Below are 71110 nucleotides of genomic sequence, written 5' to 3'. Positions count from 1 at the left end.
AGCTCAACTATGTGTGCGAATGGTCCAGTTGTTGAATGTAAGACTGTGAACGCCCTTTAGGAGGTGCTAACATTTTGCACTTAGGTGTTCTTGAACTCAAGCTCCCTGCATCTTGACCGTGGCATTGGCTGTGCTGCCTGGGGCTGATGGGAGGCAGATCCAACATCTGCACAGCCACGTTTCCCATGCCTGCTTTAAAGTGCTGCAAGGCTTGTTTCTTTGGGTTTCTGTGAACAGTGCTGCCCCTTTTTATATCTTCTGGGAGATGCCTGGCTAAACTTTGGGTAAATTAGTAGCACCGTCATTTTTCAAAGTTCAGCCTCAGCTGAATCCAATAATGAAGGAAACTATCTTATACCAAATTAGACAATTGGCCCATCTAGCTCAGTACTGTCTGCAAGTCTCTCCCAGGTTTTAGGCAGAGATCTTTCCCAACCACTTTTGGAGATGCTGGGATTTGAACCTGGGTCCTTCTGCATGCAAAGCAAATTCTCTACCACAGACCTACTGCCCTTCCTCAGGACCCCTAGGACTCAGGTTCCCACTCTAGTGTATGGGGAAGACTGACTAGGTGATCTATGTCCCCACTGTACTACTGTCCAGATGTAGCAGTTAATGGGCAATTTTGAGAGCCCTGGTTTCTCTTAAGGTTCTCTTTAAACTGGACTTAGACCAAAAAGAACTTCAAACAGAGGACTGTCCCCTGGAAAATAGGACAGACCACTCTAGCAGAAATCCTAGGTCTAAGTTTCACTGAAGAGCATTGCAAATTTAGGATCCTATTATACTTAGTTGAAAGCAAACCTCACTGAACAGTGAGCTCAGTAAATAAAGGTAAATTATGACTGCCAAAGTGCTAGTTACTTAAGCATAACTTGTACTTGAGAAGCTTTAAAACACTGGGAATCTGGCTCAAAATCCAGGCGTTTAAAGTAAAGGCCATGAGAACAAGGAGACAATTCTCAGTCAGGCTTGTTCATTTATCCAATATGGTTGCCACTTTTTGGTTTTGCTCACCCCTGACCTTTAGAATACACGTGATATGTCTGGAGACTCACTTTGGTGTTAATGCAAATGTTAAGTGCCTAGTTTTTAAGATGCCTACTGCATATGAAAATATACTTCATTTACACACAAATTACTTGGATTCCTTCAATGGCGACAGCTGGAGGGAGGCATGCTTTTTGTATGGCAAGTGTGTGTGAAAATTAAGAAGCTAGCCTTATTTGCATAGGTGGAAGGCCTATTTCAGCTGCTTCATTCTCTTACGAGAGGGAACGAGGAAAAGTAATTCAAGTGCTGACAGATCCTCTTTCTCTGAGTTACTTATGTCTGATCATCTGGAATACAGTTGAAAACCATCAAGTGAAGGGACAGAGATAAATGAATACAAATGCACACTTTTTCCATACCCCTTTTAATGATCCCATCATAAAGCTACTGTTTCTGATTTGGTAGCCGGTTCATATTTATAAAAATCATTCCATCTAATACAGACTCATTACATGAGGACGGGATTTCTTGGGCAATTAAATCCCAATTCCTTACTGACAAACAGTATAAAAAAAATCCAACTGCTTCACAGGCAATGGCTCGGTCAGTGCTCATTATGGTGTATCTGAAGGCAAATTACGTTCTCGACAATCCACGATTATCCAAGTCCTTTACCTGTTAAGGCAAAATTAATATTAAAAAAAATGTTTTTTGCAGTTTAGCTTTATTAGGGAAAAGGTCTCTAAGCAGTAAAAACCGAGGACTCTTCAATGAAATCTCTGATAATTAACCTAGCAATTAACAAAGGATTTTATATCTTCAATAGAGAAAGAAATGGCTCTTTATGCTTTTGCTATTCAGTGCTGCTGAGAAATCTAGTAATTTAATGTGCTCCAATCGTTCCCCAACACCATCCTGTCTGGGTAAAAAGCAGAGCAACTATTCCACTTCACTTGTATTGTGATGTAATGGCTCATGATAGATCTATATGTTGTAGCAAGACAGTGTTAATTACTTATAGGGTTTAGGACCTTGAACAGCCAAGACACATACCATTCCAGAAGCAAAGGGGGCCCATGCGACATTTCTCCCATGACTTTCAAATACAGGAAAGAAAACTCAGTGTCTGGAAGCAGACAGACACCACACGCAGCACAACTACTTACTTTGTATATTCGGACTAGCCAGTGTTCTGTGGTATATGCCTCTTCCAATACATCAAGCTCAAAGTCCTTGTTGCCAATCTCAGCATTTCTCACTCTGTCATAACCTGGAGGACGCTCTGGAAAAGAGGTGGGAGAGAGAATTAACAAAAGTAGCTTCAGTCAGTTCCCTGGTGCCCTTCTCCCTATTAAGTCTAGTTTTACCACTGTTCGTGTTAGCAAAAATGTAGACGCTTCAACATCAACTCCTCCCGCCCCCGGCTAGCTTTCTATCAATTCACAGCCCATGACTGGTTAAATAAAAGTGGAGTGAGAGGAAGCCAATTAAACAGGATGTAATGTGTGACTGAAAGAAAAAACGCCCCCTGCCACAATCTATTATGCTATAAACACTAATTACGTGTCAGAGAGAAGACCAGGGATCATCCAAAAACGCAACTCCTAGGCAAAATTTCTGGTTCTCATTTGCAGTGCTCAGATAAAAGTGACTTACTGGCTTCTGTATAGACTTGGCCAAAGCGATAGTAGCACATCTTGTACATGAGGCAGTTAAGCAGCACAGGAGAGCCCTCCCTGTCCACTCGGAACTCTCCTGTTGGTGTGTAGTAATCATGCTCCTTTATATGCTTTCCAGTGTCTGTGCTGCCTCCTATTCGCACCATCCACAGAAATTTATTGATATCTAAGGAAGAAGCGGCAACTTTGTCAATGTAACAGAGCAGAAAACCCATTAATAAAGAACAATTAAAGGTCCATTCATGGGAAATTTACACAATACAGGTATGAGATTACCATCCGAGGAATATCCAGTGAGGCCTCCAAATATTACCAGCACATAACTGACATCCAGCTCCCTCATAATCTCGTAAGCTCGCTCTTCGGTGGATGCCATAGCCTTAAAATTAAACAAACAGCAGCTTATAAATTCACGTATCTCAGTTACCATGCCTTCTATTGTCTATGTATAAATAAAGAGTCTAAACTCCTTCATTCAATTTTGTAGTTCATAATAAATAGCAGGGGCAAGAAAACTGCAAAATGCCTTCATAGTTTCTCTGGAATGCAATGGAAAAAATCCCCCTGGTATTCACAGAGCTACTGCACCTACCTGACCAACTCGAGAAATGTGGGTGTTATTCCAAGTGTTGTTATCCACAAGAATTGTTCGGTTTGCCATGGCTGTTATCTGATATCCGTAATCCCACCAGGACATTACTTTCGCATCCTGAGCTCGAAACAGAAAAGAGCAATCAATGTAGTGAATTAAAAGGCAGTAAATGAGTTTGAGCTGATTTGTGATGCAGTGAAAGGACAAAATGACTACAAAAAATTATCTTTGTGGGTCAGTATCCTAGGATTATCAGTTGAATGGAAATGACAGTATTCTCAAAAATTCATATGTGACCATATGAAGCAGGTTTTTGCAAAACAGAAGAATGATGAATTTGCCACTGTGAACAGATTTAATACGTATGCTGACAAAGTATTTTTAATAATAGAAGTGTTTTAATTAGAAACCATTCTGCTTGGACTTGGAGACTCTTCACATGCCATTTTACATTAGTAATTTTCAAAAAAGCTTTTAAAAAAGTATTTACAAGAATTGTACAGTGCCAATTCATTATATGTATTTTAAATTATTGGGAGATGAGGAAGAATTTAGTTTAATACTAAGTATCTGAATGTCCCCCCCAATTAGTTATAAAACATTATGGAGTTTCAACAGATTATGAAGGTTCAACATTCAACAGATTCAGTAGCCAACAGCATTTTCCCTCCCCACCTTGAAGCTCATTCAAGACAATTAGAGACAGCACACAGACAGGTACCAGTGCCAAGAATGTAAGCCAACAAGACAGACTGGGCAACAGTCCTTTCATATAATGACATTACAAATACATAATCAGGCAGTAATTGAACATTCATGCCACCACAAATATTTCAGTTTGAAAGAGAAAATATATGCAGATTCCCTAAAATGTAAACCAACCACCTGCTTCCAAATAAACTTGATGGATCATCAAAATCATCTTCAAAGGCCCTACTCAGAATCCCTACCCTTGTCCTCAACTCCCATTCACTTCCCAGGGTACCTCCTTGATGATTTTTAGGGAAAGCAATGCTTTATTCCCCAGTAGGACCTGATCCATGATGCTCCTACTGAATCTGTAGATTATTTTATCAGTTCAAATACTGCTGTCTAATGATTTTCTTTTTGTGTATTGTTAGCTGCCTTAGGAATCTTTGTGAATGAAATATTTAAAGTATGTATAATAGCTGATACATGTGCTTTAGACTAAACTTCAGCCAACATAAAGATTAGGAAGCATGGCTGCTCCTTTCGGGCAGGCCCTCCAACCTCTCCACGGCACCTAAAACAAACTCAATGTGTGTGCAGAGACCAGCCCTGTAGAGATTTATACCTCTGGTGTATTGTGACGAAGCCAGTAATAAGCTTCCCTGAAGTCATCAAAGATTATTCTGCTGCCATCACCACCACGTGCCGACAGCACTATGGAGGGAGAAGAGTAGGCTTCACTGGTTACCCAAGTTGAATGGAAAGTGTAGGTGATCAAGAAGAAAGCCATGACCAGGATCATGCCACTGGCAACCTAGGAAAGCAAGAGTAGCCATCAAAATGTAAAACAGCCACTCAGTAGTTATACAGAAACTACCTTACTTACAACACAAAAACTGTTATCCGTATACAGCAGGTGATCTGTAGACTATTCAAGTGCAATTCCCACAATATTTCTTTCCTATGCACATCTTAGTGGAGTACCCGGCCTTCTCCTTTTGAGTTATATTAGTATCTTCCAAAAAAGTATGATAAAAATCTAACAAGCAAGGAACCTCACATAGCCACTTACTTCGTTTTTGATGGGGTAAGTAGCATCCTGTTGCTTTTTTGTCTTCTTGTCAGGTCGGCTGATATCTAAATTTTTCATGTAAGTTGACAACACTTGGGAGACTCCAATGCCAGACAGAATACACATAACTGGGGCCAATACCAGCATGAGACGAACCTGTTAAGACAGCAGCATACTGAGTGCTTGGCTACCATACAAATGAAATAAAAACTGTGGAAGCATAGGGACAGCAGAAACAAAGAGATTCCATGAAAAAAATGCCAGTCCCATAAGTCAACTCTCAGTACTCACCATCACAGCCGAGAAGTACATGCTGGTCACACCATACATGATGATAAAAATGCGGGCATCAGACAGATTACTGAAGCAATAATACAGGCCAACTGTAACAGAAAGATAAATGAGTCAGCTGCCAGAAGAGTTACATCTATGCATGCAGAGAATACAAAATAGAGCATTCTTATAAAAACAGTGTTTAACACTCGCATTAGGGCAGGTTTTCCCAGCCTGAAGCCCTCAAACTGTTTGGGGCTACAACTCCTAGCAGTTCCAGCCAGTGTGGCTAATGGTCAAGAATAATGGAGGTTGCCTAAAATATCTGGAGGGCACCAGATGGTGGAAGGGTGTCATAGAGACTAGCAGTTCCCCACTCAAGAGTCAGATATCTGCAAAAGGTGGTTGGTATGAAAGCATAGTAAAAAGCTATGCTAAACTCACCTGGGAACATGAAAACAAGGAGTTGCAGATCAAAATAGTAGGATGACCATGTGGTAGGCTGATGCTCAGAGACTGAAGCAATGATGGGAATATTGTTCTTCGCATAGGAAGGATCCAGCAGTGAATAGAAGCGACCAGTCCATGGGGAGATCTTTCCTGTGTGAGATTAAGAGATCCAAATGTACATGTTCAAGTTTACAGAGTAATTAATATCTCTCAACAAGTTTACACAATATCTCATTTCCAATATGCATATTCTATACCAAAATTTCCCCAAAGCTCAAATTTAAAAGTTCAGTTTCCTAAAAGGTAAAACAAAACCTGATGGACCCCTAGTGATATTTGTTTTTCATTGTTTTCAGGTAAATATCAAAACAGGTTTCTTCCCCTTTCCTTAAGCAAATTCAACATATAATAAGGATATTAATAATTCAGTTATTGCTACTCAGAATGTATCTAAATAAAAACTGTTATTCCCAGCATGGCAAAACCAAATGCTTACACAGTTCAGCAACTGTGTGTATGCACACAGCTGAGAAAAACAAGTATTAAAATATTTAATGGAAAAAATGGTTCCAGACAAAAACATGGAAATTCTCTACTGATTAGGAAAAATATTGTTCCTACTGTAAGAGTATAGGAATAGCATGCATTTTAGTAGCATCAACATGACTGCACCTGTAAGCATCAGAACAGCTCCTATTGACAGAAGGACAAACCCAACCAGGGAGATTACACTCCTGAAGAGAATCTCGAACTGCTGAGGGTTCAGTTTGCTGCGCAAATAATCTACAAAGGCATGAATCTGGCACAGGCCAAATACACCCAAGGCAGCCATATGTTCAGAAGACAGGACAGGCTGCAGGAAAGAACAAACAGGCACCGTTAAGCTGCATTATGTGACAACTTAATAATTTGTCTCTGGCCAACAGTCTCACATACGTAAGCCACTCCTTTGCCACAAAGAATTATCGCTGTACACGTGGACAATTAGTCCAACATATAATACATTTACCTACTAACCCTGTTTCTATTATTGCTACTTTATATGGGTCTGATGAGTGTCTCCCCCTCCAATTTTCTATTTCAGTTCAATAACATTTATCTTAATGTAGCTGAGGCAGAGCTAAACGATCTGGGTAAAGCCCAGAAAGACCATGCTTTTCTGTGGTGAATATAATAAAGAGAGAATATGGTTGTTTTATGGCAAGAGTGGCATTTTATCAAGAGGCAACAATGCAACAATACTCCTCTTATTAAATGAGAAATGCTATTTGAGGGCTGATCCTGGTGGATGATCTTATCTTTTCCCTATCATACAGAAAGGAAGGTTCTGCTAGACATGGATTTGCACAAAATCACAACCAACTTTCTTCAGTATGCCAGATTTCTCACCTGGAAACCAACGAAAGATATCTGCATTGATAGGATGGTTCCTAGGCAATATACTGTGCAGTAAGCCACATATATCCGATGGGAGAATCGTCCAGTTAGCATCAGCACCAGCACATGAAGGGGAATGAGGTTAATCAAAAACACATAACCACCCCATGAAGAAACCTGAAAAAAGATTAAAGGGGGCACAGCATTTTACATCTATAAATGCTATTGTTTGTTTACTCCACAAAGCAAAATATTTTTAACTTCTAAGTAGAAGTCAATACTACAGAGGCATACTCTTAAAAAAGAGCCTTGTTCAATTGCTAAATGAAAAGGCCACTCAATACCCCTGTTGAGCTAGTGTGAGAAACAGCTGGGCCTGGGCCTGATCTCACAGATGGAGGGATGTGGTGAAGATGATTGCTTAAGGTTTTCTTGTGTATTCATGACTGAAGTAAAATTTACACAAGAGAATCTGAAGGCTCACAGACAACTTGACTGTTATGGCACCAATCACCAATTCAACCACCACCACCCCTCCCACAAATACAGCAATAACAATATTTCTGTAGCGGTGCTGAGCACTCCTTATTACCAATACCTAGTCCCTTCACAAACTTGCAGTGATGCCGGGTCCAGGATTGCAAAACATATTCAGCTTGGTAGGCTGAATTCCACTCACTCTAGCCAGCTCTGATGATGAAAGATTAATCTGATGGGTGAAACAACTGCTGCTCAAGAAATGCAAAGCATTATTGAAAAATCACTTACCATGTAGAAATAGGCAAGTGCACACATGGCTGCCCAATAAATGGAGCCTGTTTTCACTGCTTTGATCCACATGTAGTAAGTCAGAAGCATACAGAATATAGCAATACCTGGAAATAAACAAGACATAGGAGTCAACCGCATGAAGAAACCCCCCATCATGCAATCTCCACATGCCAGTAAGGAGTGTGCTTTAAACACTGATCTTACCTTCATTGTCATAGGATCCAGCGACAGAACGAGATATGTAACCAGGTACCACAGCTATCATTGCTGCAGCCAAGAGACCTGCCCCTGCATCCTAGACAGAATAAAAAAAAAAATTGAACTTTGATTGCCTAGACTGTCTTTCACGATATGTAACAAAAGACTTCCCGGTTCCTTCTTACTCATCAATCCCAATAGTGACTTTAAGATCTGTACAGGCTTCAAGTTAGCAAGTATACATTACAATTCAGGTTTGCAAATGAGGTCTACTTGTAGAATGTGGATTTTCTTGTTTAAAAAATGAAGATTTTCATATGCAAACATACAATTGCATCATCTATATGAATTAAAGGGAACATGCACAATGTTAACTGCCTCATAAATTGTGTGTAAGCAACGATTAGAAACTAATAATACCAGCCTCAGATCTTTTACAGTGATGAATGAAATTAGCACTAGGAAGCATTGCAACCATGACCCATCCTTGTTTTTACCTTGAGTTCTTTGGTGAGGTGATACGTTACTATGGTGGTGAAGGAGGAGAAAAGGGGGGCCAGGAAAACACACACATTTCGTATGTCAATTGTAATGTGGAAGAAGTGCAGAACATGGTAAATCGCTGCTGATGTGATCATTAAACCTGAGACAGAGGGAAGGAAAGACGTTCTATTGGCAAGAAATCACAGATTTTCCAAATGCAAAAGAACAGAATGAGCAGGTGCAGGACTTGGAAATATGAGCCAAATCTCATCCAGCAAGGGGTGATGTCTGACCTCCAAACAGCCAAGTAAAGCCTCTTCAATACTAGCAGGGTATTTATTTGCTCTAAGTTTGACAAAACGCTACAACCCTTCTGGAAGATGCATGGCAAGTGTTTCCCATTCTCTCTAGCACTTTTCATCCACAGTTTAAAAAAAGGACAAAGTTCCGAACATCATTTTACCTGGATAGATAGTCCCACCAATGATTCGACCCAGCGGATACCATGCTCTGTCGTCAAACCAGTTGTGGAATTTATAGAAACCCTCTTCTGCCAGGAAGCGAGTTGTGCGGTAGTTAAAATACCTGTGATAACAACAGAAATCTGAGTGCCTCTTCAGCTGCATATACAACACACTATTTGCTGCTCCTCATATTACAGTCTGAGCCTTGATCTAAGGTTCTTATGGAAAAGCACTGCCACATCTAATACATAAATCAGTGTCAGCCTGATTGATGAGAAATGTTTCCAGTTTCTGTCGGGTAGGGATCTGATTTCCAAACACAAACACTCCAAACAGTTTTCACCACAAGCAACTAAAAGCATCCAAATTACTTTTATATATCATTTGGCATACTGCAACACAAAGTGCATTGCTTTATACAACCTTCTCTAAATCATACTGGAAATCTGAAGCAAAGAAGCTCCGTCTCCCATAAACATGTTCATGCAACCACTGATTTAAGTGTTTCATTGAAAAACAGAATTGTCATTGGTCTCACAGCTTCAGAAGTTACTTTAGAAAACATTCATTCTACTATACTTTCATCTTTACATTTTTAAATCAATTCCCTATTCAATCCAGATGGGTCTAACTAAAATTGATACTTCTACTGTTGAATTCACCAAGGCTAACTCTATTAAAATTTTCTGCAGAAAAACTCTTATCGTTCAGATATTTTTGAAGCCCTGTCATTAGAGAAGGACAATCTATCAATATCCTTCTGGGTAACACCACAATCAACACCTATGCATAGCAGAACAATTGCTCTCTCAAAGCAAAGTAGACTACTAAGAGGCAACAGGAATACTTACGGATCAAATTCATGAATGACACTCTCAAATCTTAATACAGAGAAGAGTCTAGTAGAGAAAGCTGCAACACAAAAGGAAGGAATATTAATGCAGTTGTACAGGTAAAATGTTTTAATGCTGGTCCTTTGTTATGTGGAAGCTTATTAGTTTGAAACTGTTATAGCCATCAAAGAAGCATCTAGCATTGTGTTAGGTATAAGCATCAAGGCATAAGATACAAAATGAACCAGCAGATGCAGATGATGCTTATAGTCATATAGTTATCCCTGACTAATTTTTTTAAACTCAAACTTACATAACACAGCTGCCATTGACAGAATCAAGAGCTTGAGGAGAGTGTCCTGTTTCTCATAAGAGAGGCGGAGGAAGCCTAACTTGGTCATTTTGGCAAAGGCAACAGCAAGCAATCCTTAAATACCTGGAAGGAAAACAGAAAGTAGAGATCACCAAGGTTGTTGGGGTTTCTTAAACTGAACTAGTGCAACCAAGTCTTCAGGCTTTCTAAATTATAACATTACAAGCAAACATATTTCCTAGGACAGGTAAATCTCCTGGGTCATTTACAAGGTATCCCTCCTATGAGAACCAATCTAAAATCTCAGTGACACAATTCCACACAAAAGCATTCCTTTTATCAGAGGAACTGATCCAATACCATCTTCTGCCCATATAAAGTCTCTAAGGTTGCATCCCATACACACTTATCTGAGAGTAAGTTCCACTGGACTCAAAAGGATTTGCTTCCGAGTATATACTCATAGAGCTGTGTTAGCCAACATCAATTGTTCCGACACATTAACATAGCAGATTTCAGGTATAAAATAAGCCTATGCCAGCTAATTGTTTATAACTTGTTTTTAAATGTTACATGTTAATTTGGATTTTGTATTTATATTTGTGGGCTGGGTATTGTTTAGAGGCTTTTGTTGGGGAATGTATTTTTATTAGTTTGTATACATTAGTATTTTTAACTGTTTTAATCATTTTTATTATGTATTTTGTGCTTGTTATATTGTAACTTTATGTTGTGAACCGCTCTGAGACCTATGGGTATAGGGCGGTATAAACTTTTAATAAATAAATAAAATGTGTAATGACAGCCTGAATGGGAATTTTCTCTTATATAGTCACAACTTTTCAAATATATTAAAAGAAAATGCATTCATTATTGTACCAAAATTGGGTCCTATCTATGCATTTGTGAGGCCAATGATTTTTAAAAGAAAATAAAGCACAGTATATAAAATATATTCGCTTATACATTTCAACGTTACTTTTATTTTCCCACCCAGTATCTCACAAACCGCAAACATCATATTAAAACACACGCACAAATACTGAGTGTGCATTTTCTATCAGAAATTCAGTAGTATAAAATTTTGGAAGGGTAATAAAGACAAAACAAATAGAAGCCATTTTAAGTAACTTGATGCAACTGTGTAAGCACATCAGACTCTGATTGGCTTGTCACTGTCTACAACACTGATAGCACTAGGTAAATATTGAGCAATAGTGATCGGTAGACAAATGGGTAAATCTACCAGCAAGACACATATGGATATGAAATTGAGAGAAATGAACTGTCCCAAAAAACCATAGTTCATTTTTGCTAAGAGATGCTAAGGCAGCCTCTCAACCTTGAGCCCGTATATGTTGTTGGACTACAACTCCTATCATTCCTTGCCAGCATGACCAGTGGTTAAGGATGATGGGAGCTGTAGTTTAAGAACTGGGGACCCAAGGCTGTGCTAGGGGTGGGGTGCAGGGATAGTCTAACAGATGTGTCTGTACAGTATTTGCCATCTGAAATCCCACATCTGTCAAGCCAAGACTCCTTTAGTATTTTAATAGCAATGTCAGGCATAACACACAGAGAGACATGTTACACCAATTAGTACAGTCAAACATTGGCTGTTGAACGTAATCTGCTCCGGAAGTCCATTCAGCTTCTGAAATATTCGAGAACCAAGGCGCAGCTTCTGATTGGCTGCAGGAGTTTCCTGCACTCAAGCAGAAGCCGCGTTGGACATCTGGCTTCCGAAAAACGTTTGAAACACTTCCGGGTTTTCGGCGTTTGAGAGCCGAAACGTTCTAAAACGGAGGCGTTTGGGAGCCAAGGTTTGACTGTATACCTACAACTAATATAGCTAGCTGCATTACACTGGATGTTCTCAACTTGCAAGACTACAGCTTACTCACCAGTATGACCATCCTCATCACAAGCAGAATCTTTAAGAAACAAATCTTTTGTGCCACGAGGACATTAAAAAAAAAAAAAGCAATATGCCTTATACTCTGATGAGAGAATTCTTCCCAGCAGATTCTAGAGAGCTGAAGATGAAATGTTATATATTTCTGGGGATATTTATTACACGACTAAAGGTTCCAACCTCTAGGAACACAAGGCACACAGTTACTACCTCAATTAATGCCCTGTCCCAAAGAGTGCAAAAATGAGTAATTATGACACACTATTTTATATCTGCCAAGGGTCCAAATAAGACTAAAAAAGAGATAGGAAGAAGAAATGTTTTCAGTATCTCTCTGATTCCCTGGTGGTCTAATAAATTTTATAGAACTAATTATTATTATTTTTTGTTAAGATGACCTTGTACAGGGAACCCTGTCTTGCTGTGCGAGTACAAGGGCTTGTTTGCATGTTCTATGGGTGTTTGCATGTGCAGGGATTAACCAGAGTTTGATTAGCCATACTGCTGATCTACACATACGCATGTGCCACCAGTACATTTCTTAATGAAAGGAAGGAATTCTATGGTTCATGAGAAACTTGCCACAATACTATGAAATGGGGTGGGGAGCATATCCTTATAGAAACAGAATAGGGGAGGTCTGCTTTGCAAACATTTGTCTGCTTGTTTAAATAAAGCTAATTTACAATGAATAACACCATCAGTCCATCTAGTCCACAGTTGTCTGCATTAAGGACCATTAGCTCTTCAAGGCCTTTTAACTGGAGACACCCTGAGCTCTTCTGCACATGAAGCATGTGTCCTGCCTCTATAGCCCCTGGTGGGGAAGGAGGTTGCCAACTAGGCAGGGAAGGCATATCTTGCTTCACAGCTTTGCTATGGCTTTTAAGATTTGCGGGGAGGAGGAACCCTTCCTTAATAAAGTTAAGCATGCATTGCCTAGATCAGGGTTTCCCAAACTTGGGTCTCCATCTGTTTGGGGACTACAACTCCCATCACCCCTAGCTAAACAGGACCCGTGTCAGGGATGGTGGGAACTGCAGTCCAAAAACAGATGGAGACCCAAGTTTGGGCCTAGATCTAGGCAAAGCTAAAGGTGGTGACGGGCGTGTGCCACTCTAGATTTCAAGATGGGCCGCTGGAGAAGCGGGAAAACCGTTTTACCACTTTCAAAGCTCCCCAAGCATTTCAAAGAAGTCTCTACGATTCTGTGAGGGGGGAAACCAGCATGACAAAGGGGACGTGTCACTGTTCTCTCCGTATGCAGTTTTGCTTCTTGCAACACAGACGCTGTCCGGCTGTATTGCTGCTGCTGCTGCTTTTAAAAAAGGAAAACCGCTTCCCTCAGAGTTCATCTTCTGCAGACCGCAAGCCCCTCGAGGGAAGGGGCCTGTGGCCCTGCCCTCCGCGTAATAGCCGGGGCACGGCAGGGGTGCTAAAGAGAGGCAACATGGGCCTTTGTGGGCGGCGTAGGAGAAATAGGCACCGTATTTCAGGGCTGAAGGTGAGGCACTTTTCAAAGAAGGCGTCGCCGCTCCTGGCAGGCAGAAGAAAGCGGAACCGCCTCAGCCGGCGGCCAGCTCGCTCCGAGGTCGCGGCTCCCGCCGGCCCCGCCAGGCCAGCTTCGCGCAGAAGCCCTCAGCCTCCCCTGCTCTCCCTCAGGCCCCGGCCAGATCCCTTCCCGCCCCCCTCAGGAAGCCCCAGCCCTGCAGCGGCGCCCGCTCGCTTCCCCTCACCTGTGTGACTCGGGCGCCTCTCCTCAGCCCGCTCCCTCAGCCATCCGCTCCACGCGCATCCACTCCCTGCGGCAGAGACGGCCCGCCTCCCGCCAGCCCAACTGCCGGTCAGCGGTTGGCGGAGACGGCTGCCGATCACGCCGAAGGGGGGCGGCCTCTCCGAAGAGCGCCGTTAGGACAAGACTAGCGTCTTTCGCCAAAGGGGAGGTTTCAGAGGCACGCTCCGCCGCCTCCGTCGCTGATTGGCGGAGGCGAGAGAGACGGCGGGGAAGGCTGTCTTTTGAGGGACCAGGGAAGTTTGGTTGAGCGCGCGAGCAGTGACGTGTCGCTCCCGGTTGGTAGAATTCAGAGACGAGCAGGAGGGGTGTGGCCACAGTTCTCCACGTGACAGGATGCAGAGGGGCGTGGCCTGGGAAGGAGATCAGGGCTCTATGCTCTGCCGGTGCAGCCAGATGCATCTGGTAAGCAATGAGATTTATAGAATTGTAGTGCAATGGGATTTATAGAATTGTAAAGCCGGGAGGGCGGTGCAGCGGGGGTAGCGTTGCATAATTTTTCAAGAGCACGTTGGAAGACGAGTAGCTTCGGAATTGCAGAACTATACACCCATATTTAGTTGTATGCATACTGTATGCTAGGGATGCGGGTAGCGCTGTGGGTTAAACCACAGAGCCTAGGACTTGATCAGAAGGTCAGCAGTTCGAATCCCCGCGACGGGATGAGCTCCCGTTGCTCAGTCCCTGCTCCTGCCAACCTAGCAGTTCAAAAGCACATTAAAGTGCAAGTAGATAAATAGGTACCACTCCGGCGGGAAGGTAAACGGCGTTTCCGTGCGCTGCTCTGGTTCGCCAGAAGTGGCTTAGTCATGCTGGCCACATGACCTGGAAGCTGTTCGCCAGCTCCCTCGGCCAATAAAGCGAGATGAGCGCCGCAACCCCAGAGTCGTTCACGACTGGACCTAATGGTCAGGGGTCCCTTTACCTTTATGCTGTATGCTTGTGACACAATGACCACTGATAAATGTTATCTCCAACTCCTTGAAAGATTCCATCAAGGTTGTCTCCAAAAAATGTTGCACATCACTTGGGAAACAGGCAAACTAATGCCAGTGTACTGGAAGAAGCAAAGATCACCAGTGTCAAAACAATGATTCTTCAACATCAACTTCGGTGGACTGGTCATGTTGTTCGGATGCCCGATTATTGTCTTCCAAAGCGACTACTGTATTCCAAACACCACTTTCTGGACACGGCCCAGGAGAAAGGAAACCACCATATAACAGTGCCCCCAGCTCCCAGCCCCTCTAGACGGTCCAGAAGGATATTATGGTCGATGGTGTCAAAGGCCGCCCAGAGATCCAGCAGAACTAGGAAACAGCTCTCACCTTTGTCCCTAGCCCGCTGGAGATCATAAACCAGCGCGACCAAGGCAGTTTCAGTCCCATGGTGAGGCCTGAATCCCGATTGGAAGGGATTCCAAATGGTCTGCATCCTCCAGGCGTGCTTAGAGTTGTTCAGCAACCACCCGCTCAATCACCTTGCCCAAGAATGGTAGATTTGAGACTGGGCGATAGTTGGCCAAATTGGTCGGATCTAAAGATGTTTTTTTAAGAAGCGGTTTAATGACTGCCTCTTTCAGCGGGTTTGGGAAGGCTCCCTCACAGAGGGAAGCATTCACCACCTCGCAGAGCCCATCGCCCAGCCCTTCCCAACTCGCTTTTATCAGCCAGGATGGGCAAGGATCAAGGAGACAGGTGGTCGGTTTCACTTGTCCAAGCAGCCTGTCCACATCCTCGGAGGTAACAGATTGGAATTGATCCCATGTAACAGGACTAGACAGAACTTTAGCACACTCCCGCCCAGGCCCTGCTCCCACGGTGGAGTCTACCTCCTTACTTAGGACTGTGTAGTCTCAGACAACCAGAGCCATTAGATCTTTAAGTACAGAAACAATTTAAGAAAACCTATTTTAAAAGAAGTATTAGTTCACTATCAGCCTTGGGAGTTCTAAGAAACCGAAAAATAAGTGCAGTTTTGAAAGGTTCAGTCCACCATCTTAGTTCAAATGGCATCCTATTACAGTTGTACCTTGGAAGTCAAACAGCCTAGTTCTCGAACGTTTTGGCTCCCAAACAGTTGAAACCCGGAAGTGACTGTTCCAGCTTCCAGTTGTTCTTTTAGAAGCCGAACATCTGACGGGGCTTCCAGCTGGCTGCAGGAGCTTCCGCTTTGCTTTTTGAATGTTTTGGAAATCGAACGGACTTTCGGAACGGATTCCATTATACTTTCAAGGTACAATTGTATATCCAAGAATAAATGTAAACCTGTTCCTTCCTTGATCTCGGGAACTATAATTCAAAATGTGGTTCCACTGGGTTGTTTCCAGTGCTAGTCCTACTCAGCATAGACTAGTTGAAGTTAATGGGCATGCCAAACTTAGATTCATTAATTTCAATGGGTCTACTATGAGTAGTGGGACGCGGGTGGCGCTGTGGGTACAACCTCAGCGCCTAGGACTTGCCAATCGTCAGGTCGGCGGTTCGAATCCCCGCGGCGGGGTGCGCTCCCGTCGTTCGGTCCCAGCGCCTGCCAACCTAGCAGTTCGAAAGCACCCCTGGGTGCAAGTAGATAAATAGGGACCGCTTACCAGCGGGAAGGTAAACAGCGTTTCCGTGTGCTGCGCTGGCTCGCCAGATGCAGCTTGTCACGCTGGCCACGTGACCCGGAAGTGTCTTCGGACAGCGCTGGCCCCCGGCCTCTTAAGCGAGATGGGCACGCAACCCCAGAGTCGGACACGACTGGCCCGTACGGGCAGGGGTACCTTTACCTTTTACTATGAATAGTACTTAACTGGATACAACCCAATATGTTCAAAGGTATCCAAATGCAACTTTCCAAAATATACAGAAATTGGCAGTGGGTGCAACTCCAAGTTCTCCCCTGTATCAGCACCACAATGAAATTAGCTTCAAAATTCAATCACAAAATCAATTCAAGGTCGTGTAAGGTTGTTGAGTTTTTTTTGCATTTTAATTTAATATTTCAGTGTGAAAATACTAGAGAAAAGGTTTATCTGTAGACTGACCTCAGTTCTGCAAAAACCAAAGGGCTTTTTTTGAATTTCATAGTTTTCGGCCCTACAGAAGTCTTGACATGCATGAGAAATACTGTCTAAAATCAGGATCATTTGCGCTTCCTTTGTGTATACACAGTTACATATGTACACACAGACAGACGGATACATACAAATATCACATATCCTGAGCTGACTAGCAGTTAGTTTCAGCTGCAACTACAACCACACAGGAGCTCTTCAGCATACATCATTCTGACTTGGCTGGGACAACAATTGCAGATCAGGCAGGCTGCATATGAGCTGGAGGCCTCTTCACCGTGACTTGGAAGTCTTTTTGCTGCAAATGCACACCCACCATACCTAGATTTAACAAGATAGGTGACACCTCTTGAAACCCTGTACAGAAGTGCTGTAGGAAAAAAGAGTTCTCTTGTTTTTTGTGGATATCCTTTGGAACTGCCATTGTGGTTTTTGCCATCAAACACCACCAGGATCTATAAAGACACTAATTTTTACACACATCTACCTCTTTCCATTAACAAAATATTACACTGCAATTTTTACAACCCCAGCCACAGATTTAACATGTTTCCATTTCAGTGCCTGAACTTACCCGTACACTTTTCATATTTTCCCTTTGAAAGTTCAGAAGGAGTTTTGGGGGGGTGGGGGAGCTCCAAGGATGTAGGTTTAAAAAAATAATAATCCATACATTCTGCTGTTAAGGTTAGGAATTTGTTTCATCCACCAAAGCAGATCCCTTCCAGCATAAAACAGTTTGAGTGGCACTCATCAAGGTCCTTTAAAGTGACACTACCAAAGTGTGTCAGTTGGCAGAAAGAACTGTACAGATGTCACCAAATACCAAAAAAGAAAAAAAAGAGGGCGGAATCCTCCTACTCTGCGTCTTGATCTTGAACCTAGAACTACATGATCCACTTTTCATTTCAGCACAACAGGGATTACAAAATCCTGACCTGAGTTATATGCTATTACAAAGAACTACGATCATTGAGAAAACCCAAACACTCCTGGTGCGGTTCACCGTAAAGACCCCATCAGCGTTATCACAAAGCTACGACAAAATATGCATTACAAAAAAATCATTCATCAGGAGGGGGAAATGGCACAGGGTCAGGTGGAGAAGTATCAAAAACAAAAGAAACGAACAAAAAAACACCAACCAGTATAGACACAGGTTCATTGCATGCTGTGAAAACAAGCAAAGAACCTTGCTTTTGAAAAACTCACAAAAGGTGTTTAAAAAACCCAGGCTCTACTGCTCCCTTCCCTCCCCCACCCCAATATTTTACTCCACACGCTCAGTGTGACACAGAGCTGGTGTTCAACTGGGGCTCACAAGAATGATGGGAGGGGGGAGGAGGATGCGCAAGCCCCTTGGCAGAACACTGACTGCCCTCCCCTGCACCAAAGGACCATGTATACAGCAGCCAGGAACAGTTACTCTTCCCGCCCCCCCCCCTCTGCTTTGGTTATGGTTCAGTGCGCCAAAGCAGCCTTTTGTCTGGCAGGTGATGAGTGTGGAGAGGGCTGAAGTCGATCGGCTGAAGCAGAGTTGCTCAGGCTAGACTGAAGGTAAACCGTCTTGTGAAAGAGTCTGTTGCTGAGGAAGACCACCAAGGAAAAGAGGCGCAGCTGGAAGTGGCTGGAACACAAGAGGGGGGGAAATGGCTGTTAGCTCCCAGCCAAAGGCTTTCTGGTCCAAAATAAGATCGGAGCACTTTGACCTTTCACTACACAAGTTCTGCCTTGCATCAGTTAATGAAAAAACAGAGCACAATTCATGTGCTTCGCTTCAGGCCACTCCCTCCCTAAGCCACACCCCTCACTCGCCCTGGCCCACACTCTAGTGGGCATGCTCTAGTTTGCATGCCTGACATGTGTCCTTGGACTGATGATTTCTCTTGCTTGCCTGGAGAGAGAGTGCATGTTTGCGTGTACATATACATGCATATAATCCTCTCTTATTTTGCATAGCTGGAATGAAGCTCCGCTGCGCAAAAGTAAGAATCACATACTTTGTTCCACCCACTTTTGTCTCTGGCATGTGGCCTCTGGAAAACTGGCCCTAAGGGAATGCAGCCCTCAGCTGAAAAAAAAAAAAAGGTTTCTCAGCCCTGTTCTAAGGGGACCTAGCACTGAAATTCTGTCTTTTGAGTGCAATTGTTTAGGCTCAGAAATCTTATACGCAGGTGCACATGCTCCTTTTGCGAGTAACTTTCTGCAGCCCTACTTCCAAGCAGTCTAAAAGTAACACTTTCAAAACTATCTACGGTAATTAATTAATTTGCATACTGTCCTTCATCTGAAGATCACAAGGCAGTTCACAACACAAAACATACAAAATATGCCTATGTGTGTGCACTCTAAGGGCCATAACACAGCCTAAGGGCATTTCATGCAGCCGTAACTGAAGTACTTTATAAGCAGACTGTAGGACATTCAGGGTTTAAATATCTTTGTAGCTGAGCACAGTTCGGAGCAACTGTATACACTACAGTATGCATCAGATAGGATAGTGTCTTCAGCAACATGTAATTTGCTTTATTGAGATTCAAGTCTCAGCATTCCACAAAAGTCGTCTCCGCAAGTGGCACCTGTAGTCATTTTGGGAATCTTAACTCTGTCCCGGTTACTCTACACAGAAGATAAATGCCTCTTTTGACTTTCTCTCCACTCAACACTCCAGTTTCTGCTGGTCAAATAGCAAGCAGACCCCACACTGCGCATCAGGAATACAGAGAATGTTAAACTTGCCGTCAGGGCTCCCAAAGTTATCTAGTTCACCAACAGAGGGTTAAACTAAATCACAAAGATGGCAAGAAGCAGTAAGCAGCGTGAAGAATTGAACAGATTTCATAGCCAACTGGTAGACTTCTTTTCCATCATTTCATACAGGAAGAGAGAATACATACTATGCTTTCCCTGGTGTCTTTGCTTCATTGGCGCTGATGATAAACAGAGGAAAAAGAATGGAGAACAGACAGCCACTGGAAAAGAAATAAGAAATTAATCAGAGCATTCTTATTATGAGATGGTTTCTGTTCACACACGTGTGCCTATTGGCACAAGATACAGCAGCAATGTTTACAGAACTACTGCTAAGGGTATCTCTGTAGATCTGTGAAAGTCGACCTACGAGCAGATAACATCGTGCAAGTTGAACACAAGTATATATCCACATTGCAGAATTGGGTAGCAGAGGCAAGAGAAATGCAAACGCAAATTCAGGGCAAATTCTTATCGCACAAGCAAGTCTAATCATTTTCCTTGCAACGTTTTGCTGCAGCCCTTTTTAATGTTAAGAAATCCAACAATAACATTGGTCAGTGATCAAGATCTTTTCCCACACTCAATATTCACCAACACTAATTTGAGATAACAATTAAGAGGCACTAATCCTACTCGAGGGACACAGGTGGTCAGGGATGATGGGAATTGCAGTCCCAAAACAGCTGGAGGGCCGAGTTTGGGGATGCCTGCCCTAGACTCAAAAAATGTCTTTACAACTTATCTCCCTGCCCCACACCAGTACCATCTATCCTGTTTTCTTATCATTCACTTAATATTAGTTGCACTCATCACAGTTTCCCCCAAACTGATGCCCCCTAGATAGTTATTGAACTACCACTCCCATCAGACCCTGCTGGCATAGTCAATAGTAATGTATGATGCAAGTTGGATTCAAAAGTATCTTGAGGGCACCAGGTCGGGGGTGGCTGTTTTAACCCCACACCTTCCCTTCCTGTTCCACTGCTTTATCTTGTGTACATTTGATTCTACATTTGCCTGCTGTAATATCCAAAGAAAATATATCCGAACAAATCACCTGATAATGTAAGAAGACTGCATTGCAGTGAGGAAGGCCAGTGGTAAGCCAAATCCAAAGTAATAAGGCCAGTTTCTTTCAATGTTGGATAATCGTTGATGCATTTCAATTCCTGACATGACAAAAGCCAATCACAAAGTGGTTAAAAGAAGGCAAAGACACATAGATACTGGATTTCACATTCCAAGATCTCTCTGCAACAACATCAAAAGGGCGGAAGTCCCTCAAATGCCATTTGCAAACTTGTGCAGTTGAACTCACAGTGTTTTGCAACAAATGGGAGTTTCACAAAGATGCCAAAAACTTGGGTCATACATTGTGGTATGGTCTTTTGCCAGCACACAGCTGGGGCACGCTTACTAAGGAATGCGTCTCACTGAATTTGCGGGAATTAGTTCTGGATAAGTGTACACACACACACACACACTGCATTCCTCCATAAAGTTCAGAGTGACATTTTAAGAAACTCACAATAACCCAGTGAAGTAGATTAGACTGAAATACTGCAACATTCTCAAGGTATTTCCCAATCTGCTCTGCAGAGCAGCAGAGAAATGAACCTGACCTTGACCTGACCCCAACATCCTAGACACACCTCCAGAGGGACAGTTCATAGATGATCAAGATCTCATCTGTGGTGGTAACATTTATATCCATTAAGCACATGGGATGGGTGGATTGCGCTAAAAGCTCCCATGACAGTGTCATAAATCTCGACGGCTGGTGCTGAGACCCTTCCATTTACCGTAGATTCCGGTGTATAAGACGACTTTTTAACCACAGAAAATCCTCTAAAAAGTCAGGGGTCATCTTATACGCCGGGTATGGGTTCGCTAGGCAGCGGCAGTGGCCGGCGGGCTCTGCGCTGGGAGGAAGCCGCCCAGCAAAGCCGGCTTAGCATCGCTGGGCAGTTTCCTCCCGGCACGGAGCCCGCCGCCCACTACCACTGAACAGGAGAGAGTACACACATTTCCCACTGAGGACGATTCAGATGATAATGATTTTACAGATTACAGTGGTACTGAGAGTGACAGTGATAGCTCGCAGAGCACAGTTGTCACAGTCATTGAGAGGAAGTCTCACACAATGGATAGGCCTTCACAAGTGAAGGATGAACCACTGTTTACTATTGGAACTGGTTCTCCAAAGAGTCCTGAGACTGGACCAGTGAGCAGAGAGGATCAGCACCTCATACGTAGGTCTGAGAGAGTTACAAAGGGTCAACCACCCAAGAAGTGCTCAAAAGAGTTTGCTAACTTAGCTGTTGCATGTGTTGCTGTTGTAAACAACCGAGGACAGGTTGGAGCTGTGTCTAAGTCAGAGACAAAGACACGACAGAGAGTTGCTAGCCAAGGTAATGCAGATGCACTCATTCCTTGGAAACCAAACAACCAGAGAGGTACACTGGGGAAACCAGTGGCGGGGAGTTCCAAGGGTGGAACTGAAACAACAGGGGAGTGTTATGTGTATAACAACTGTTTGTTTTCTTCTCTGGATCACGCTTTGCTTGCTGCAACACGCATTGATTCTTTTGGGGGAGGATGTTACGAAAAAGGAGCAATGCAGAAGCGAGCTCCAGGTGGCTGGAATGGTAAACAGGAAGAGGATGTTATTGGAATGTACCGTGGGAACCAGGGACGGTCTATTCAGTGCACTGAGTGCCGGATGTTAGCTCAGAGTGGCACATGACCCTGTACTGGAAGTACATGGGTGGAGTTACTCTCTCTCTGCAGCTGGGGATGTGAGGGTACAGACATGTTTTCTCTGTACTGCTGGAACGACAGAAATAAAGACATGTAAATATATTTCTGTCTGTCTCTTTCCCCTCCCTGGGAGAGGAGGGGGAGGAATGGTGTGTTCTTCTTCACGTTGAGAAGAATCGCCGATTGGAGACCTCCCTTGATCCTGCCGGGAGACGCTGGCAGGGGAGGTCAACAAGGATTCAAGCCGGGCACCTGGAGGGTGGCCAAATTCCTCAGAGCTTCGCTGGCTCTGCTGGCTTGAATTCGACAGTTTCCTCCCGGCACGGAGCCCGCCGCCCACTACCACTGCCCAGCGAAGCTGCCGCGTATAAGACTGGGCGTATAAGTCTTGGGGGATTATACGCCCAGTCGCCTAATACGCCAGAATCTACGGCAAGTCACCCTCAATTGCCACGGAGACCCCAGACGCAAAAGAAAGGTAAATATGTATGGACCGGCCCAAAGCTTTAAAGAAAACTCAGCTATTTGAATAAGGAAGCAAAGAGAAGCACATACCTTTGTTAAACCAACGATACTCAAAGCAGTACAGTGAGTAGAGCAGCGACATATGAAGCAGGCTAATTAACTGGCCAATGATATCAATGGGAAACAGGCTTACAATCATTCCCTGCAGAAGGCAAGAAGGAATCAACTTAAAAAGAGGCATTATTATCTGCAAAGCAGGTGCCTTCCAATCACAACAGAAGCGCCATCATTTAGCCCCCAAAAAGCAAAAAATGAAGGGACTAGAAGCTTTTGCTTCTCTCATCCATTAATTGCCACCCATTTGGGCACCACTAAAGTTTAACCATCATTCCTGCCATCATTCCTGCGAGGCAACAGCTGCTTAAGTAATGATTCTTAAGACGTTACAGCGGCGTGGCAGGAGGTACTCAGTTCACACCCTTGAGTCTTCTGGAAATATTTTACCTGCATGCAGCTTCCTGAGCAGCTTTCTACTTTAGGTACCTCATGGTCTGAATGCACAGTTTGGTCTCTTAAAAGCCTGACTGATGCCAGGTTTCCTCATAGCTCACATCCACACTATTCATTTAAAGCATATGGTTCCCTTCCCCCATGCCCACTCCGAATCCTGGGAACTGTCAGATTTGTGAGGGATGAACTACAGTTCCCATGATGCTTGGGAGAAGTCAGATCTGCGAAAAGTGGTATAAATATACTTTACATGTACAGTGTGGATGTACAAGGCCTAGGTGATATTCAGGTCCCATTCTTTACTATTCTGTTAAGTGTCTGTGCAGCCAGAGTCCAGGCCTTCCTTGCTATTTTTTTAATTTTATTTTATTAACAACAACAACGATGCAAATCTAACAAAAAGAAAAGAAACAAAGAATCAAAAATGTAGACCATAAAGCTTCACAGCCTGGAAGGACAAAAATACAAAGATACAGTGCAGCTCTAAAGGGACTATAAAGCATTAACTCATACAAATGTTCCCTTTACAAATAAAAGATTCATAAAAACAAAAGTATTCTCCACCTGTGAGTTCCACTATTACTGAGAATAAAAGTTCTATTTAGTCTTAAATTTGCCAGACATTTGCATATACTGATGGTACTATGTAACTGGATTGTTGTTAAGAGATGCCAGGCCTTCCTCGCTCTTACCTGGATGAGGAAAAGAGCTTGCAGTAAGAGATTAAACAGCATGTCAGCAATGATTTTACTGACGCTGGGGAAAGGCTGGGGCTTTCTTCCCGACACCTCGAAAGCCAGATCAGCAATGTCCTGAAACACAGGGAAATGTTTTTGCAAAACTGATTTCTTAAGACAAGGTTTAATCCTCTCACTACTTAGGACCACTCTCATCACAATACAGCTTGTACGAGGAACAAAAACAGGCATAGTAAATATAAACCATCTTGGGTAAAACATCTGTAGTTGTTTGTTTTAAAAGAAAACACAGAATATCTCATCAAAAAACCAAGGATTTCATTCAAGTTCTTCCTAAGGTAAGAGTCAGTAGCATTTGTTACTGTCCTGCATTTTAACTCAGCTGCTTTAACTTCCAAGGTGCTGTTTCCCATCCTTAAAAAATGAAATGAAATATGAAAGCTTTCAATACACCACTCAAAACAGGTGGCAGTAAGGGCAGTAATAGACTTCTCCTAATACCATCACATCGCGGGTGGCGCTGTGGGTAAAAGCCTCAGCACCTAGGGCTTGCCCGAAAGGTCGGCGGTTCGAATCCCCGCAGCGGGGTGCGCTCCTGTTGCTCGGTCCCAGCGCCTGCCAACCTAGCAGTTCAAAAGCACCCCCGGGTGTAAGTAGATAAATAGGGACCGCTTTCTAGCGGGAAGGTAAACGGCGTTTCCGTGTGTGGCTCTGGCTCACCAGAGCAGCGATGTCACGCTGGCCACGTGACCCGGAAGTGTCTTTGGACAGCGCTGGCCCCCGGCCTCTTGAGTGAGATGGGCGCACAACCCCAGAGTCTGGCAAGACTGGCCCGTACGGGCAGGGGTACCTTTACCTTTTACCTTAATACCATCACTTTACTTTGTTCCACTTTGGAAACTGATGAGATCCCACCCTCCTCCAGGCTGCTCACAACCAATCACGAGGTGCACATCATCGGTACATAATCAGACATGTATCCATTTTCACTTTACATACTGCTGAATTTGCAACATGCACCCCGAAAGGGGACCAAGCTGGGACAGCAGACTTGGGGGGGGCGCGGCCTTAAAAATACTGGATGTATGTGTGCATATCTGTGTCTGATTGCATGCAGTGTGCAATTGTGTGTGTGTGTGTGTGTGTGTGTGTGTGTGTGTGTGTGTAGTTTGTGTGTGTGGATAAAAATAAAGGTAAAGGGACTCCTGACCATTAGGTCCACTCGTGGCCGACTCTGGGGTTGCGGCGCTCATCTCGCTTTATTGGCCGAGGGAGCCGGCGTACAGCTTCCGGGTCATGTGGCCTGCATGACTAAGCCGCTTCTGACGAACCAGAGCAGCGCACGGAAACGCTGTTTACCTTCCCGCGGGAGTGGTACCTATTTATCTACTTGCACTTTGACGTGTTTTCAAACTACTAGGTTGGCAGGAGCTGGGACTGAGCAACGGGAGCTCACCCCGTCGCGGGGATTCGTACCGCCGACCTTCTGATTGGCAAGTCCTAGGCTCTGTGGTTTAACCCACAGAGCCACCCGCGTCCCTGTGTGTGTGGATATACAGATATAAATAGATATGCACCAGCCAAATGAAATACACCCTTAAGCTACAATCCTAAATTTATTTACAAGAGAATAAGCACCGCACCACTGAATACAGTGTTCTTATTTCTGAATAAATTAGTACAGTGGTACCTCTGGATTCGAACAAGATCCGTTCCAGAGCACCGTTCACATCCTGAAGCGAACGCAACCCGCGTCTGCACGTGCGCATGTCGCGATTCACCGCATCTGCGCATGCGCATGACGTCATTTTGAGCATCTGCACACGCACGAGCGGCGAAACCCGGAAATAACGTGTTCCATTACTTCTGGGTCGCCACGGAGCGTAACCTGAAAACGCTCAACCTGAAGCATCTTTAACCCGCGGTATGACTGTACAAGACTTTGGTGTTAGTGAGACAAGCACTGAAATCCTCAATTGACAAGCATTGCACAAAAGGGAGTAACATCTTCCTGGCAAGGTCACCTACCTGAAACCAGATGGCATTGACAACTTTACTCAGCACAAAGAGGGGAAGAACCCAAAGGGCACTGAAGATGGAGGTGAGGATAAATTCCAGCCAGGACCAGACATCACCGTGTAAGGAGGGGTCACCTTCCAGAGACAAAGATACAAAAATCAGCCACACAAATGTCTGGGACCAAAGTATTGTGAATTCTACAAGGCTTGTGACAGGAGCCAAAAAGCTACTTTAGGTGCACTGAAGGAGATGGCAAAAGCTAGCAGTTCCCACCCAGCCCACTTTTGAATGGCAGACCCCTGTATACTAGGTTCCAAATTATTTTTGAAGATTCCCATCAGTTTCCAGAGAGGTTTGGCATGCAGGGCTAGTAGCTGAAACAAGTCCAAGGTCCCTCGGGCACACGGTTCATGTTGCCATGAGTTGACGACTGGCTAACCAAGATGCAAGCAATTGTCTCCTGGCAGTTTTTTATTTATTTAACGAAATTTATTTATATACACCACTTGACTGTAGCGAAACCTCCAATGGGTTTACAAGAAATGTTAAAATTATCAATAAAACAGTTTAAAACATTTAAAGGCAACTAAAATTAACAGTAAAAAACAGATCAAAAACATATCAACATTTACTTGCCAGGCTAGGCTTGCCTAAACAAGAATGTTTTAAGCAGGCACCAATGAACTGTACAGGAAAGCCTGGTACCAGTAGGCAACCATAGCAGATCTCTGAGCAGAGGATATATGCTGATAGGGTCTCACTCCCATCAGCAAGCATGCTGCAGCCTTCTGTACCAGCTGAAGTTTCTAGGTCAAGCACCAGGGAAGCCCCACACTGAGGGCATTGCAGTGATTCAGTATTGAAGTCACCAGTGCCTGAACTACTGTGGTCAACAGTTAAAGTTGTCATACCAGGTGCAGATAATAAAAGGCACTTCTAATACTTACCGATTATTTGTGCTGTGGCTGACTGAAGTACAGGTATAAATACCTGATAGAACAAGAGGAGACTAAGCTAAGGAGAAGAAGCAAAGAAGGAAATCAGTACAGTTTAACATGTTTGTACAGACATGCTCCGTTCTACAATTTAGCCATAATTCCGAAATCTCCAGTACTGTATTGGCCTGAATATAAGCCACACCCGCAAATAAGCCACACCTTTAAAATTCGGGGTGGGGGGAGAGAAAAAAAGACAATACCCGAATATAAGCCGCTCCCTTAAAATTGGGTTACAGGCTAAAAATCGCTGCAGTTGGTAGAATTGTAACTCTGTGTCAATTTAAGCCTTCAGTCTTGCAAGCCTGCAAAAGTTATCGTACAATCGCTAAAATCACAAATCGCTATTCATTTGCTACAATTCCGCAAGCACTCACACCTGTAAATGGCAAATGAACAGTCTCAAGCTCGTAAATCGGCAAGAAATCATTTTTTTGTTCCGTTTTACCATATGTCTGTTTCAGCAGCGATATCATTTTTGTAAGGTCGCGAATTTTTGTAAGGTCGCAAATTTAAGCCACACTTTAACTTTGAGCGGTCGGAATTTGGGGAAAAAGTGAAGCTTATATTCAGGCCAATACGGTATATTTGCAAATTAGTTTACCCTTTCAAAGTCTACAGTTTCCTCCAGGTGTGTATTATTCTTCTCCACATTCAGACAGGTGCACAAGACGACACACACAAAGTATTGCCCATGCACCTTAGCACACACTATCAGAAAGTAACCCCTTGCACTTACATCTCTATGTATGTGGGGAACAGCATAAAGCGACAGACGTTGGGAATTCTACAGGCATATGGTAATCCACTCTGAATTATGAAGGACGCAGATGGAGTTGCATAAAGCTAGACCATCAACACTACAGCATAATTATCAAGGAAGAACCACACATGGAACCTACAGTAGACATTTCATCTGGTGCAATCCAGATTTAGACTACAACTCTCCTATCATCTCTGGTCAATGGCCATGCAGACTGGGCCTGATGCACCTTGTAGTGCTAAACATCTGGAGGGAATCATATTGGCTAATTTTGGGATCTGAAGCACATTGAACAATTCTTTTGTTGTTGTTAAGGAAGTTGCAGGGAACCTTTGGCCTTCCAGAAGTTACTGAACTACAACTCCATGGGGGGGGTTGTTGCCATGGTCCCCAAATTCTGCCCCCTGATCACTTAAGCTTGCATTGCCTATGCACTTTAATATGTCTGCATGCACACAGCAGAGAAAGAGCTAGAAGCTCTATTAAAACAAAGAGCACCAGGGGTAGCGTTCTGACTTTTCCTCTAAATACAGCCAAAATCCATATTAGATGGGTTCCTTTTTAGTGCTTCCATACTAAAACTTCACCAGCCAAGACACACTCTAAATGGAAATTTAAAACCCACAATAAATAATATTGTAACAAGGCTGTGAACATCCATTATACTAACCACAAGGTCAGAAGACTGAGCTGGTTCTAACACACAATTCAGTTCAGTGGTGTTCTGCCCAAGACCACTTCTAGATCTGAATGTGCAGAAGTTTTTGAGGTTTGAGAAATAGGCTCACAAATGAAAGGACTGGTTTATGAAGGCAACGATTCCCCCAAAAATGTAAGTCTAGACATTCCGGTGGCTCATAGACATTTTGTGGGCAGGCCAGAAGGCAGCTGGCAATGATTACTGGCAACAAAGCAGCAGAAGAATTAAGTAGGCCGCATATCCAAATCCCTTTTTCAGGAACCCTCTGAAAAAATAAAATCTGATTTGAGATAGTAAAACATTGGCAAACCAATCTAACACGGAAGATTTAAGTCACTTATTGGTTTGCTCCCGGATTTGCAAGATTCCTGCATGCAAGCCAGCAAACATGTACACAATCATTTCAATGATGTTCAGATGTTTAAAACAACAAAAATATACTAACCCAGAATACACCGCCATTCCACGCACAACACTGAACTATTCGGCTTACTATCCGGGGCTCACTAGAGAGAAACAAGGGCAATGTGTGAGAGCTTCTGACAAGTGACAATGTGAATGTACATTCTGCCCAAGTCTCTCTCAACCAGGGAAAAAACCAGAATAAATACCTTAAATTACTCTTGTCAAATTCCCACTTATCTACAACCTAGTGGTTGGTTTGATAACTTTTGATGCTGAAACTGAGCAGATGTGGACCAGATCAGTTCCGTGGCTGGGAGACCACCAGAACACCCATTTCCGAGTAGAATAATAAATCTACTTTTTAATTCTCTTTTCCCAAAAGCCCACCATGTTTAGAAATACACACAGGTCCTTCTATCCACACACTCACTACCCAAAAATTCACTTATCCATTCATTATGCCCAAGTCTCGCTATACACTTATCTGAACAGCCAGAACACCATGAAGGTGGGGAGAGCAGGAGAGATAGGGCAAATTGCTTTTTTTCCTTTGGTTGCAGCCGCTTCAGGAAGAAACCACTGGAAAAGCGGCGAGGGGGGCTTAGAAATATTTCCATAGGAAATAATGGAAATCACAGACTCGTTATGCAAACACTCACCTAACAAATGATCTCCATGGAAAACATTGTGTTTGGTAAGTGGGATCTGCGTGTATAAAATACATGGTTCCAACTTCTATATATCCCACAGTGCTGCTATATATTTCCAGGCATTCCTACTTTGGTTTGTTAAATATTTCTTATCTTTGTATACTGAAAGTGGGAGCGCGATCAAACTCCAAACCCTCCCGAACTCACTTCTCCTGCTTCCTCTCTTCACTCTGTGCTCTTCGCTGGGCAAGCACACTGCTTGCTCTTCTTTTTCGCTGCTCTTCCCTTTTCTGCTGGATTCGAGCATCCAACTTGGAGATTGTCCAGATCCCCCATATGGAGTCTTTAATTCCCTATACAAAGAGGGAGAGAGAGACAAAATGCAGTCATACCTTGGAAGCCAAATGCCTTACGACTCGAACGTTTTGGCTCCCGAATGCCGCAACCCCAGAAATGATTGTTTCGGTTTGCAAACATTCTTTGGAACCCGAACGTCCGGTGCAGGTTCCACGGCTTCTGATTGGCTGTAGGAGCTTCCTGCAGCCAATCAGAAGCTGTGCCTTGGTTTCCAAACATTCTGGAAGTCGAACAGATTTCTGGAACTGATTCCGTTCAACTTCCGAGGTATGACTGTAATCAGGCCCAAATTCAGTAAGTTTTGGAGAAACTGTGGAAAGAAAACTGAATAGGTGAGTTTTACAGATTAATCAATAACCTTGTGACAACTCTGATTTATGAACTACGGGATGAATTTAGGAAGAAGAAAGAGGAAGACTCACTTGTTCTGCCAGCTCAAAGATGAGCCATACCCTCTTCCCATCTTATTGACCAAATTCCAGTAGAGGAAAGAAAGAGTCTGAAATGAAGGTTTACTCAGGGAAACCTACTTGGAGTGGGACAACTAAACCATGAGAATTTACACATAAATAGGCAACTCCAGCTACTAGAAAGCCTATTGCAACACCTGCTGGATTTCTGAAACTTCAGTCAAACATTATCTACACATTTTTGAACTTATTTTCCAAGCTACAGGTCTAGAAACATGACAACGTAAGACAGATTTTGTTTTCAGGATGCTGTATGACAAGCCTAATGCCAAATCTTACAGCTGCATACTGCAATAATGGAATCAACGTACACACATAGTCCATTGTACTATATGGCAAACCACAGCTCAAGTGTTTGGGACAACTCAGATACTTGCATTACATTTTCTTTTTCCTTCTAATATTTCCTCAGAAGACAAGCCAGGGTGTCTGCCAATGGCTTTCTAGCCAAGCAGGAGCTCCAGCACTCTCAATTTTAGCCAAAGATCAATCCATGAGCAACATCTAGTATTAGCTACCCATTGACCTAGAATAAAATGATTAAATGTTCCAGGGACTCAGAGAAAATGACATCAGAGGGTAGTTTGTTTTCTCTTTTGGCAAACTATTACTCCTTCAAAGATTTGTGTAGTCCAGGGGTCAGCAAACTTTTTAAGGAGGGGGCCAGTTCACCGTCCCTCAGACCTTGTGGCGGGCCAGACTGCACAGTGTTATAACACATATAAAACATTTTTTCTTTACTAATGTAGCTGAGTCCTAAGTCTGATTAAATTAGGTAGGCCTTCCTTTTGAGAAAAGATGCACATGATTGGGTTGCAAGACCGTGATGTGAGAGGGTAGGGAAAGCAACAAAGGAGGGGGGGGTAAAAAATCTAGAATGCTTAGGACTGTGAGAGAAAAGAATCTGCTATTAAGAACAGATCTGTGGCTAGAAACTGAAACAGTATTGTGGGCATTGTCTGGGAAGGAGTTCCAAGAGTAAGAGGTAGAGCTGGTTTTAAGAATAAAGGATTGTAGAATGAATAAAGAGCAGAGGATGAAAGAAAGGGCTTGATGGAAAATGAGGGGTAAAAGATAAGCTGTGACAGAACCATGAAGAGCTATTAATGAGCATTTCTAAATCTCCCTGCCAATGGGAATGGTAGTGCCAAACTAGGAAGCCGCTCAAGAGGTACATCCTATGCAAAGGGGTTTAGAGTTAGTTCTTGTTTTCCTGCAAAGGTAGTTGTATTAGTTTAGCAGAATCAACCTAGGCAATACAGTGATACCTCAGGTTACACACACTTCAGGTTACAGACTCCGCTAACCCAGAAATAGTACTTCGGGTTAAGAACTTCGCTTTAGGATGAGAACAGAAATCGTGCTCCGGTGGCGCAGCAGCAGCAGGAGGCCCCATTAGCTAAAGTGTTGCTTCAGGTTAAGAACAGTTTCAGGTTAAGAACAGACCTCCGGAACGAATTAAGTACTTAACCTGAGATACCACTATACCTGAACCATCAACAGCTGGCTTTGGGATCAACACCCCCAAACTTGTGTAAAGTGTTACAGTTCAGAACTCTTATGGCATACAAAACGCTGCCTCTAGAAGTTCCCAAATAAGAGCAGAAAACATAGACTGGATGCAAAAAACGAAACAAAAAACCAACGGAGGAGTGGTTAAATGAGATCAAAATAGCTGGCAAGGGGGTTAATACTGGTAGCAGAATGCTGCACAGAGATAACTATATCAAGATGAAATTCGGGAAGGTCAGTGTGAAGCACATTTGGTTGTTGCAAAGTGTGAAATAAGAGTACAGACACAAAAAAAACCTAGAAAGAATAGAAAACAGTCGGAGTATGGCAGTGGTATAGAGGAAGATGGGAAAGCTGATTGAATCAAGTAGAAAGGAACCAAAGATACTTGCGCAACAAGGTAAATGGAATCATAATTGGAGACAAGATTGGAAAAAGCAAAATGAAGCCTCAAATTCATGCCCGCCCATCTTCCACAAGGTTAGAGATGGGAGTTGGAGACCAGCAATATCTGGAGGGGTATATTACACTGTGTATTACATTGGGTATTACACTGCGGTTTGCTCTTAATTTTCAAGCCAGGTTTCCACAATCAAATTCTGAGGGCAAGTGTAAACCAGTTTTCCAGTTCAGACGTATGGCTTGCCACAAACCAGGAGCTAAATAAGTAGAGCGTGTAAGAAGGGTAAAGGGTACACCAGATAGCCTAATCTTATAGCACCATACCATGGCTGTATGAACAATCCTATTATCAGCTCGCATAGCCCTTCATAATCAGACCCCAAGGAAATTTGCTTTAAGAACGATTTTACTCTACTATCACATTTATTGCCCACCAAAAATGCAACTCCAGATGGAAATAGCCATGGAGGGTCTGAGCCCTCTCCTTGCTTCTGCTGCCTGAGAGAAAGAGGCTCGCTTGGCACCTTAGAAAACTAGAACCCACAAATCTTAATATCCAACTGGAAATACTTGGAATCAAATTTTAGCCTATAAACACACTTTAAAAATAGATGGCCATAATGAAAAGGGAACACTTACCCTGATGAGATCATTAAGGAAGATCTTGACACTGTCTGCCATCTCTACTCCAGCATTGCCTCCACATCTAGAACTATCAACTACAGGGTGAAGGGAAGAAGTGAAGCCAGAACTGTCTCATTGTGAAGAGGTGGAAAACTGGTCGAGCCTTATAGGAGAGAGAAAAGCAGAGATTGCCATTACTGAAGAAACAAAACGCATTTGTGATGGATTATAAATAAAACAGTTGCATTCATTTGAATCATTCTCAGCTGCAGTGAATAACAGATTTTTAAAAGTGTTCCAATGCCCAAGACTATATCAGTAATAATGAGATCTCTGGTTTGTATGAAGTTCTGAGATAATTTCTAACTTTGCTGCTTGCAACCTACACTCAAGTAATAATGTCAAAGATTCTGCAAAACATTCCAGCTGCCGTAACAACCACAAGTAATTGGGCATTCACACACTGCCCAAGCATTCAGCTGTTGTGGTTTGGGTGTGGGGTGAGGTGAGGTGAAGCATGTTGACAGAATTACAGGAGGTGGTTTCCATCATAGGTGGGGAACTAATGCAGTTCCCTCCTCCACATGCTAAACCAGTCCAAACCATTTGCGTCCTTTAACCCAACTCTCCAAATCTCCCTTTATCTCTACATCACTCTTTCCCTTAACCCAAAAAATAATACATATGTTCCAATGAGGCAGGTAAGTAAAGAGTCACAAAACAGACACACCCTGAAAAGTGTATTTCACATACTTATTCTGATCTCCGCTTTCTCAGCTATGAAATTACACACATAATATAAAACAAAGCAATGCTTCATAGATGTCCTTGCACTTTTAAGACTAAAATAGTGAGCAAACCTAACCAACAAAGAATATTTATTGTGAGTGCAGAAGGTGGCAAAGCGTATAGCGATCCCATTACACAACGGAAAAGGCTCCTTGAGGAAAATAAACCTGAAGCCAACAAATGATAAACGGATGTCTGTAATTAGCGAACACTTAAAAGGAAATAAAAGTCTTCCATATTCAAAATGGCTAAGCAATTGATTCTAGTGCGCATGAAATTTGAATAAAATGTAAGGTCCTAATTTGTTGTACGCTCCTTGTGCTGCTTCTTCACACAGCATGCTCACTGTACATCTCACTTGACAAAATGGTGTAAAGAAAAAAAGAAAGCCCTCTGCCCCAAGTAATCTACAATCTACATTTAGACAGCAGACAGGGAATCAAGGTGGGGGGGAGCGGACAGAAGAGCACCACTGGAAATGTAATCTGGGCTAACTGTGAGTAAATCCATTTTTTAATATTTAGACTAAGGCTGAAATCAGGCATCCAAACATGGTTAACAATGCTTTGTCAAATGTATTTTAGGGTGGTGTCTGAATTGACAAACTATCTTTTGGGGTTGGCTGGGAAGCTAGCATCAGAAAACATTGTTTTCAAACTATAGTTTGTGTGGTTTGGCATAATGAAAAACTACCAGGCTTCTGAAATCACTGGAAATGCCATCAATTCAGGAATTACCTAAAGAGTCAGATCAGCTCTGTGTGAAATGTTATTTCCATTGTAGTTCAAGTAAATAAGAGCCACCATTCTAGCAAGTTATACCTTTTTTAAAATCACAACTAACGTGATCTCTATCAGTGAAATCATTCTACTTAGCAATGTTTGTAGATAAAGAAAATAGAAAAGCAAACAACTGGCATTTATAAAGAAACTATTTGTGACTCATCTTGAACAAAATCATATTGTTCCTAGTCTTGCACTGGATTCTCAAGTTCCGTATTAATATATGCCTTCATATACACATTTTGCCTCCAGCATTCAGCAAAAGGTAATTAGAAGGAGTGTCAGGAAAGCACACGTTCCTGTTCAGAGCAGAATGTGTGTATGTGTTTTCTTTGTGTCTCATTTGCTCAGCACAGGTTTAGACTAGTTAGACCACACTAATGGCGCAGTCACTCCAAAGTGAACAATTAGACATAGAACCTCTATGTCATTAGAAAGTTTCTCTTTAGGGTATGTCTGCACTACTACAGACTGATATCAGTTTTACACACAGTTAGCTGAAGGCTCCCATCCAGAGCCCATGGGAAGCATAGTTCTGTGAAGGTACAAAGAATCTGTTAGCAAATAAGATTTTCATTCTCATAAAACTACTGTTCCCACAACCCCACTGGAGAATCTGGGTTCATTACATCCATTTCAAACTGGTTTAAAATGAGCAGTATTAATTTGGCCTTAGCGTCCCATACATATACAGCAATTTCATGAAGTTTAGTGAGCATAGTTCTGAATACGCACATATTGAATGGCAACTAAAATCCCTTCCAAATTAAGCCCCAGCTTGTTCATATTTTAAACAAGGATGGCACTACTTTCTCATCACTGCAAGGAGCTTTGATAGTTAGATGCAAAGCATAATTATGTATTATAGGGTCTCACAGGTCCTCACTAATGGGCATTAACTCTTCCTAACAAAAGCTATTCAGTCTGAAACAAGTGTTTGTCCATCTCTGGTATATGAAATACTGCCTAAGACCACCCTAGGGACTACAATATGCAAGCACAGCTCACTGAATCATCCTACTTGAGAACAAAATTACTGTGTTGATCTCACTATCCATTCATCCTCTTGCCAAAAAAGAATTTGTGCTGTTCCTAGCAAGTTGCCGAGTGCTCCAGTTAAAATAATGTACACAACACGACCTACAATATTAAAGCTACACTTCAATTTAATGATAATAGTGAGCATTCATATCATACTTTAAAAAAACCTGGAGAAAGTTTCTTAGTAATCCTTACATTGGCCCTGTCTTGTACATTAGTATTATTTTTCCCATATTAGCCATGATGGGCTGAGAGAACACAGCCCATGTAGCAAATTTGTGGCTGTGGCGATACTTAAACTAAAATCCTAGCCACACTTACCTGGGAGTAAGTCCCACTGATTTCAACAGAACTTACTTCTGAGTATATATGGTTAGGATTGCACTCAGTCTCATGGCTGCTGTCAGAAGCTTAGATTTCACACAGGGCAAATAGGCCACTCTGGAACCATGTGGTGGAGGGTGGGGCTTATAAATTAGACAATATATACAAACAGGTGCTAGTTTCAGAAAATCATAAAACAATCAGCAGTGATATGCACCCCATCTTCCACCTTTAGCACCTGCCTGCCAAGGAACAGCCGCTCCACCTCAAAATGGCAATTTAGGTCATTTCATGAGAAAATAAAGCTGCACACTTCAACAGAGAATTGATCTCAGAAACACCCAGAAAAAGATGGGAATGGAGTGTGGGGATGATGCAAAAAGAGGGTAAGAGTCCAGCGTTGAAGCTAAATTAGTAAGAGAGAAAAGGGGCAGCTCATGCACAGCAGACAAGGAGAACTGGGTGCAGCGGTGCTGAATTGCAGGGACAGATGCAAGATTTAAAGGGTTTGCGTGTACAAGGGAATCGAAACAAAAGGTTTGAAGAGTGTGTGTTTTGTGGTCCTCCAAAACAGAAAAAGACAGAAGGATGCCTGTCAGAGCAAACAGAGAGAAGGTGCCAGAGCAACAAACTGGAGGAGGAGTGTAAGGTTTATATATGGGGAAAGATCTGAGGTTATGTATTGCAGACCAGGGAGAAGAGATGGGATGGCGAGCACAAATAAAAAGGGTGGTATTATGTTATTAAAGCAAGCGAAAAGAAGAGTCACAATTGCATGCAATTATTAGAGTGTTTCTGAGAACAAGGTAATTTATTATACTCCAGAGGGGCAGGGTATAAATAATAAAATTATTATGATTAAAATTATGAATAGGAAAAAGGTGTGAGGTTGCCCAAAAGGGAAATGGTAGGAGGATATTGCTGGGTGGGTAGGAGGCAGGCATGGAGGAACCGGATCGAGGGTCCCCAATATAGGCTTGCAACTAGGAAAAGAGGGACCGGGGAGCGGGGAGCCCCAGAAGAGGGAATTAGGAGGGGAGGCGGAGGAGGGTAAAGGTGTGTCGCAAGCCACACACACACAGACATATATACGGGGTCTTCGATACTTGCCGGCCTAGGGTGCTCGGAGTCCGTGGCGGCGGCGGCTGACCCGACCCAGGCAATTGACAAGCAGCTGCCCCGGCCGCCAGAAAAGGCTGACTGAGCTGAATAACAAGCTCCTTGGGCAGCGCCGACCGGGAAGCCACTGCGCAGGCGCGGCGCACCGGGCACCCCTCCCGCCCCCCTCTCCGGATTACAAGGAGCGAGACGGCCGGCTTGGGTATGACGGAAACGCGCATGCGCCCTTCCGCGGATTCTCACCCCTCCACTCCTTTCCCCGAGGTAAAGAGCAAGCGCAGTAATGGAGGAGGAGACGGAAGCGGGAAGCTCCTCAGAGGGGGGGGGGGGAATGCAGCGGTGCTATGGAGACGCCCCTGCTCAGTCTCTCACAGACCTGTTTTGACAAATGAAAATAAAAATTAAGAGCATCGCAATGTGTGGCTCGTTTGCTGTGCTCTTTTTTGCAGGTTGTCTTAAAACACACATGCATATGGTTCGCCCTGTTGAAATATTTATTCCTCCACCCCGTGCCAACAAGCCAAACCTGAGAACTACGTTGCCCTTTTATTTTGAAAGCTGTGGTAAATATTTGTAAAAACGGAAATTAATAATCAGGTGGCTTGCAATCCTACGATGTTTCCAGTCTGGAGAAAACACATGCACATATATAGCCTCTGCATTATTCGGTTGCATCCCCTTTGTAGAAAATAAATAAAAGCCAATATTAACTCAAGTACTAAGCGGTCGAAGTCAACAGCACTTTCTGTCAAGGCTGCATAGCGCTGCTGCCTCAGCGAATAAGACCCATTTGAACTCAGCTGGACTTCTGAGTAAACATGTACTTGCACCGATGCTCTCCTGAAAACATTTCAATCCATGGACAGAGGAAATACACAGGCCAATATTTAGTTCCATGTTAAACAGGAATACCAACCCATCCGTCATCTCAGAGTCATCACAAAAAAGTGGATTAAAATCCCAGTTCTGCATACAAGCATATATGCATTCAACTCTTAGCATTCCAACAGTTCAGCTTTTGGTGAGACCCTATTGAATTGTACCCCTCCTGGAATATACCAGTGGTTTTCAGCCTTTCTTAACATTTAGGAAATCTCTACAGCATCAACTTGTCTGCTATGGAGCCCCAGGTCCCCAAAAATATTGTAGAGGAGACTGAAATACATTCTGGGATGCAAATTAGAGCTCACGGTATTTACAGGGCCTATTGGGTTTCACCATAAACTTGTGTGAGCAAAATAGTCACACACACACACACACACACACCCCAACACTTAAGATTTTCTTATGGTGGCAGGTTGTTGGAGCCTTTCAGGGAAGCTTGCCTCTTATTACTGATCTTCCTTATTGAAAAAAATCCTTTAAAGTTTTTGAGAAATCCTATAGTTTCCTACAGCACAGTCTGAAAACCAGCAGTGAATCTGTGTCACAGAAGAATGAAATTTTAGAAGTTGTGGTGCCTAGATCTGCAAGGTTTATCACTTGTTTAAGTAGCTTCTCTTGCATAGTATTCAGGTATAACAAAGATACTTAGGAAGAATGGAAACCCAATATTGTCGGCACCGACTGGCAGCAGCTCTCAGTTCTTTCAGGCAAGGGTCTCTTCCAGCCCTAGCTGGGAGATTCTGGAAACTGAACCTGCAACCATTTGCATTTTACTTGTTAAATCTTTATTAAGTTTCTTTATCTGATACATCCATTTCACAAAAGGAGCATATCGTATTTTCTTAGCAGTACTAAATGGATATCATTTTTCATTGTCCACATGTGCAACAAGATATACCATTAGTTTTTTGCAGCACTGTTTTAACTTCATCCACTATTTTAAAAAAGAGGGGGCACAATCAATCTTGAGTTGGATTATAGCTAACAATATACTTCTGTGTTTACTGAGAAGTAAAGCTCACTGTGTTCAGGGGTGCTTATCCCCAGGTAAATTGGTTTATATATAATCACATACCCTTTAACATTTCTCTGATGAAAATTGGGACATCTCATTCCAAAATGATAATTTTACTATTTATACCCCACACATCTTACTGGGTTTCCCTAGCCACTCTGGGCAGCTTTGAACATATATAAAAACATAATAAAACATTAAACATTTTTAAAAAATACAGAATTGCCTTCAGATGGCTCGGGGGTCGGATAACTTTGGATAACCCACCAACATTTCTCCAATGAAAATAGGGACATCCTAAGGAAAAGTGGGGCATTCCGGGATCAAACCAGAAACTGGGACAGCTTCTGTAAATCAGCGATGTCCCTGGAAAATAGGGACACTTAGAGGGTCTGTAATCACCAGTACGAAAACGAACAGAGTATATATTCCACCACGCATATGCACAAGATTCTCTAGCACAGCTCTGTAATGCGTAAAACCCGCGCCCGCGCCCTGCCTGAGCCACAACCTGATTTTGCTTCCATCCAAAACTGAAAACGAAAAGACCCGTCAGTTTTCCGCCCTCAGAACCTGATACTATGCAAACCGAGCCCCCGTTATTTACAGCCCCTCTTTCTCCAGGTCCAAACTTACCTCCGGAGGCTCTCCAAACAGACCTCATCCAGGTGTCCGCACACCTGTCAGTCTCTGTCGTTCTGTTCTGTGCAAACAGCTCCCCTGTCCAAGGCCAGGGACATCTTTGTACACAGCCGGTGCCCTCTGGGAAACGTAGTTCTGAGCCTTCCTTTGCTTTGCATAACAGGAGGGTTGTGTCACTTTTACACAGCCTTGAGTGGCCGCGGAGAGCAATCTGGGAGCTGTAGTTCAATCTAATGGGTCCTTCTCCGCTTTCTCGGCGTCCAATGAGAAATCTTCCGTGCGTTGTCCCCCCCCCACGCATCCGGGATGCCATCGCAGCGCCGGGTTCTCTGCATAGATCTAGAGCGAGCACCGTCTGCTGCGGATGCTTCCACAATTGATATCAGTGCCCAAACCTTCCATTTTAGCATGCCTGCAAAGACCGGTTGGGGGTGGGGGGAAATCCGCCGTTTAGGCTGTAATCCTACGCTCACCGGGATGGGGGAGGTCGTTCCCCGTTAATGGGAGTTACTTCCGAGTAGGCATGCACAAGCTTGTGCTCTGAACCTACCTCTGAGTAGGGCTAGGTGATTCCCAGGTTCCGCATGTGCGGATGACATAAGGATGTGCTTAAATATAGGAAGGAAGAAGGGAGAAGGAACAAGCTCAGAAATCCTTTGCACTTTTACGGGACTGGGTTACACGGATCCTCATGGATCCTCCACTTCAAAAAAAAATAACTCCAACAAATGCAGTGTCAAATCACATCTGGAAGGCATGCCTACAGACTGGAGTATAAAAAAGGTGGATCCAACGCTTTGCCGCGCTGCAGCACCACAAAAACATGGATCCGAGGCATGGATCCTCATGAATTCATACGATTTTTATATTGAAACAAAACAAAACCACCATGATACTCTAGACCACATATTAGTCTATAGGTAAAGATAAAGGTACCCCTCCCCGTACGGGCCAGTCGTGTCCGACTCTGGGGTTGTGCGCCCATCTCACTTAAGAGGCCAGGGGCCAGCGCTGTCCGGAGACACTTCCGGGTCACGTGGCCAGCGTGACAAAGCTGCATCTGGCGAGCCAGCGCAGCACACGGAAACGCCGTTTACCTTCCCGCTAGAAAGCGGTCCCTATTTATCTACTTGCACCTGGGGGTGCTTTCGAACTGCTAGGTTGGCAGGCGCTGGGACCGAGCAACGGGAGCGCACCCCGCCGTGGGGATTCGAACCGCCGACCTTTCGATCGGCAAGCCCTAGGCGCTGAGGCTTTTACCCACAGCGCCACCCGCGTCCCTATTAGTCTATAGGCAGAACCAAAAAAAATCATGCACGCACGGTTTCGTGGTGCCGCAATGGCGCAAAAGCATGGTTAAAAAACACGGATCCTCAAGGATCTTCATGATTTTTGCACTAGATCAGCCCGAAGTCACCATCAGATCAAATATCATGTCCAGGGGCATAGCTGCACCTCAAAAACTTCAGATCCATGGATTCCTGGCAACTCTATGGCCCAAAAAGGTGGTTTCAAAGCATGGATCCTCACACTTTTTGCATTGGGTCACCCCTAAATCACCAGCAAATCACACATAGCCAGGGGCACAGCCTGCACCACAAAAATCACAGATCCATGGCTTCCTGGCAACATTGTGGCCCAAAAACTTGGTTTTGAAGCACGGATCCTCATGGATCCTCACGCTTTTTGCATTGGGCCACCCCTAACTCACTGTCAAATCACACGGCGTGTCCATGGGCACAGCCAGCACCACAAAAAAAACACGGATCCATGGCTTCCTGACGACACCGTGGGCCAAAAATGTGGTTCCAAACCATGGATCCTCATGGATCCTCAGGGTTTTTGCACTGGGTCACCCCAAACTCGAGAGCTGGACCATAAAGAAGGCTGATCGCCGAAGAATTGATGCTTTTGAATTATGGTGCTGGAAGAGACTCTTGAGAGTCCCATGGACTGCAAGAAGATCAAACGTATCCATTCTGAAGGAAATCAGGCCTGAATGCTCACTGGAAGGACAGATCCTGAAGCTGAAGCTCCAGTACTTTGGCCACCTCGTGAGAAGAGAAGACTCCCTGGAAAAGACCCTGATGTTGGGAAAGATGGAGGGCACAAGGAGAAGGGGACGACAGAGGACGAGATGGTTGGACAGTGTTCTCGAAGCTACGAACATGAGTCTGACCAAACTGCGGGAAGCAGTGGAAGACAGGAGTGCCTGGCGTGCTCTGGTCCATGGGGTCACGAAGAGTCGGACACAACTAAACGACTAAACAACAACAATCCCAAACTCACCGTCAAATCACACGTCATGGCCAGGGGCACAGCCTGCACCACAAAAATCACAAAAAGGCACTCACCAGCACTGTTAATGTCACCACTGGAATGTTACTATTAGAGCCAAGAGAAGAATGTACGACTATATATTTTACCAAGATATGGTTCATCTTCAAGAAGAGATCAAAAATATGCCAAAGTATTAAAGAGGAGAAAAAAAATATGAAACTGCTTACATACTGTCAACTAATATCCAGATTCAACAAAGACTGTATGGCAAACAGTTAAATCAGAGAAAAGACAGAACTTGAGTCCATCATAACAGAGGTCTACCTTTTGGGTAAAATTTATAAACTACCGGTATAATGAATTGAAAAAAATGTTTAAAATAACTTTTGTAAAAACAAACAAACCCAGAAGCCTTTTATTAGGAATTGTAGGTACCGACATTCCAAAGGAACAGAAAAGACTTTTCATGTATGTGACAACAGCAATGCGGATGCTACTAGCCCAGAGATGGAAAGAAGACAAAGTCCCTACCAGAGAGGAATGGCAAACCAAGCTGTTGCACTATGCCAAAATGACAAAACTGACCGGAAGGCTCAGGAACCAAGAAGACCAAAACTTCAACGAAGAATGGGAAAAATTTATAATTTATCTAGGAGACCACTGTAAGCAGATGAAAACCTTAGCAGGATTTTAATAACACTTGTAATGTAGTGAACATTATGGATAATATGGAAAGATATAAAATATGGACTATGAAATAATATGCAGTGGAGAAGGTGGACAATAGGATCCATGGAGACAACCTTTGAGATCAGGATTATAGGCAGTATTTGGCGGAATAAGTTCATGAGCAGAGCAACTTCCACTTCTGCAATGGGACTTGAAAACACTACTTGGGCAGAAGGTGGAATCTTTTAAAATCATGGGCCACCCACAACCAGTAGCATTTGGTGGGGAGAGGCACTTAGCATATATCCCAACACTGACATCACTGTGGCTTATAAGAAGGTAGAGGAGAAAGGAGGTGAGGTTGATGTTGTGTGAACACATTGGCATGAGCACCAGTTTGGCTGCACCGGTGTGTTTGCACTGTGCCAGCCTTACTCAACCCTGCCAGCGCCACCAATGTCAGTAATGGGAAGTCATGTAAGTGCCAGGACCTTACCCTGCCGACAGTGCTAGCTGCAACCCAACATGGAAACTCTGTGCATAATCCTACTAAATCTAGTTGGTTTAATAGCAGTAGTAGGCTAGCAAGACCTTGTGAGATCTTCCTGAAATCTCTCAAGATCTCATGAGCTCTGTAAGATCTTGCAAGAGCTCAGGGAGATCTCACAAGATCTCACAAGAATCTGCCATGATTCTGTGACGATTACATCTAGGCACCTTATAAAAAAACCCAACGAAGTGTAATGAGTTCATTCAGAAGATGTTGGGTGGGTGGCCACTGTCTGGTCAAAATCTGCTTTTGTTGCTCCCATTTTGACAGCCACAGCAAAGCCTTGAAGCCTTTCATCACATCCTAAACCTTGCATATGAAGGCTACCACCTTCTCCTGTTTAGTTGCACACACCAGTTTCATTACACACATCGTCTTCCTTTTAGTTACAGCATGATACATTGGGATAAAAGAAGTTGTATAGGTTTTCACATTGACACTTCTATATGTAGTTCTAGCTTCCACTTCTGTTTGTCCCACCCAGTAGGTGGGTGAATGAAGACCATGGTAGGAATGTTGGTGTAGTCAGGTTGAGAATCTTCTTTCCTGTCAAAAATCCTGGGTGCCAGTTTCCTTCCAGCAGCTACTGCAACTGGTGTAAGAAGATCTTTCCCACATACATCTCCAACAGCGTAGATCCCCTTTCTGTTGGTATTTTGGAACTCATCAACAATAATATGACCCATAGAATCTACCTTAATATTCTGCTGGTCAAGATTTAACCCCTCTGTGTTTGGCTTTCTACCAGTGGCCCATAACAGACAATCAACATCCTCAAGCCCACTGCCAGAGCCAACCTGGACCTCCCACCAATGGGCTTGCCATGTTGGGGCTTCTGGTTGGCCTCTGTGAGAAGAGAATGCTGGACTACCTAGGCTACCTTTGGCCTGATCCAGCAGCGAGCTGTATGGCCAGTCAGGTGAGCAGCACCACAGCACTGCACTGTTAATAGTTCACTGCACTTCGAACACCCTCAGAGTGAAATTCAATTGAGATACAAAAGCTTATCTGGTTGAAATTTGTGTTCCTGTATCTTCAACAGCACTGATATACCTGCACTAATGTTGATTCTCCTTTAAAACATCTGTGCATAATTTTTTTGATTTATGAAAAAATAAATTGGAACAAACTGAAGGAGAAAGGGCTTTTTAGAATTCTGTCTAAAGTTGCTGCCTCTTAACTGCACATGAGCAGGTATAACTTGACTTCTGATATAGGGAGAAATTGGTCAGGCCTCCTTCCCAAGCTATGATATTACCTGCTGTCCAGGGTTTCAGACAGGAGTCTTTCCTAACCCTGCCTACAGATTGGAGGGTTTGAACTTGAGATCATGTGCATATACCTTTTTGGAAGGTGAAAAGGGGATAGATTAACTGGCTAATTCAATTGTCAGAAAGTAGAATCCATTTGGTACATAGAAATCTTCCTTATACTTTCAGATCATTTTTAATATTGTGGTCCAAGTGCCATCTACCCACTGCTGTTGAATGGCAATATCTTAAATTACAGCACCTTTTGGTGTCTATTTATGGACTGGCACCTTTGAGTGTTTCAGCACAGAGGAAATAATTGAAAATTTACAGAAAGTTAAACCATACTACTTGTTTATAAATGTTTGTTGCAAAGTTGTAAATGGGACGCTCAAGTTCTTAGATGCTCAAAGTTCCCTATGCAATAGGGTGTTACAATGTTCAAACCAGTCTTCAAACCAATTGAAAGTTGCTTTAGCATCTATATGTATTGTTGCTTTAGGTTTAAAATTGAGAATGAGTCAATATAAATGGATGTTTCTGGTAAGGAACAAATTAGTTCAGAAAGATGCTCATGACAATGCCTCTCTGAGGCATATTGTGTGGGTTTTGATCAGAAATTTTTGTTTGCATATTCATTGTTTTGGAAAAATCATTGATATATGCCAGTGCTCTCACATTCTTATATTTCTGTGATGATGTGGACAGCAAAAGTAGATCCTTATGGTTGTGAAAATATTTTTATATTTCAGTGTTGGAAGGATATACACCCAAAATTCATTTTTCAGTTGCCTTTCTATATTTGAAACATGTTATCTTATCGTCAGTGCTATTTGGATATTTGTTTGGACAAATGAACTGCTTATATTAATACATATGTTTCAATTAGGATAGATGGGTTGTTCTTATTGCTAATGTAAACTGATTTCGTTGTTTTCTTCCTGCTATATTTGCAACAAGGAAAAGTACTCTAAATATATGGAACATAAAGAGCAATTTGCCTGAGAAAATGGTTCTTCCCAGAAAATGGTTCTTCCTAAACAAAAGTTTAGGAAAATGGTTTTCCTAAACTTTTGTTTAGGAAAATAGCTTGGAGACTGACTAAAAGTATAAAGGCATTGTGGCATTAACTCAGATTCCATAAGGTCCCCTCTATAGCAGCTGTTTCCCTGTAACTCTCAGACTTCCTTTTTATTACACATTACTTCCTTTTTATTACACATTCATGATGATTTGTCCTCACAGTGCTAGTGGGGTGATCATATGCAATCCCACTTTTAATGCTGTTTCCACATGCAAAAGTTCTGGGGTGGTCACACCGCTTCATTTTGAAGCCGTGCATACAGGTATCCTGTAACTGAAATCACAAATGTCTTGTTTTATTTTTGTCCTGCTTTTGTTGCACTATAGCTCCTCTGGACACCAGTAATGTGGTAGCATCAGGGAAGCCTCGCAGAACAAACAGCTAATGAAACAAAATGGGCATTCGATAAAAAGAGACTGAGGACAATGACACTCAAGGAGCAGACTAAAATTTGCTGAAGAAAAGTTGAGTTCATTGGCAAGAAATTCCCACAAAGTTTGGTACAGCTGCAAGAGAGTCAGCATTCTTTCACTCGGTGCCTTTGCTCCATGAGAGGACACAATGAAAGATTAATCAGGGGAATCGTTGTTTGGGGTCATAGTCTTCATATGGGCCTGAGGGAGGAAAGGAGAGCTGGTCATGAAGGGCTGTACCCAACACTTGTCCCATTCAGATAATAGAAGCATTGAAATTCATGCACATGACTAATTGAGGTTCAGTGAGTCAACTGAGAGTAGAAATTAATTGGATACAACCTAAAGAAATCTGAAGAAAGGTTGCACACTATTCTTAAATATGAAGGTGGAACATAGGCTATTCCTGCTCCTGAGCTCCAGTAGCCATTAGGAAGTGGTCTTTTTATGGAGTTGGAATCACGTCCCATCAGTCTTCATCAGTTAGCCCTTGCCCACAACACCATACCATACAATGTAAAACAATGACCACTAATCACTGGAAATGTTCTATATCTCTGCATCCTAATTGACAACACAATGGCAACAAATTTAACACGAGGTTTTTTGCTCAAGTACCTTGATGTTACTAAGTAAAAAGAAGAAAAAATGTCATTAGTTTTGTGTGTTGTTGTTTACTAGCCTGCCATTTTTCAACATTCTTTTGAGGCACTTCTCCATACTTTAGCCCTCGTCAGACAGTAAAATAATAATAATAATATTTTTTATTATTTATACCCCACCCATCTGGCTGGGTTTCCCCAGCCACTCTGGGCGGCTCCCAGCAGAATAATGAAAACACAATAAAACGTCAAATATTAAAAACTTTCCTGAAGTAGCAGAACAAAACCCTGTTGGAGTTGAGGGTCGTGCTCCCAACCCTGATCTTGCTGCATTGTTCATTTGAAGACACTTAAAAGTCTCCCTAGAGGGACGCGGGTGGCGCTGTGGATTAAACCATAGAGCCTAGGACTTGCCGATCAGAAGGTCGGAGGTTCGAATCCCCGAAACGGGGTGAGCTCCCATTGCTCGGTCCCTGCTCCTGCCAACCTAGCAGTTCGAAAACACGTCAAAGTGCAAGTAGATAAATAGGTACCGCTCCGGCGGGAAGGTAAACACCGTTTCCGTGCGCTGCTCTGGTTCACCAGAAGCAGCTTAGTCATGCTGGCCACATGACCCGGAAGCTGTGTGCCGGCTCCCTCTGCCAATAAAGCGAGATGAGCGCCACAACCCCAGAGTCGGTCACGACTGGACCTAATGGTCAGGGGTCCCTTTACGTTTACAAGTCTCCCTGCACTCTAGGGCTGTGTGCACACTATACTTTACATTCAAAACACAATATTTCCCTCAAATAGTTCTCAACATTGCTGTTTACCCCTCAGAGTTACTATTCCCGACAACCCTTACTACCATGCCCAGAATTATGTGGGGGAAAGAATGTACCGTAGCTACTGTCGATTGTGATGGGTTTTTTGTCTTACCGTAACTTTGGCACTGACGGATGCAATCTATCCGTTCTGTAAAGTTGTTCTCATTGCCCATACAGCCACCATAGATAAACAGCTCACACCTATTGGTCTTGGTATTATAGAAGTAGCGACGAAAGTACGCTCTACAGGGTCCACTGACTACAGGGAGCTTACATCTCTTGGGCATATATACTGGAGGGGGGGAGAAACAAAGGCAAAAGGCTCATATATATAATCGCACCATTTGAAAAAGAGAACATTATGGCAAAAGCAAATTATTATTATTATAAAATATGTTAGCCATAACCTTAAGGAACATTGCAAAAGGTTGTAATTGAAGGAAGTGGAAGCTTGCTGTTCAATATCTATATCTAAGTTTTAAATTTACAAAGTATTTCAGTAATTTCCAACTAAATAAGGGTCATTTCCAACTAACCTCTATTCTAGAATAGACCCATTACATTGAAAGTAATAGCACTATCAGCCATGTCTATTACTTTCAGTGGGTGTTCTCTGAGTAGAACCCTAAGTTTATATCTGAACACCTGCTGTAGCTATACTACTGAATAATGATTAGAACTTGCCTCACTGAAAGGATCTCTCGGTTTCAATGCAACGTGGTCGGCGTACAGTGCTATTCTGCTCTATCTTTCTCCAGTTCCCTGTGCCCAGTGGTCACACGACCCTGAGATTAAGGGTCTCACGCTCTGTCGACTGAGCTACCTCAGCCATCAGCAGGTGGAGCCAGAGGCAAGGACAGCCAGTCCCATCTTCTGGAATGGTTGTAAGTATCACAATAGGCAACAAAGGTCCGTATAGTTAAAGCTATGGTTTTCCTAGTAGTGATGTATGGAAATGAGAGCTGGACCATAAAGAAGGCTGATCGCCAAAGAATTGATGCTTTTGAATTATGGTGCTGGAGGAGACTCTTGAGAGTCCCATGGACTGCAAGAAGATCAAACCTATCCATTCTTAAGAAAATCAGCCCTGAGTGCTCACTGGAAGGACAGATCCTGAAGCTGAGGCTCCAATACTTTGGCCACCTCATGGGAAGAGAAGACTCTCTGGAAAAGACCCTGATGTTGGGAAAGATGGAGGGCACAAGGAGAAGGGGGACGACAGAGGACGAGATGGTTGGATAGTGTTCTCGAAGCTACCAGGATGAGTTTGACTAAACTGCAGGAGGCAGTGGAAGACAGGAGTTTCTGGCATGCTCTGGTCCATGGGGTCACAAAGAGTCAGACACAACTAAACAACTAAACAACAACAACAAATCACAATAGGCAGCTGTTGGCTGGCTGGTGGCAGACTGCTGTCGGCAGAGAAGCCCCATGGACCAGTGTGTCCCCTGCCTTTGCGGCTGCAGTGGACATTTTAGTACCAGGATGAGGAAGCTGTGATGCTCCAGATGCCAGATGACAACAGTATGATGGGAGTTGTAGTCCAACAGCATCTGGAAAGCCGCAGCTTCTCCAGACTTGATGAAACAATTGCTAGAATCTCAATACTGAAAATAAATAGAGTTCAAGGGCTTTCCTTCTTTTTCCTTGAAACCTGTGTGTTTCTTCCTGAAATATACTCAGAGTCGCAAAGTGATTTCATGCTCTTTATTCAGCTCATAGTGGTGAGGAGGAATGAATGAAAGTCCCCTCAAAGTACCTGCTTTATATACATTATTTACACAATGGGCTGCACATGATTGGCTAATTCCGGAATTCTACTGTAAGCCAATCAGGTTGTGGATTCACTTCTATCTGGAGCATGATTGGGTAGTTCCTGCCAACCAATCATACTGCTGCATTGTTCTAGGACCAATCAGACTGCTGCATTCTGAATCCTATTGTTCTAGGACCAATCAGACTGCTGCCTTTTGGATCCTATTGTTCTAGGACCAATCAGACTGCTGCAGTTTGGATCCTATTCAACTCAGTACATAACACTTCCTCTCCAGAACAATAAGATTAATCCCCTCTGAGGGTTTTTAAAGAAGCGAACACATGGTCAACTAGCTATCGCCACCCCCATTCTCATAGCAGAGTTCCTTTCCTATAGCAAGGGGGCCACATTCACACCATGCCTTTCTTTCTTTCTTTCTTTTTTATTATTATTTAAATAATAAATTTTATTAGTATTTTCCACACAACAACAACACGAAAAATATAAAAAAATAACAATACACAAAACACAAAAACCAGCATACAAAAAAATCCATATCTTACAAGTTAATAATATAAACACTAAAAAGAAAAACAAACATTGACTTCCACCAATCCCACAGCACCTCCTTTACCTCTCATTGTATCACCCTGTTTTCCTTATCATCTCTATCCTAGCATCTAGATATAAATCCCTCTTTCTTATCCTTTCACTTCACAAGGTTATTCCAGATTTCTGTCCTCGAACCTTGGCTTTTAAGGTATTCATTTAGGCACTCCCATTCCTTTTTCACTTCACTTTTTTTCACTTTCTTATTATATCTTTCAGAATATTTAGAATTAGCCAAATTGACACACCATGCCTTTCAAGTGTTATGGTAGAGTCATATGGTAGACTCCCCCCCCCCAAAGAATCCTAGAAACTAGTTTGTTCAGGGTGCAGAGAGTTGTCAGGGCACCCTACCCGCCTCAGAAAGCTACAGTTTCCAAGGTTCCCTGTGAAGAAGGATTGGTTGTTAAATCTCTGCGAAGGGAGGGGGGTTTTCTTAACAACACTCAGCACCCTTAACAAATCATAGTTCCCAGAATTCTCTGGGGGGAGCCACAACACTTTAAAGTGGTATCATAGTGCTTTTTAAAATGCATGGCGTGGGTGTGGCCTAGGAAAGAACAGACAATTGCATCGCTGGAGTTCAAACGGCACTTGTCCATGACTAATGGTTAGAATAAATTGTAGGACATTTGGAGCTGCCTGGGAAAGCCCACAAATTTATTTGCGCTTACCAACATCTGCACACTGCTGAATACATTGTCGAATATGCAGAAAGTTGTTTTTATTGCCTCCAAAGCCATTATAAAAGAACATTGTACACTTCTTCTTTTTGAAATCATAGAAATATCTCACTGTGGGTTTTCTGCCCCATACTCCCTTGTTTAGCGGGAGTTTGCATTTTTCAGGCAGCAATTCTGAAAAAAGAAGAGAGAAGAAGGCAAGGCTCATATCTGAAATTTCACCTTTTGAAACACAGAAGATAACAGTATTGGAAGATGTCTTGTTTGTGATTCCAAACCCTGAGATAATCTCTTCCAAGTGAGAAATGAGGGACTTCTGGAAAGGGATCAAGTGCTGACTGTGAGAGATGAGCAAAATCTTTCTAAACTGGTGTCTCAGTTTGCTTTCCCTCTTCCCTCTCCATCCCTTTTTGCCTTTTGTGCCATGTTTTTTAGATTGTCATCATGTGAGCAGGGAATATCTTGGTTTTTTTATTGATCTGAATGAAAGCCAATCTGGGTTAAAATGCTTTTAATAAATAAAATCACACAGACCAAAAAAGGTTCCAGTTCTGAGCAGGCTGCCCTCATGGTTCTGCTACAACCATCTTTCATTTTATTTATTGCTTAAATGTCTGGTCCTACCTTTCCACATTATCTCCAATACCATTGTAGCATATGGCGATTAGATATATAGGGGAAAGTAGAGTTGCAAAAGAAGAATCCTGATTTCCCCCCCCCCTTGCTCCTTCTTCAGTAAGTGCCCCATTTTTCCATATTGTACAGAACAGAGAAAATAATGGAAGAAATGAGTAATTTAATAGCCCTTTCCTCCAGGAATGAAAGTGGATTAAATGATGAGCAATTCATCACAGATCTTCCAGGGGGACTGACCACTGTGCTGCTCAAATAGTCTGAAACTGCAAAAAGAAAGGCACCTCCGGGGTTCTAGTCTACCCAAGGGCATCATACTGGTGACCCCTGCAGTAGACTGCTCAGCATGTTAAGAATAAAGTGCAGGCTCTTGGTTGTCCAGATGAGACCCAAAAGGTAGCATTTTCCCTTACCAAACCTTTCACATTCCCAAATGCAATCCGCCGAATTCCTGAAGTTATTAGCATTGCCTCCACAGCCGCCGTAAACGAATTCTTCACACTTCCTGGTGTGGAGATCAAAGTAAAATCTTGGAAAGCTTGCTTTGCATTTTCCTGTTTCTATAGGGAGTTTGCATTTTGAAGGATATCTTCCTAGAGGGGGAGAGAGAGAGAGAGAGAGAAACTTCCTTATCACACCCTGAGGAAGCTTCCACATGGCAGTTTATTGTGGACGCACTTGCTAATACATGCAAGTCTTACGCAGTTTCTATACAATTTTGTCCTCATTAAAATGCCATCACACATTCTTTTTCCGTTTAATCCAGATTTACCCTTTCTGTGGAAAATCCAAAAAAGTGGGTTTTTCCCCCTCCCAAAAGAGAAACACTACGGAAATGATAACCCTGGATTAAATTTAGGTGAGGGATGAAGACATTGGATTTCAACACCCAGGCACTTTTACATCTGGTCACATCCACCACTAGGACGGAGCACTCATTCAGCCCTTTGGCAGAAAGACAATTCCCAACCTCTGCAGCGCAATGCCCTTGGGTTGTATCCAACGCTAGCCCTACTCAGAGTAGACCCACTGAAGATAATGGGCATGACTTAGGTTGGTTAATTTCAGTGGGTCTGCCCTTACTTTTACGTGATAAAACATATCCTTTTCTACAACATACTGGTACTTGTTCCCAAGGAAATTTGTTTAGCATCAAGGCAGCAGAAACAAACCACCATTCATTTCTGTAGTCATGATAGTGGTACCATTTGAGTACATTTGACATTACACACACTCAGAAACTTTCTTGTTTTCTTTTATCATACTTGGCAAACTTTTGTTTGTTGCTCATCCTGTCAGGAATGCAAAAGCGTTTGCAAAGCATGAAAATGAGAAGGGAAATGTAAAGTATGTGTGTTGCACCTGAACATGGCTGTCCAACAACTGAGGGCTTATCCACACTGCCTCTTGTTCTGCTGCTTCCCCTGGGGTCACATGCCCACCCATGGCATTTGCTTGGGTGACCTGTGCAATCACTCACTCACTCACCCGGGCTACCAGCCAGTCTCCCTCCTCTTGCCCTCCCAAGCTGTTGCAATGACTTAGTCACTTTTCAGAATTCTGTCTTCAGACTGTAGTTCGCTGTCAGAGGCTTAGTGCTCTCCAGCTGGCCATAGATAAGACTCCGGGCTCCCAGCCAGTTCCAAACAATTGATTTATTTGACAAAGTTCAAACATACATCTCCAGCGTTTCCATTAACCTCCTTCCCCTTGTGCGCAGTTGCTCCCACTAATGTTACTTCCTCCTTTTTTTCACCCAGCATGCAAGTCTGCGAAAACTCCTCCCCTTACTTCCTCTGTGTACAGCATGACTTGTCCCAGGCTCATCCTCCTCCTCCCCCTCTTCGTCAGACTGATTGTCTGACGACACGCTGCTTATAATCTCTCTAGGCTCCCTATAACTGCTGGTTTCTGTCCTTTCATCTTTTCCTGTTTGCCTCTCCCTGACATCCACCCCCTCCTCAAAGGCCCCCTCCCGCTCAGGAGACCCGACTACGTCCCCTTCTCTTTCCTCAGAGGTGGTCGGGGAGAACCCCGCAAAACTACCCTCTTCCTCATCTGTCTCTTCGAACACACTCATCCAACCCCCAAGTCCTGGTGTTCCCCAGTCTACGCCTTCGTCTTCTTCTTCCTCCTCATCCGATGCTGGGAAACCTTCGAATTCCTCTTCGTCGTCTGTTGTTTCGAACACCTCTTGTAAGGACCTCACCTTGCCTTTTGGTTTGTCCGGGAAGAAATTGTGGAACTCCTCTACCAGCTCATTGTTAGACATACTATCTTCCGGGACCCAGGTATTCTCCGATGCCGGGGCCCCTTCCCAAGCCACCAAATATTCCACCTTTCCCCCTCTCCAACGAGAGTCCAGTATTTCCGTGACCTCGTTGCACTGCTCCCTTTCCTCCATTTCGGGTGGTGAGCCTTCCACCCCCCCACTACCTGCTCTCCTTCCCCCCTCCCTGTAGGGGAACAGCAGTGACCTATGGAACACCGGATGGATTCTCATGCTTTCTGGCAACCTAAGCTTAAACGCCACTGGATTTATTTGCTGGATAACCTCAAAGGGCCCCACCTTCCTGGGCTTGAGTTTCTTACAGCCCCCTTTCCAAGGCAATCCTTGCATGGACAACCACACCTTGTCCCCAATCTTGATGACCTCCCCTGATCGCCGATGTTTGTCGGCTTCCTTCTTGTATAACTCCTTAGCCCTTTCCAAATTTAACTGCAGCTGTCTGTGGATCGCTTCCATTTCCTCCACAAACTGTTCGGCCGCTGGAACACTCCACGACTCCTTCCCCCTCCCGGGGAAGGCCCTTGGATGAAGCCCATGATTGGCAAAGAACGGCGTCATCCCTGTGGATACATTCTCCGCATTGTTGTAAGCAAACTCTGCCAGGGCTAGTTTGTCCACCCAATCGTTCTGCTTCTGACTTACGTAACACCTCAAATACTGTTGTAAAACAGCATTCGCCCTCTCCGCTTGCCCATTGGTCTTGGGGTGTCTCGCCGTTGTAAAGCTCACTTCCACCTGGAGCAGCCCCATGAGCTTGCGCCAAAATCATGAGGTAAATTGAGCCCCCCAGTCTGACACCACCCTTGCAGGTACCCCATGTAACCTAAACACGTGCTCTACAAACAGCCTAGCTGTTTCCTCCGCCGTTATGGCGTGCGAACAGGGCACGAAATGGCACATTTTGGTTAAGTGATCAACCACCACCATGACCGCTGTCTTCCCCTTACATCTGGGCAGATCAGTGATAAAATCTACACCCACCACCTCCCACGGCTTCCCAGGTGTAGGCAATGGTTCCAGCAACCCCGCTGGTGCCGCCCTTTCCCCTTTGGCCCTCTGACATGTGTCACATCCTCGCACATATTCCTTTACATCCTCTCTCACCCTTGGCCACCAAAATTCCCTCGTGACCAGTAGCATGGTCTTATGCTGCCCAAAATGCCCCGCCGTACAACTGTCATGGAGTTGCTTGAGGATTTGGCCCCGAAGGTCTTCTCCTGGAACATACAAGGCCCCTTTGTGGTACAGTAACCCCCCTTTCACCTCAAAACCACCCTCGGCACCCCCTCTTCCTCTTAACTCCCCCATCTTTTGTCTGGCAAAGGCATCGTCTCTGAGCATTTGCATCAGTTCGTCGTCCTTGACCAACGTCCCCCCGCACAACCATTTGCTCTCCGGGAACATCAGTCTTGCTACAGGTGGCCCTTCCCCCATCATATACTCAGGTTTCCGGGAGAGCGCATCCACCCTCACATTCTGCTCTCCCGGCACGTATTGGATCTTGAAGTTGAAGTTGGCAAAGAACTCTGCCCACCTTATCTGTCTCTGGCACAACACCCGTGCCGTGCGCCAATACTCCAAGTTTTTGTGGTCAGTGCACACCAAAATTTGGTGCTTTGCCCCAACCAGGAAGTGCCGCCATTGTTTAAAAGCAGCCACGATCGAAAGCAATTCCTTATCGTAGATGGTGTAGTTCTGCTCTGATTTGTTGAGCTTCCGCGAAAAGAAAGCACACGGACGCCATTCCCCTTTTCGATCTGGCTGCAGCAGCACCGCCCCTATCGCCCGATCTGACGCATCTGTTTCCACCCGTAGTGATTGAGCCGGGTCGACGTGAATCAGCTGCTCCTCTGAAGCGAAAGCCCTCTTTAGTTTCTCAAACCCCTCTTGGGCCGCCTGCGTCCACTGAAACTTTTTCTTAACACTGAGACAGTCCCTGATTGGCGCCGTCAATTCTGCAAAATTCTTTATGAATTTCCTGTAGAAATTGCTGAAACCCAGGAAACGCTGAACATCTTTCCTGGTTTTGGGACTCTCCCATTCCACCACTGCCTTCACCTTCCCCGGGTCCATAGCCAACCCCTGGTCCGACAGCCGGTACCCCAGGAATTCGACTTGCTTTGCGTGGAACTGACACTTCTCCAGCTTGACCCACAAGCAGTTCTCCTTGAGTTTGCTCAGGACCTGACGTACATCCTTCACGTGCTGTTTTTCGTCTTCCGAGAACACAAGAAGATCATCTAAAAAGCAGACGCAGTTTTTGTAGAGCAAGGGTCCTAACACGTGGTGCATGAAGGCTTGGAAACAGTGACTTCCACACTGCAAACCAAAGGGCATGACTAAATACTCAAACGCCCCCATCGGGGTGAACATGGTGGTCTTCCACTCATTGCCTTCTCTTACTCTGATAAGGTTGTAAGCCCCTCGGAGATCCACTTTGGTGAAAATCTTCCCCTTCCGCACCCGTGCCAAAACGTCGTCGATCCTCGGCATCGGGAAGGCCACCGGTTCCGTCTGGCTGTTCAAAATTCTAAAGTCCACCACTAGGCGTCGCTCTTTCATCAATCTCTTGTCGATGAAAAACACGGGACTCCCGCCTGCAGCCTTGGACTCCCTGATAAAACCCCTTCTCAGGTTCTTCTCAATAAACTCTTTGAGGTCCTTGAGCTCTCCCTCTGACATGGAATAGGTTTTCCCCACCGGCAACGTGGCCCCCGCTACCAGGTTGATCTGACAGTCATACGGCCGATGGGGTGGCAACGCATCCACCTCTTTCTCGCTGAACACCTCCTGGAGATCCCGGTAACACGATGGAATCTCGCTTGCCCCCGCTCTGCATGCTGCTGCCCTCCTGCCCTCACTTTGTCGATCTAGCCCTTGAGCTAGGCATTTCTCCATGCAGTGCGTCGAGCCAAACGTCAGGGACCGTTGGTGCCAGGAAACCATCGGATCGTGCAACGCCAACCAGCTCATGCCCAATATGATAGGCGGCCCCGCCAGTGTGGCAACGTGAAAAGCGATGACCTCAGAGTGTGTGGCCACCCGCATTCGCATTGGGGGTGTTCGATGCGTCACTTCACCCCCCCCCAGCAGTTCTCTTCCATCAATTGTTGTCACTTGCAGCAGAAAATCCAAAGGCCTCAGGTTCAGTTGGTGTCGCACCGCAAACTCCTTGCTGAAAAAGGAGGCTGAGGCCCCAGAATCAATTAACGCCAACTCCTCCACCGTCTGTCCATTTGGGAGTTCTAGCACCACCTTCAACATTATGCTTGCTTTGGGGTGTCCAAGCCAGGGCCTTTCTGTGTTGCTCCCACCTGGCTGTTGCCCCGGTTCCCCACCAGCCAGGCCTCTTCATTTCCCGAATGCTGGGGCTCCTCTCCCTCTGCCTGCTGGGTGGCCCCCACCATTCCCTGCCAGTTACGACGCTCTGGACACACTCTGGCAAAGTGCCCAGTCTTCTGACACACAAAACATCTTTTTCCTGCTTGCCAGTCTTTTTTTCCCTTTCCCGCCAGACCGTTGGGCTTTCAAACTCTCCCGCGCCCTGGCTGTGCCTATCTCCATAGGCTCCTGCGCTTGTTGACATTCCGAGGCTGCTGCTGGCATCTCAGGAATCCGGTCACCATGGAAACTCCGCTCTCTGCCTTGCTTCCTTTCCCGCCATCTGGCTTCTTGTCTCAAACCCACCCCAAGAGCAGCCTTTGTTAACTCATCCATATTTTTAGGTGGTGGCCCCCTTGCCAGCTCATCCTTAATTTCTGGATTAAGTCCATTTTTAAATATTGCTTGTACTGGGTCCACCTCTAAATCCCACCCCAGTTTCTGTACAAGCATAGCAAACTCAGACCAGTAACTGCGTATGGTGGATTTGCCTTGTCTCAAAGCCAGCAGCTCCTCCTGCGTTCTGTCAATTAGACTCTGATCTGCATAGATAAAATCCATTGCTTGCCAAAACTTGGCTTCATTTCTGAGGGCTTCATTCCCCGAGGCTATTAACGGCCTTATCCAGCTTCGAGCCCCTCCTCCCAGATGTCTAATGATGTGAGCAACCTTTGCTGCATCGTTCTGAAACTTATCTCCTTCCAGTTCCAGAAAATATTTCATCTCTGTTTTGAAATCCAAGTAACTTTCCGTGTCTCCCTGGAACCGTTCCACCCACACGCACCTGCCCCCATCTGCCGATAGCCCACCTTGGGTTCCTCTCTGAGCAGTCCGGGCTTCCTCCAAACGACTCTGCAGGTCTTGGGATCTTTGTTCCAGAGCGACATTTCGCTTTTTCAGTTCCAACAATTCCTTCTCCATGTCGAAGCTGTTTCCTTATTCCACCAGCTTTCCAGCAGAAAAAATAGATGAGTGGGAGCAAGCTGTCAGAGGCTTAGTGCTGGCCAGCTGGCCATAGATAAGACTCCGGGCTCCCAGCCAGTTCCAAACAATTGATTTATTTGACAAAGTTCAAACGTACGTCTCCAGCGTTTCCATTAACCTCCTTCCCCTTGTGCGCAGTTGCTCCCACTAATGTTACTTCCTCCTTTTTTTCACCCAGCATGCAAGTCTGCGAAAACTCCTCCCCTTACTTCCTCTGTGTACAGCATGACTTGTCCCAGGCTCATCCTCCTCCTCCCCCTCTTCGTCAGACTGACTGTCTGACGACACGCTGCTGATAATCTCTCTAGGCTCCCTATAACTGCTGGTTTCTGTCCTTTCATCTTTTCCCGTTTGCCTCTCCCTGACATTCGCATCTCCATCTATCGCCATCCACATGAACTACAGTGGTACCTCGGGTTACATATGCTTCAGGTTACATACACTTCAAGTTACAGACTCCGCTAATCCAGAAATATTACCTCGGGTTAAGAACTTTGCTTCAGGATGAGAACAGAAATTGTGCAGCGGCAGTGCAGCAGCAGCAGGAGGCCCCATTAGCTAAAGTGGTGCTTCAGGTTAAGAACAGTTTCAGGTTAAGAACAGACCTCCGGAACAAATTAAGTACTTAACCCGAGGTACCACTGTACTGCGTAACAACACTTAACATTTTTAACATATGCAAGATATAGTGCATTTTGTATGCCGTTGTCACTGATATACCTTTTTATATATACCCTTATATATTTTATATATATACCTTTATATATTTTATATATACCTATATACCTTTTTATGCACACATTACTTTAGTATATACAGTTTGGTACACATTACTCGGCTGGAGAACTGCACTGTGTTTCAGCTCGCATATTATTTAAATGCAAACGAAATTGAGTTTCTACCCTGTTCCTACTGATGATGAGGCACCTATCCTGTTTTTCTGACTGATATTATTCTCAAGGGTTTTGACCAGCCACAAAGCTCACCTCTGACCCTCTTGAGTCAGCTGGGATCAGTGGTGCAGGTCAGCAGCATTAAACTCTGGATTTAATGGTAATGCGTATTATTTCACTTACTTCAAAATGTCTTAAGCCAGATCTACTGGTTTGAGGGCCCTCCCTGCTCAATCCAGAGCAGGGCCCTGGACGTCTGCCCCAAAGACCTGTGTTGATGGCACCACTGGTTGGGATGGCTGGCTGAGTAGGGAAGCGCTGCTTAACTGCTCAACCTCATCCTTATTCAAGCATATAAGAATTGCTTAATTTCCTCAGAGTTTTGTGATTTCTGCTAAGCTCTAGGAGCTGCCTCTGAGCACAGTGAATCCAACAGATGGTGGAAGCTGTGTCCTTTTAACACATCCCACTGTGTCTTGGGAGAAGGCAAGCCCAGTGCTCTGGGATCCATGTGGAAACTATGAAGTTGCAAAGAAACAATGAAAGGGGGCTTAAGAAGCAGGTAACAATACTGAAGAAATGCAACAGGAATGAGTAAGAAGACAACCATTGAATTCTTGTATTTTTCAAGGGTTTCTCACAGGTTTTCCCTGTTATAATGAGAGAGAAAACTGTTAATATTTGATGCGAGTCCCCCATGCTATCCAAAACCACCTTACATCGTGTTCCACAGAGAAACAGAAAGCTTTGTTTGAGCAGTCAAAGCTCTTAGTTCCTTCCTAGACAAATGTTGTGGAGTCCAGTGTACTTGAAACATTCATTTTTGCTGGATCAATCTCAGTTTCAGGTCCAAGGACACATTCTGTACGGTTTCTAATGCAATTTTATATTGTTCAGGCTGTGTGATACCATTTTCTTTTGTTTGGGCTGTGGAATTCCACCCTGGGATCTTTTGCTAAAGGGCGGTATATACTGTATTTTTCACCCCATAGGGCGCACTGGCCCATAGAGCTCACCTAGTTTTTTTTTGGGGGGGGAATAAAGCCCCCAGAACAGGCTGCTATCCGCAAGCCTAGGGAGCCCAGTGGGAAGTCCTGCGAGCTCCCAAGGCTTGCAAATAGCTTCCTGAAGCCTGGAGAGCAAGAGGGGTGCGCACCGACCCCTCTTGCTCTCCAGGCTTCAGCGAAAGCCTGCATTCACCCCATAGGACGCACACACATTTCCCCTTCATTTTTGGAGGGGGAAAAGTGCGTCCTATAGGGCAAAAAATACGGTAAATTGAAATCATCATCATCATCCACACCTCTCTGAGAGGGAACTCTTACCTGATATTTGCTGAGCGGCAGCATATGAGCATATGAGAAGTTCCAGGATCAGGACAGCAATGTGACTGCCCTGCATGACTGCTGTCTGATGTGGGTGCTTGCTGCTTAGTGAAGGCACTTTATACATTTTTGTATAAGGAAATGGTAGTGGGCATTCAAGCAGCCAAGACAGTCCATCAATAAGTAGGAACATCCTGGTGCTTCTTTGAGTAGTTCAAGGTAATTTCCTGTTCTTTTATAAATACTATTCCACTTCAGGTAGGGGTATTCTGAAGCCAACTTCCTGTTCTTGTGTAAGTGCCATTCCACTTCAGCTAGGGATTTATTGGAGCCATAAAGCCTATCAGTATCATCTTGACATAGCTTGGGGGCCAAATGAGACTGTCCTTTATGCACACCACCATACTTACCCTCCAAAAAGAGCCGCTTCTCCTCTGATAAATGCACGCCATTCCAAAGACAATACCTGTAATTATGTAGGGTTTTGCACGCTGACTGGACTTTTGTATTTTGAATGTCAGTGTACCTGGTAGCATTCCAGGAGAATTAACAGTCTAGTCACAATTCAGAATAAGCATCACTGATTGTCAGGAGCCAGAGTCAAGCTTGGGTCAGCAATATATATACAGTGGTACCTCTGGATGTGAACAGGATCTGTTCCGGAGCCCCATTCACATCCTGAGCAGAACGCAACCTGCGTCTGTGTGTGCGCCGGTCGCAATTCGCCGCTTCTGTGCATGTGCGTGATGTCATTTTGAGCGTCTGCACATGTGCAAGTGGCAAACCCGGAAGTAACCCATTCCATTACTTCCGGGTCACCGCAGGACGCAACCTGAAAACCCTCAACCTGAAGTGTCTTTAACCCAAGGTATGACTCTTGTGTGTGGGTGGGTGGTTAGGTGGGTGTATCTGCAGTGAACTGAACTCTTTATTCAAGAAACCAAAACAGTGCAGGCCTAGTAATCACAGCAACTCTTCCAGTAGGTTTTGCCCCAATGTGGCAGTTGTGACAACTGAAGGTCCCTGTCTGTCCACAGCTGTCTAAGACCTCTCTTCTCCAGGGTTTTTTCCTCCAGTCGGTTGCAGAGTGCACAACCAATCTCTGCTCTGTGCTCTTCATTTCCCTGTGTCTTCTAAGAGACCAGGTGGGAGGGGAGCTGTTGCAGCAGGAGGGGAAGAGTCCCCAAATTCTTCAGCAGCCTGCCTCATTGCTGCATTTTGGACCCTCTCCTCTCTAGCCTGCTTCTCCTCTCTAGCCTCCTCTCCTGCCTCTGAGCTGGAACTGCTCTCTGCCTCAGCCTCCTCCTGCTCACTAAACCCTAGTGCATGCCAAGACCCCGAGGCCTCCCCCTTCTGTTGAATAATAACACTTGGACACCATACATTAGGTTAATGGGCAAAATTTAGGCCACAGCTTTATTGGTTACAGAATGTGAGCGGTATTGGCTTAGGCACTGGAATTGAACTGACTATATCCGACTCCTGCCAGCCATGCAGGAAGTCTCACAAGTAACCACCAGTAGGGGCAGCCCTGTTAGTGTTTATCAACTCTGAGATCCCCCAGGGTCACTGGAAGGTCGTGCCATGGCCCTAGCCTCCACCCGGGCTTCAGACAGGAACCATGACCCCCAGATTCCTTTAACAGAATACCCTTTAACATGGAGGGGCAGGTGATGGCCACACCTCACTTTCCCCAAACCAGGTTTTACCAATGCCTAACTGCCACTCGAGCCGAAGGCTCGCCGCCAATACCCTCACACCTGCAACCAACCTCTAATGCCCTCAATGACCTCAGCCAAGCAAAACCTATTGGCCCTTCAGCTTCCAACACCCCCTTCTCCCAGTCTTCTCCCTCTGACCACCCATCCTCATCCCACCACCAATCCCCTGGTAGCCAATGTCATGGACTAGATGGATACAGAGGAGTGGTGGGAGGAACCAGTTGGGGAACCCCCAACCATCCTACTTTTAAGGGCTGGTTCAATTGTGAGGGCAAACAAAGAAAAGGGGGGGGGGAATCACTCACTGCCGAGTTCAAAACCTATAAGGAAAAATTCTCTTTCAAACCCTTTGAGTGATTTAATTCTTCTCAAAAATATGATACAAAACCCAACTGGAAGGAAAAGAACATGGAGCGAAGTCCAAGGTTATAACCTCCTTCTCGTGTTTAATACAGTCTCCACTAGCAGTCATTCTTCAGGTTTGGACTGCCATGTCTCCCCTCAGTCCCGGGAAGCCCATTTTCTCGTGGTTTATGCCGAAACATCTACACTGTGGCCACAATATTTTTCTGGACCCAGACCTGAATGACCCCCTGTTCTTATCTCTTTAGTTGAAGACAGAGGCAAAGTATGTGTTGAGCAGTTCCACTTTCTGTCTCCCAATAGCATTTCTCCATCTTCTCCACACAGAGGACCTACTACTACTTATTTGTTCTTCCTCTTTCTTAGAACATAGCTGAAGAAACATTTATTATTATTCTTTTTAACTTCTCTTACAAGCCGGAGCTCATTCTGAGCTTTGGTCCGCCTTACCTTTTCCCTGCATCTTCTGGCTTCTCTTGTATCCTCTTACTTAATGATTTCCCCTTTCTTCCATTTCTTATACTATATATGCCCTTTAAAAATCTGTAAGCTCCTTATGTAACCACATTGGTTTCTTTAGATACCTCCTACTTTTCTTTCTTGTTGAAATTGTCTGCATTTGTGCCTTCAACCTTTCACCTTTAAGAAATTCCTTCAACTCAATTGATATATGAGTTAAGGATCTCAGGAGATGGCTAATTAGATGATTGTCCAAGAAGAAATTACAAGACAGACAGACATATCCTAACATGACTTCTTCAAGTTCAATGCATGGCAAAGCCTGGAGGCTGCTGAAATGCCAGTGTATGTATACCCAACACAACTAGGGAAAGAAAAGCATTCAGTATGGCCATCACAAAGGCTTTATGATTTATTACCATATGCAGATTGTTAAGGTAATCAGGCAGACAAACGTGGTTGTCTTATATAATGACAGAAGAGAGCAGGGAGCATGTGTTATTGGCACAAGCCAACCAATACTGATGGGCAATATCTCAGAGTCCACAAGAGCTTTTTGTAGACACAATGTCTTGGTTCAGACATCACTTTATACCACGGTCAATCTTAAACACGGTTTAAATGTAAACCCACAGAATGCTGGTTCATAGTTGTTGCTTCAGTGCTCCTGCTGCTGCCATTCTGCTAAGAGAAGAACCATCAGTCCAAAGGGGCCACATGCATGCACCAATGCACATGTGCAGTCCCCTCCAAACTAAGAGGAATCTCAATTGTAGATCCCCGTCTTGCTTGGAGAAGCCATGTGCACATACATCCATAAACAGAATCAGTCCCTTCACACTGGTGCCAAATGCTCCAGAACATGAGGAAAGCTGTCGTACCTCTAAAGAAGTGAACATTAGGTGTACAAAGAAAATATTGAGAAGGGTCCAGGCTGTTAACTTCTGTGGCCAGTCAGGGGGTGAGGCAAGGAGGGCAACCGGATTCAATAAGGACCACTACTCTGCAGAAAATGAAAGGAAGCGATCCTGCGATGAAAGGGGTGCCCTTTCTCAGTGTAAGCGGCCCACTGTGATCTCTGAAGAGGCATCCTGGAGCTGTGAGGATCCTAAGGGCCTTGAATGATAGGGATCTTTCCACCTGCACTCCCTTGAATCAACACTCTGTTCCTTGGACTTGGACATGATGATAAGGAAAGAATGGAAATCTGTTCCTCTTCAGATTCTCTCCTCCCACCTCCTCAAAGGCCTAAAGCCATCCAAGAAGCTTTGCCAACCATTCCACAATCCCTCTTTCTTTTCTCTCCCCATCTTTCTAGGAAGTCTCATAATTCAGTCTTTGTCTCATTTTTTAAAAAACTGATTATCTGAGAAAGCTTCCATCTCTTTTATGTTGCCCTTCCAGGCTTCTCGGCTTTCCTGAGTGATCTCCCAAGCTGCGTTCTTGCCCTATAGCAGCCTTCTCCAACATGATGGTCCCCAACTGCTCTTCCAGGAGGTAAGCCTCTCTCCCCTCAACTGGCTGGAAGCAAAATAGCCAAGAGCTAGTCTTTGTTTCTAGTCAGGTCTTGGGGTGGAAGCTCGAGAGACACAGAGAACCTGAAGTTGCTCTCTGTGCTGACACAAGAACTATGACTTTGCGGGGACTGGAAACCTAATGGGGAATGAAGATATCTGTTGGAATGTTAATGCTGTTGTGCTTAGGTTGCATATATATGCAAATAAAACCAAATGCACTAAAGACACCACAGTCTCCAGTCAGTGGCCTAGGAACGGGGGTGCGGTCCGACCCGGGTGTCATCACTGAGGGGGAGGTGACAAAATGAGTTTTTAAAAAATGGGCTCACAAAACTTTTAAGAGTGACGTAGTGGCTTAGGCACCTGCAGGTTCCACACTGCCTGAAACTGCAGCGTGGGACTTGCGCCTGCCTACTGCCTATCCCTCAGCCGCCCTACAGCTGAGAGGGAGGTGGTGGAGAGGCTCGCCCCGCCTCCATGGGCACAAATCGCCCCCCCCCCGGCTGCAGGACATGCCCCAGGACCAGTCATCCAAGCAGCTAGCTACAACGCTGTCTCCAGTGACCTTCATTCCAAAGAAATGGAACCCTGGCTATGTGCTGGCACCCCTGAAGTCTCTTACCACTCAGAGATTGGGGTGTGTGCAATATCTGTTGGATCTGCAGCATATAGCATGACTTGCCTTGGAAAGCGATCCTCACCACTAAGTAGGACCAGTCTGGATAGTTGGCCTTGGTGAAGATTTGACGTTTTCATCCCCAAAAAGTTTTTGATTTGAGTTTCTACTAAAATGAGGCTGCATTTTAATGTTGTATTTTAATCTTGTTTTTAAGTTCTATTTTAATCATTTGTTTTTATACCTGGTGTTAGCTGCCCTGAGCCCAGTCTTGGCTGGGGAGGGCAGGGTATAAATTTTTTGAAATTTATTTTTAATATTTGGACATGTGCTATTTTTCTAGAAAAAGAGGTGCTGGAACTCACCATGAATGCCTCCCTTGTTCTTTTATAATGGCAATGGTGCCCACCTGAGAGGTGCCGGAACTGAGTTCTGGTGAGTTCCGGCTGAATAAAAGCCCTGAGTAGAACTAGTTGTTTAAGCAAAACTCACAGTCCGGAGACTGACTGACAGTATATTTAGAACACAACACTGGCTGTGCTATATATTTTGGAAAGTTGGTATTCTGTCAGTGCTTTCTGCCTTTGGGCATTTTTAAGGATACCATGACCAAATTGTACATGCTAGTTCCTAAGATCACAGAGCAGATTTGAAATATACTTGGAGTTGAGAGTGGATTTCATGCTCTTTATTCAGCTCATAGTGGTGAGGAGGAATGGAAGTTCCCCCAGAATTTCTGCTTTATATACATTATTTACACAATGGGCCGCATGTGATTGGCTAATTCCAGGATTCTCCTGTAGGCCAATCAGGTTGTGGATTCACTTCCACCTGGAGCTGGATTGGAGGGCTCCTGTGGACCAATCAGACTGCTGCATTCTGAATCCTATTGTTCTAGGACCAATCAGACTGCTGCATTCTGAATCCTATTGTTCTTGGACCAATCAGACTCTGCATTTTGGATCCTATTCAACTCAGTACATAACAAGATTTTTGACTGTTTGGATGCAAGGGGGTGCTATTTTGAACCAAGATGGTGAACTGAACCTTTCATAACTGTATTTATTTGAGTGGAGGTAACCTTAGGATTCCCGAGCAACAATGACTTACAGGGTTGCAGTTCTACCACGTACAGTGGTACCTCAGGTGACATACGCTTTGGGTTACAAACACTTCAGGTTACAAACTCCACTAACCCGGAAGTAGTACCTCTGGCTGAGAGCTTTGCCCCAGGATGAGAACGGAAATCGCGCACTGGCAGCGCGGCACCAGTGGGAGGCCCAATTAGCGAAAGCGTGCCTCATATTTGCTCCTATCATCAATGTTGTGTGTTGCATAATGTGCTTCCAAAAATCATAGGCATGTTGACATTTCCACCACATATATGTTAGGTGAGCATTTGCTCCTAAGCACTTCAAACATGTAAAATGTTCTTTCTCTGTGCATTCTTTTTGTCCTAGCAAGCACCATTGCAACAATACTGCATGAATAATGTCAAGCAAAAGGTGAAGGTACTTTTGGTTGTCTGGGAAAAAAACCACAAAAGTGCTTTGTTCTTACCATATTCATCACACGTCGCATAGCATTCAATGTAAGATGGGAAATTGTTCTCGCTGCCCTCACATCCACTAAACATGAATGGTATGCATTTCTTTTCCCGTACATAGTAATAATGGCATGGGATGTTACCTTTACATGTTCCTACTTTTAGGGGCTGTTTGCATTTCAGAGGAGTCTCTGGGAGAGGAAAGGGGTGTGTGGAAAGCATATAAAATCTCTTGCTCTATAACAGATGTACAGTATATGGCATTTGAAAGAGCTGTTCTCTAAGATTCAGTCTCTGAAGATTATCACTTCATATCCCTCCAGTGCTTCAGCTTGTGTCATTAGGAAGACCTCTGCGAACCTAGAGAAGTAAAGGCAGCATTCCCCAACTTGGTCCCCTGCAGATGTTCTTGGACTAAAGTTCCCATTGTCCTGACCAGTGCTTTTTTCCTACTCATATTGAAATGCTGCCCCTCAATGAGGCCAAACTTAGACTCACAAAATGTTTGATAAACTAACAGGAAGGATTCGAAACCGGCAGGACCAGAAATTCACGGGAGACTGGAGTAAATTTACGGACTATTTGAAAAGTATTTGTGAAGATCCGACGATGTTTGTAGATTTGCAAGAAGTTTTGTGAGGAGTATTATTGGAAGTATTGCAAAAATGGAGAAGGGGAAGAATGGTTTGTTAAGAGTTGTAAAGGCAATATAAAGTTAAGAAATGCATAAGAAGTGGTTAAAACAGTGGATCATCAGAGGTGCTGATGGAAGTCTAAAAAGATTGTATAAGTGATAAGTTTTGTGGTACATTTTATAATTTATATGTTAAAATCAATAAAAAATATTTTTTAAAACAAAGATTCACAAAATGTTTAGGGGTATGCGTACCCCTGCGTCCCCCCCAGAAAAAAAGCACTAGTCCTGACCGTGTGCCAGACTGGGCTGGAGGGCACCAGGTATGAGTAAGTGAATATTGCATTCATGCCCAGCATTAAGAGGTAAGATGGTCATCACTGGGTTATCTACACCAATGACTTTATTAAAATCAGAAAAACTAGATGACCTGATATTATTATTCAAATAGTTTTTGAGCCATATTAAATTTATTTTCTTCTACTTTCTCAATGATAAACAGCTCTCCAAGAGACTAGGAAGTCTGATTCCTGCTGCCTGCTTTCTCCCATGTTGAGAGGCCTGAGAAACGAGTATACAGGCAAGCATAGTGGTACCTCGGTTTAAGAACTTAATCAAGTCTGGAAGTCTGTTCTTAAACCGAAACCATTCTTAAACCAAAGTGCATTTTCCCTAATGAGGCCTCCTGCCACCGATGCCCTTCCACTGTTCGGATTCCGTTCTTAGACCGAGGTAAAGCTTGCAAACCGGGACACTACTTCCAGTTTTGTGGAGTTTGTAAACCAAATTGTTCATAAACAGGACTGTTCTTAAACAGAGGTACCACTGTAGAACAAAATGTGGGAAAACAGATCATTGGTCTGAATTTTCCAGCATCTGAGGTCCCAGAGACTCGTCACCATGATGGCACTAGCCCAGTTGGAAAATGTTGAGCACTTCTCCTACCTAGGCAGTTATCTTTCCACAAGGGCCAACATTGATGCCGAAATCCAGCATCACCTGAGCTCTGCAAGTGTGGCTTTCTCCCGATTGAAGTGCAGAGTGTTTGAGGACCAGGACCTTACTATATACTTGTGAAACATGGACCACTTATAAACGCCATCTCCAGCTCCTCGAAAGATTCCACCAATGGTGTCTCCGAAAATTTTTACACATCACTTGGGAAGACAGGCAAACCAATATCAGTGTACTGGAAGAAGCAAAGATCACCAGTGTTGAAGCAATGATTCTTCGACATGAACTTCTTTGGACTGGTCATGTTGTGCGGATGCCTGATGATCGTCTTCCAAAGCAACTACTCTATTCCGAACTTAAAAGTGGAAAGTGTAATGCTGGTGGTCAACAAAAGAGGTTTAAAGACAATCTCAAGGCAAATCTAAAAAAATGTAGTATAAACACTGACAACTGGGAAACACTGGCCTGCTAGTGCTCCAGTTGGAGAACAGCCTTTACCATCTTCTTAGGACAGCCCTGCCCTTCCTGGAGAGGGAGGAGACCCCTGGGAGGGTCCTCCAAGCATCAAGGTGTTCCAAAAGAGGAGAAGGACATGAGGAAGGTGGTGGAGTCTTCCTTGGAGCCAGAGAGACCTCCGGGAAGAGGGAGAAGGCCTATGTCATAGGGCAGATGGAGAGATGCAAAATGGAGCCAGGCAGAAGTGTAGTGGTTGGAGGGCTGGACTAGGAGGACTAGAAGAGCAGGGTTCGAATCCCCACTCAGCCATGAAGCTCCCTGGTGGACCTTGGGCCAGCCTAGCCTACTTTGCAGAGCTGCTGTGAAGATAACAATTACTGGCTGGGAGAACCATGAAGGCCACCTTGAGCTCCTGGGTGGAAAGTGGGCTAGGAATGTCCTAGTAAATGTAAATGATGAGAGGGGAGAGAAAAGGGGAAGGCAGGGAAAGAGTGTGGAGGAGCTGAGCTCTCTGGAGAAGACTGGCCGGGTCGATTTCCAGAGAGCCAAGGGACCACAGAACTCACACCCTGCCCCCCCCCCAGGAGACCAAGAGAAAGCAAAGGAATGCTGCTTACAGTCTGCACATTTTGTTCATGGAAAATTCCCACCGTCCTCTCTAAACTAGCTAAGTAGCTAAAATGCCCACCCAAGCCTAACTCTGACCCCAACCCCAAACCCAGCTCTAACCCTACACTTACCCCTAACTACTCCTCTATGCACAAAATAAATATATACAAAATGTGCACAAAATAATAATGTAAAATAAAAAATATGGAAATAAAGAACAAAAAATAAAATAAAAAAGTAAAATAAAAGTGTTAAAATAAAAAGTAAAATAAGAAATAAAATCAAAATAAATAAAATCAAATGAATCAAATAAAAGTAATAAATCAAATGAACAATCAAATGAACACCTCTCCTTATCTTCTCCAACCACCACCAACTCCTCTCTCCTCCACTCGCCTCACTACTAACCCACAATGGCTGCCTGCAAGTCAGTGGCTTTTAAGGGAGAAGCAAGAGATGTCACAAAGGAGGGCAGGTCCTTGTCACTGTGGCAACCCCCCCACCTGGACCTTGCCCCTCCTGAGAGGTGATGCTCCACTGTCAGAACTTAGAGGTACCTGCTGTTCCACCTGCAGCTGGGCTGCATCTTCTCTTGGCAGATTCATGTCGGCATTTCACATCCTTCCCGCAGCCCCATTTCCAAAGGGAGACCACCCCCACATCCTTCAAGGCAGGCTAGGGGTCTCCATAGTGCAGGATTGGACCAACTGCTTTGCATGCAGGTCTTCTGTCCTGGGCGGCATCTCCAGGGGGGGCTGGGAATGCCCGCCCCCATCTGAAACCCTGGAGAGCTGCTGCCAGTCAGTGCAGGCTAGTTGAAGAAGGATATTGAGCAGCTGGAAGGTGAGGAGGGTGACCAGAATGTTGAGGCAGCTGAGTATGTTTAGCCTGGAGAAGAGGCGACTAAGAGGAGAGAGGAGAGCCATCTTCCAATATCTGAGGGCTGTAAGAGGGAGCAAGCCTCTTACAGGGGAGGGCAGGAGAGGGGAAGGCAGGAGAGGAGATACGGACTAAATATTAGGAAGAACTTTCTGATGGTAAATAACAAAATGAATAAATAACTGTAAATATGAAAAGAGACAAAGTATTCTCTAATTTTTTCCCTTGGTTATATGTATTTTCTTTTTTTGTATTTTCTCTTGTTGTAAATATGTATGTTTTCTAATTTGAACTTAATAAAAAAAATTTAAAAAAAGAAAGATGAAAAAATCTTTTTTAATAATTCCAGTGGCTCCTTAAAGATCAGCTAAATATAAGCTTTCAGGGTATGAGCTTTCGTGTGTAATACACACTTCATCAGATACTCTGAAGCACCGGGTGCTTCAACCTTATAACTGTTGATGACTGTTATGGCAGTTGGTTCCACAGGGAAGGGCAAGGGTTTTTTAAAGGGATAGAGGACCAAAATTAGCTTTAGTATGTATAATGGGACATGAATCCAACATCTTTATTCAGACCAGGTCTCTCCATAGCTTTCAGTTTGGTAATGAATTGTAATTCAGCAACTTCTCTTTCAAGTGTATTTCTAAAATTCTTTTGCAGTAAGACAGCCACATAATCCTACACAGAATGTCCTGGGAGACTGAAGGGCTCTCCTACTGGTTTTTCTGTTTTATGATTCTTGATGTCAGATTTATGCCCATTTATCCTTTGGTGTAAAGTTTGTCCTGTTTGTCCAATAGAGAGAGCTGAAGGGCACCGTTGGCATTTGATAGCATAGATAATATTGGAAGATGAACAATTAAATAGGCCTGAGATGGTATATTTGATGTTATTGGGGCCAATAATGATGCTGTCCGGGTGTATGTGGCAGCAAAGTTGGCATCTAGATTTATTGCAGGCTCTTGTGCCAGTGTCCATGTTAAGTCTGGTTGTTGTATTATTGTGTGTGAGGAGCTGTGTAAGATTGGGTGGCTTTCTGTAGGCAATGAAAGGTTTTCTTCCTAGAGCTTGAGAAAGATAGCTGTCATTATCTAAGAGATATTGCAAATCTCTGATGATGCGTTGAACTGTTTTAACTTGAGAGCTGTACGTGATTACTAGTGATCACAAATAATATTGTGCATTTCAAAAGTTTGCGCAAAGCACTAGCAAAGGTGCAAGATCCTGCTGGTGGGTAAATATGTACTGGAAGGTATATGCTTGAGGGTTTCCCATAGGCATCTAGCTGGCCACTGTGAGAAGAGGATTCTGTTCCAGATGGGATTCAGCAGGGCTCTGCTTCATGGTGTAGCTAGCTGCTCAGGTGCCAGGGGCGGCGTGTGTATCCTGCAGCTGGGGGCAGGGCGAGCCACCCCTGGGGCGGGGGTGCTGTGTGGAGCCTCTCCACTCCCCCTCCACTGCCTCCCCCTCAGCTGTAGGGTGGCTTAGTGTTATGTACTGAAGTTCTCACC

The 71110-nt window shown here is 44.1% G+C and overlaps 3 protein-coding genes and 1 pseudogene across 3 annotated transcripts; all 4 read right to left on the bottom strand.

Moving 5' to 3' along the window:
• Positions 1-1400: 1400 nt before the first annotated feature.
• Positions 1401-13964, bottom strand: STT3A (STT3 oligosaccharyltransferase complex catalytic subunit A). The gene is made up of 18 exons (XM_053366833.1): positions 13840-13964; positions 10189-10311; positions 9894-9954; positions 9042-9163; positions 8593-8738; positions 8102-8192; positions 7895-8001; positions 7139-7303; positions 6422-6602; positions 5744-5899; positions 5318-5409; positions 5027-5182; positions 4580-4768; positions 3265-3381; positions 2949-3051; positions 2650-2838; positions 2160-2275; positions 1401-1668 (listed from the first exon to the last, which is right to left on the bottom strand). Exons 2-18 carry the CDS (start codon positions 10274-10276, stop codon positions 1630-1632), a joined length of 2118 nt encoding a protein of 705 aa, XP_053222808.1. The 5' UTR covers positions 10277-10311; positions 13840-13964; the 3' UTR covers positions 1401-1629.
• Positions 13965-17578: 3614 nt separating this feature from the next.
• Positions 17579-39782, bottom strand: EI24 (EI24 autophagy associated transmembrane protein). The gene is made up of 11 exons (XM_053367353.1): positions 39629-39782; positions 33053-33200; positions 29880-30025; positions 29063-29123; positions 27107-27173; positions 26169-26293; positions 24135-24254; positions 23023-23134; positions 20765-20876; positions 19851-19925; positions 17579-18580 (listed from the first exon to the last, which is right to left on the bottom strand). Exons 2-11 carry the CDS (start codon positions 33092-33094, stop codon positions 18415-18417), a joined length of 1026 nt encoding a protein of 341 aa, XP_053223328.1. The 5' UTR covers positions 33095-33200; positions 39629-39782; the 3' UTR covers positions 17579-18414.
• A 3519-nt stretch (positions 39783-43301) lies between these two features.
• On the bottom strand, positions 43302-45610 carry LOC128403147 (glutathione reductase, mitochondrial-like; annotated as a pseudogene).
• Positions 45611-45869: 259 nt separating this feature from the next.
• Positions 45870-60475, bottom strand: LOC128402910 (actinia tenebrosa protease inhibitors-like). Its single transcript, XM_053367355.1, has 5 exons — positions 59843-60475; positions 51383-51562; positions 50328-50510; positions 47401-47580; positions 45870-46081 (listed from the first exon to the last, which is right to left on the bottom strand). The coding sequence occupies exons 1-5, from the start codon at positions 60033-60035 to the stop codon at positions 46041-46043; spliced, it is 777 nt and encodes a 258-aa protein (XP_053223330.1). The 5' UTR covers positions 60036-60475; the 3' UTR covers positions 45870-46040.
• Between the last annotated feature and the right edge of the window lie 10635 nt (positions 60476-71110).

Source organism: Podarcis raffonei, chromosome 15 (assembly GCF_027172205.1).
Source record: "Podarcis raffonei isolate rPodRaf1 chromosome 15, rPodRaf1.pri, whole genome shotgun sequence".
NCBI classification, from domain to species: Eukaryota; Metazoa; Chordata; class Lepidosauria; order Squamata; family Lacertidae; genus Podarcis; species Podarcis raffonei.
Note: the sequence above shows the minus strand (reverse complement) of the source record. Positions and strands in the feature narration are given on the sequence as shown.

Bases quoted from the DNA above. Each gene is read 5' to 3' on its own strand.
- STT3A (XM_053366833.1), bottom strand. From the start codon at position 10,276: ATGACCAAGTTAGGCTTCCTCCGCCTCTCTTATGAGAAACAGGACACT. The intron at 5,900-6,421 runs GTGCAGTCATGT...AATCTCACACAG, and splicing joins AGCTGTTCTGATGCTTACAG to GAAAGATCTCCCCATGGACT. The intron at 2,276-2,649 runs GTAAGTCACTTT...CCTCTTTTCCAG, and splicing joins CCAAGTCTATACAGAAGCCA to AGCGTCCTCCAGGTTATGAC.
- EI24 (XM_053367353.1), bottom strand. From the start codon at position 33,094: ATGGCAGACAGTGTCAAGATCTTCCTTAATGATCTCATCAGG. The intron at 26,294-27,106 runs GTAAGTATTAGA...TGTCTCTGGAAG, and splicing joins AGCCACAGCACAAATAATCG to GTGACCCCTCCTTACACGGT. The intron at 19,926-20,764 runs GTGATTTGTTCG...TTTCTTTTCCAG, and splicing joins CAGTCTTCTTACATTATCAG to TGGCTGTCTGTTCTCCATTC.
- LOC128402910 (XM_053367355.1), bottom strand. From the start codon at position 60,035: ATGTTCCTACTTATTGATGGACTGTCTTGGCTGCTTGAATGCCCACTA. The intron at 51,563-59,842 runs GTAAGAGTTCCC...CTCCCCCTCTAG, and splicing joins TGCCGCTCAGCAAATATCAG to GAAGATATCCTTCAAAATGC. The intron at 50,511-51,382 runs GTAAGGGAAAAT...TTCTTTTTTCAG, and splicing joins TTGGGAATGTGAAAGGTTTG to AATTGCTGCCTGAAAAATGC.